Source organism: Triticum aestivum, chromosome 5D (assembly GCF_018294505.1).
Source record: "Triticum aestivum cultivar Chinese Spring chromosome 5D, IWGSC CS RefSeq v2.1, whole genome shotgun sequence".
NCBI classification, from domain to species: Eukaryota; Viridiplantae; Streptophyta; class Magnoliopsida; order Poales; family Poaceae; genus Triticum; species Triticum aestivum.
Genome location: NC_057808.1, coordinates 530,008,172 through 530,080,260, shown reverse-complemented (window position 1 = coordinate 530,080,260; position 72,089 = coordinate 530,008,172). Strand labels below are relative to the sequence as shown.

The 72,089-nt window shown below is 45.4% G+C and overlaps 1 pseudogene; it reads left to right on the top strand.

Annotated features, from left to right (window-relative positions):
• Nucleotides 1-49,435: 49,435 nt before the first annotated feature.
• On the top strand, nucleotides 49,436-61,381 carry LOC123121118 (receptor-like protein EIX2; annotated as a pseudogene).
• Nucleotides 61,382-72,089: the final 10,708 nt, after the last annotated feature.

Genomic DNA, 72,089 nt, shown 5'->3' with positions numbered 1-72,089 from the left:
CATGACCATCATCATTAGCTTCCTCACTAATTGGTGTAGTAGTCACAGGAACAGATTTCTGTGATGAACTACTTTCCAATAAGGGAGTAGGTACAGTTACCTCATCAAGTTCTACTTTCCTCCTACTCACTTCTTTCGAGAGAAACTCCTTCTCTAGAAAGGATCCAAATTTAGCAACGAATATCTTGCCTTCGGATCTGTGATAGAAGGTGTACCCAACTGTCTCCTTTGGGTATCCCGTGAAGACACATTTCTCCGATTTGGGTTTGAGCTTATCAGGATGAAACTTTTTCTTATAAGCATTGCAATCCCAAACTTTAAGAAACGAGAACTTTTGTTTCTTGCCAAACCACAGTTCATATGGTGTCGTCTCAATGGATTCAGATGGTGCCCTATTTAACGTGAATGCAGCTGTCTCTAATGCATCACCCCAAAATGATAGTGGTAAATCGGTAAGAGACATCATAGATTGCACTATATCCAATAAAGTACGGTTATGATGTTCGGACACACCATTATGCTGTAGCGACCAGACCTCAAATGGTCTGTGCTGCTGTGCACCAGTGTCATCCCTGGATCAGTAATGCTGACACGCACAGTACAAATGGAGGATTTATAACAGAGTAGCAATCACACACTTATTACATCGAATATCTCCGAAGAGATTAAGTATGATAAACATGGCTTAAGGCCATCTAAAAACGATAACAGCGGAAGACTTGGAAGATAAGTGAGTCCATCAACTCCAGCGGCATCACTGAGTATAAGACCACGACCTAAGGCACCTTACTCGTCGTTTGAAAAGTCTGCAACATGAAACGTTGCAGCCCAAAAACGGGTCAGCACATAGAATATGCTGGCAATGTAACACATAGAGAGTAATGAACAATAATAACACTATACTACATGCATATATGGCTGGTGGAAAGCTCTATGGGTAAATTTTATGCGAAAAGCCAATTTTTCCCTACTGCAAAGGAATAAATTTTATTTAACTATCATGGTGGTTGTTAAACATTGAGAAGGTACCTCCAACTCAATCCCAATTAAGTGTCATCATTAACCCAACAAAATTAATTAAAAGTAACATGGTGATGAGATTCAAATGATAATCCACGTACTAGATACTCAAGTTGTCCATAACCGGGGACACGGCTAACCATGATTAGTTTGTACACTCTGCAGAGGTTTGCGCACTTTTCCCCACAAGACTCGATCGCCTCCGCTTGATTCTCGCACTACATGATGTTTGAGAAACGGATGACCGAGCACAGGCTTTCAGAAACAATCACTCTTTACTCTGGATGGACCGGTACACCTACTTTCCCCTACATCTTCTAGCCCACCTCTTCAAGAGATCTTGTAACCTACTCAACTATGCTAGAGCCCATAATAGCTTGTGGCTGCACACGGAAGTTTCTAGCATGAATAATCTTATGATCCCTTTGGGCCTGGGTGGCGGACCTTATAAAATCAGACAACACTGGGTTCTCCAGGTGCCTCAATCCACCCAGATGTGAGTTTTAGTTGCCACCTTAAGTTGAAGCATTAATAAACATCTCACATCTGTCATGAATATCTCTCAAACCCAGATCCACGTCTACGAGCATAGCATGGCAATAATAAAAGCAACGTAGAAGTAACTCCCAAGGGTTTTGAATAGAAAACAGGTAATAGGTACTACCTCAACTACTTCCCAGTTCCCACAATTTAATCAGATCCTAATCATGCAATTGTTTGAGGAATAGATCTAATGCAATAAAACTGGGTATGGAAAGTATGATCAAAGTGCTACTTGCCTTGCTGATGATCCGCAAAACCTAGCAATTCGAAGTAACAAGCGGCACACTCCGGGTACTCTATCGCAAACAAACAAGCATACAATCAGTACTCATCTAATGCACAGGTAAAACTCGAATGAAATATCCAACCAGAAAGTTCAACTTAAGAACTCCGGTTTGCAAAAAGAATCAACTCGAAAGAAGCAACGTAAGTCAAACGGCGAAAGAAAGAAGCTTCGTTTACTAATCTGGATCTAGGTCAAATTTTACTGTAGCAAAAACTTGTTTGAGTAGGTTAAACGGAAAGAGAATTTTGAGACGAAACTCTAGGCGCTTGAATCGCCTGATTCCGATAAACGAGCGAGCAGTTAAACAGAAACGAAGATTCGATCAGAAATCGAATCTGAGATAATCGTAGAAAAATCCGACGAAAAAGAAAAACGGACGAACGGTTAAAGAACGGACGTTCGTTAACAGAGAAAAACCGACGAACGGTTCGGTGAACGCTCGCAAAATAATAAAACCGAAAAAAACCGATCTAAGGTTTTTTTTTATAAAACAAAAGGGTTTTTTTTAGAAAACCGGCAAAACGAACGGGGCAGTACCTCGTCGGGGCGGGGCTCCGGCGGCTCGGGGTGAGGGGCGGCGAGGGCGCGGGGTGCGGCGGGGGTGCGAGGTGCGAGGGGCGGCGAGGCGGCGGCGAACGGCGGCGAACGGCGGCGGCTCGGCGGCGGCTCGGGCTCGGTCCGGCGGCGGCGAGGCGGGCAAGGCGGGCGGCGGCGAGATGAGAGGAGAGAAGAGGGGGGGTATATAAAGTGGAAGGGGGGAGAGCTCCGCTTGGAGGAGGGGGCGGCCGGGCGGCGTGCGGCGGCGGGACTCGGCTCCCGTGCGCGAGGAGGGCGACGCGCGGGCGCGCGCAGTTTTAAAAAAAAACGTTCCACGGAAAATAATTCATAGAAAAATAAATAAAAGTCAGAAAAATATAAAATAAATTTTCCCCGTCTAGTTAGAAAATCTAGAATAGGGTGAACATTTTTTTAAATCAAAATAAATATTTTGGAAACATGCAATATTTTTAATGAAATAAAAATTGCAAATAAAATCCAAATAAATCCCAATAAATGATTTTAACATTTTTCCTCCAGTATTTCAATTGTTTTGGAGAAGTCATATTTTCTCCTCTCGTTTATTTTTTTGAATGAAATATTTTTCCGGAGAGAAAATAATTAAAACCAAAATCCTCGTCTTATTATTTGATGAAAATCAAATATGAGAATTCGAGAAAAATCCCCAACTCTCTCCGAGGGTCCTTGAGTTGCTTAGGATTTATCGAGGATTTGTCAAAATGCAATAAAACATGATATGCAAAGATGATCTATGTATAACATACCAAATTGAAAATTTGGGATGTTACAAACCTACCCCCCTTAAGATGAATCTCGCCCTCGAGATTCGGGTTGGCTAGAAAACAGGTGGGAGTGGTCCTTCCGTAGATCTTCCTCTCGCTCCCAGGTGGCTTCATCCTCCGTGTGGTGACTCCACTGGACTTTGCAAAACTTGATAACCTTGCTGCGGGTAACTCGGCTGGCATACTCAAGAATCTTAACTGGTTTCTCCTCATAGGTCAAATCACTTTCCAGCTGAATCGCTTCCAGTGGCACAGTATCTCTCAGCGGTATCTTAGCCATTTCTGCGTGGCACTTCTTCAACTGAGAAACATGAAATACATCATGTACTCCAGACAATCCTTCGGGCAATTCCAGCTTGTAGGCAACCTCTCCCATACGTTCCACAACTCTGTATGGTCCGATAAAACGGGGCGCTAACTTTCCCTTAACTCCAAAGCGCTTCACTCCTCGAAGTGGTGATACTCGAAGATACACTCTGTCTCCGACTTCGTGAACTGTCTCTTTTCGTTTAGAATCAGCATAACTCTTCTGCCTGGACTGGGCTACGTTGAGCCTATCGCGAATCAACCTCACTTTCTGTTCAGACTCCTTAATCAAATCTGGTCCAAACAACTGACGGTCTCCAACTTCGTCCCATAACAACGGTGTTCTACACCTCCTTCCGTACAAAGCTTCGAAAGGGGCCATCTTCAAACTGGTTTGATAACTGTTGTTATAAGAAAACTCCGCATATGGCAAATTGTCGTCCCAACTGGATCCATAATCTAGTGCACATGCTCTCAACATGTCCTCCAAAATCTGGTTGACTCTCTCGGTCTGTCCATCTGTCTGTGGGTGAAAAGCTGTACTAAATTCCAGCCTGGTTCCCAATGTTTCATGTAACTGCTTCCAAAACTTCGAGGTAAATTGGGTTCCTCTGTCTGATACAATGGTCCTTGGAACTCCATGCAAACATACGATCCTGGTCATGTATATCTTTGCCAACTTAGCACTGGTGTAAGTGGTCTTCACTGGAATGAAATGAGCCACTTTCGTCAATCGGTCGACTACAACCCATATTGAGTCATAGCCTGAACGAGTCCTGGGTAATCCTGTGATAAAATCCATGCCTATTTTATCCCACTTCCATTCGGGTATCGGCAATGGTTGTAGCAATCCTGCTGGCTTCTGATGCTCTGCCTTCACTCTCTGACATACGTCACAAACTGCTACATACTCTGCAATATCCTTCTTCATTCCGGTCCACCAGAAAGTATTCTTCAGATCCAAATACATCTTGGTATTCCCTGGGTGTATCGAGTATGGTGAATCATGGGCTTCTTGCAAAATCAACTTCCTGATCTCCGGATCATTTGGCACATATACGCGGTCCTCAAACCGTAAGGTATCGTGCTCATCCTCACGAAATCCCTTGGCTTTTCCTTTGCTCATCTTCTCCTTTATCTCTTCAATCTCCTTGTCTGTCTTCTGAGCTTCTCTGATCCTTTCCATCAAGGTAGACTGAATCTCCAATGTCGCTAAATAGCCTCTTGGGACTATCTCCAAACATAGCTCGCGAAGGTCCTTGGCTAACTCCTGAGGTAACTGAAAGGATCGATATAGTTGACTAGAGGGGGGGTGAATAGGCAACTAACAATTTTTAGCTTTTCTTTACCAAATTAAACTTTGCATCAAAATAGGTTGTCTAGATATGCAACTAAGTGAGCAACCTATATGATGCAGCGACAACAAGCACGCAAGCAAGTAAGAGAAACAACACAAGTAAACTAGTGAAAGTAAAGGAACAAGATAACCAAGAGTGGAGCCGGTGGAGACGAGGATGTGTTACCGAAGTTCCTTCCTTTTGAGGGGAAGTACGTCTCCGTTGGAGCGGTGTGGAGGCACAATGCTCCCCAAGAAGCCACTAGGGCCACCGTATTCTCCTCACGCTCTCACACGATGCGAGATGCCGTGATTCCACTATTGGTGCCCTTGAAGGCGGCGACCGAACCTTTACAAACAAGGTTGGGGCAATCTCCACAACTTAATTGGAGGCTCCCAACGACACCACAAAGCTTCACCACAATGGACTATGGCTTCGCGGTGACCTCAACCGTCTAGGGTGCTCAAACACCCAAGAGTAACAAGATCCGCTAGGGATAAGTGGGGGGAATCAAATTTCTCTTGGTGGAAGTGTAGATCGTGGCCTTCTCAACCAATCCCGAGCAAATCAACAAGTTTGATTGGCTAAGGAGAGAGATCGGGCGAAAATGGAGCTTGGAGCAACAATGGAGCTTTTGGGGGAAGAGGTAAGTCAACTTTGGGGAAGAAGACCCCTTTATATAGTGGGGGGGAACAAACCAACCGTTACCCCCCCTCTGCCCCGAAGAGAGCGGTAGTACCGCTGTGCCAGCGGTACTACCGCTTGCAACACTAAGCGGTACTACCGCCCAAAAGCGCGGTACTACCACTTGGTCCACAGCGGTACTACCGCGGAGGGAGGGCAGTACTACCGCACAGGAGCGGTACTACGGCCCCCCACAGCCGCGGCCAGTACCGTAAAACCCGACACGAAAAAAGAGCCCTCGAATCGAGGCGGTACTAGCACGAGACCAGAGCGGTACTACGGCTTGGGGCCACCAGCGGTACTACTGCTCTGGAGCGGTACTACCGCGCCCAGAGCGGTACTACCGCTTGTGGCACCCAAGCGGTACTACCGTTCCGTCCCGCGGTACTACCGCTGGGACCAGAGATAGCACACACTCGGAGCTACTAGCGGTACTACTGCTCTGGGCGGTACTACCGCTCCGGAGCGGTACTACCGCTTGTACCACCCAAGCGGTACTACCGCTCTTGCCCGCGGTACTACCGCTGGGACCAGAGAGGGCACAAAGAAAGGAGAATCCAAGCCCATCAATGAAACGGAAAGGCTCGGAGGGAGGGGCAAAGGAAGTGTACGTGATGATTCCGCCCTAGCCTTTCCAAAACGGACCCCCTCTTGATAGTACGGTGATCCCTATGAAACTAGTCCAACAAACTAATCCGAAAGGACTACACCGTCTTCGCTTTAAGTTCCGAGGGGAGGATATCGTCTCGTGCCCAAAAGAATGAATCTCTGAAAAACACTCAACGCACACGATTAGTCCGCAAAAGCATTGTCATCAATCACCAAAACATCTTAGGGATAAATATGCCCTTACAGTAACTCTCCTGTCATGAGGGTGTTGACATGACTCTTGCGGCTCAACGCGTCTGCTACTACGTTAGCCTTTCCAGGGTGATAATGCAATCTCATATCATAATCTTTAATGAGCTCCAGCCATCTCCTCTGTCTGAGATTTAACTCCTTCTGCGTGAAAATATACTTCAAACTCTTGTGATCTGTGTACACCTCACAATGGTTTCCGATGAGAAAATGTCTCCATGTCTTCAATGCATGCACCACGGCTGCTAATTCCAAATCGTGCGTAGCATAATTCTTCTCATGGGGTTTAAGTTGTCGCGAAGCATATGACACAACTCTTCCTTCCTGCATAAGCACTGCTCCAAGTCCTCGATGAGAAGCGTCGCAATAAACTTCATAGTCCTTGCGTTGATCTGGCAGAATCAACACTGGTGAGGTAACCAATCGTTTCTTCAACTCTTGGAAACTAGCTTCACATTCCTCAGTCCAATTGAATTTGGTGTCCTTCTTCAATAGCTCAGTCATGGGCTTAGCAATCTTCGAGAAATTCTCGATGAATCTCCGGTAGTATCCTGCAAGTCCAAGAAAACTCCGGATTTCTCCAACTGTCGTGGGTGCTTCCCAACTTGTCACTGTGTCGACCTTGGCAGGGTCTACTGCTATTCCTTCTCCAGAAATAGCATGTCCAAGGAATCCAACTTCCTTCAGCCAAAATTCACACTTGCTGAACTTGGCATATAACTGATGTTCTCTGAGATTCTCAAGTACCAATCGTAAATGCTCCTCATGCTCTTCTTCGTTCTTGGAAAAGATTAAAATATCATCAATGAACACCACGACGAACTTATCCAGAAACTCCATAAACACTTTGTTCATCAGGTTCATGAAATAGGCAGGTGCGTTAGTCAGTCCAAATGACATAACGGTATACTCATACAATCCATATCTGGTGGTAAATGCCGTCTTGGGTATATCCTGCTCTCGAATCTTTAACTGATGGTACCCTGATCGTAGATCGATCTTGGAAAATACTTTAGCTCCTTGTAGACGGTCAAACAAATCATTGATCATCGGCAGTGGGTACTTGTTTTTGATGGTCACTTCATTCAATCCTCGGTAATCAACAACCATCCTCAGCGATCCATCTTTCTTCTCCACTAGAAGTACTGGTGATCCCCAAGGTGACGAACTTGGGCGAATATAGCCTTTATCCAGTAACTCCTTGATCTGCTTCTTAATTTCTTCCAAATCTTTTGCGGGCATCCTGTACGGTCACTTAGATATTGGCCCTGTGCCTGGCAAAAGTTCAATCAAGAACTCAATGTCTCTATCTGGTGGCATGCCTGGCAACTCTTCTGGAAATACATCCGGATAATCCTTTACCACTGGTACTTCCTCCTGTACAACTCCTGATAAGGAATTTACTTGAGTCCTCTGCGGCATATGCCGGGATACATACTTGATCCTTTTCCCTTCCGGGGTGGTAAGCAAAATCGTCTTGCTGGCACAATCGATGTTTCCTCCATACAACGACAGCCAATCCATTCCCAAAATCACATCCAAACCTTGCGATTCCAAAACAATGAGGTCTGAGGGGAAAACATGCCTTCCAATGGCCATTGGTATCTGAAAACATCCTTGGGTTGCCATATACTCTGCTCCTGGCGAGGTTACTAACATAGGGGTTTTGAGAACTTGGGTGGACATCTTAAACTTATTCACGAATCCCCTTGATATGTATGAATGTGATGCACCAGTATCGAAAAGAACGGTTGCAGTAAATGACTTAACCAAAAACTTACCTATTACTGCATCAGGCTGAGCTTCAACCTCCTCCACGCTCACGTGGTTCACATGCCCTTTGTTGAACGGGTTCGGCTTCTTCCCAGAGCTTCCATTGCCATTTCCATTTTGGGCTTCAGGACAATCAGTTGCATAATGTCCCGTCTTCTGGCACTTGAAACAAGTAATGTGACTTAGATCCCTCTTGGTTGGGGTAGATGGGTTGGTGCGGTTCTGTCCGTTGCCTCCTCCTTTCCCATTACCATTCTTGGAGCCATTATGGTTGTGAGAACTTCCTCCTCCATGGGTATGCTAAAACTGTCCTCCCGGTTTCGGGGCAAATCGTGGCTTCTGCTGGGCTCCAGAATTGTACTTCCCTTGTCCATACTTCCTCTTATGATTTTCAATCTGCTGTTGCTTCCCTTCAATCATGAGAGCTCTATCTACCAACTCCTGGTAGTTGTTGAAGGTTGCTACCATCAACTGCATACTCAGTTCATCATTCAGCCCTTCCAAAAATTTCTCCTGCTTGGCAGCATCTGTAGCAACGTCATGTGGTGCATAACGTGCTAACTTACTGAAATCCTCCACATACTGGCCTACGGTGCGTCCTCCTTGGCGTAGGTTATGAAACTCACGCTTCTTCATAGCCATAGCTCCTGCTGAAACATGAGCTGTACGGAAAGCTTGCTGAAACTGGTCCCATGTGACAGTGTCAATAGGGTGTGTGGCTGTATAATTCTCCCACCATGATGCTGCGGGTCCATCAAGTTGATGTGCAGCAAAATGCACTCTTTCCGCATCTGTGCACCCTGCAGTGGTCAACTCCGTTCCAACTTTGCGGAGCCAATCATCTGCAACAATCGGCTCGGTGCTACTGGAAAACACCGGCGGGTTTAGCCTTAAGAAACGGGCTAAGTGATCAACAGGTGGTGGTGGCGGTGGGTTGTTGTTGTTGTTGTTGTTGTTGTTGCCTTGGTTCTGCACTAACACTTGCATCAGGGCATTCAGTTGCTGAATCAACTGGGTGATCTCTGGCGGAAAAACAAATCCGGTGTCGCGTCTCGGAGGCATCTGATAGGTTTAGAAAAGATGAGAGTTAAGAATAGAATGAGGTCTAGAGGGAAAACACTACCCATATGCTCATGAGACAAATCAATCAATATCACTCAATCAATTCAAACAAGGCAAAACAATCGATCTAACTAGCGTTACAAAGTGCTTGAACTATACTATTAAATGGGGGAAAACTACTACTGATATGGTGGTCTACTAGAAATTTTGATCCGTTGAAGCCTCCATGACGTCTGCTCCAGCTTCGTCAACCCAATCGTCTTCACTTGGTTCCGAGTCAGTGTCCTCGATGATGATGTAGTTATCCGGGCAAGTCCATTGATGTAGTTATCTGGGCAATCCCAAACTTTAAGAAACGAGAACTTTTGTTTCTTGCCAAACCACAGTTCATATGGTGTCGTCTCAATGGATTCAGATGGTGACCTATTTAACGTGAATGCAGCTGTCTCTAATGCATCACCCCAAAATGATAGTGGTAAATCGGTAAGAGCCATCATAGATTGCACTATATCCAATAAAGTACGGTTATGATGTTCGGACACACCATTATGCTGTAGCGACCAGACCTCAAATGGTCTGTGCTGCTGTGCACCAGTGTCATCCCTGGATCAGTAATGCTGACACGCACAGTACAAATGGAGGATTTATAACAGAGTAGCAATCACACACTTATTACATCGAATATCTCCGAAGAGATTAAGTATGATAAACATGGCTTAAGGCCATCTAAAAACGATAACAGCGGAAGACTTGGAAGATAAGTGAGTCCATCAACTCCAGCGGCATCACTGAGTATAAGACCACGACCTAAGGCACCTTACTCGTCGTTTGAAAAGTCTGCAACATGAAACGTTGCAGCCCGAAAACGGGTCAGCACATAGAATATGCTGGCAATGTAACACATAGAGAGTAATGAACAATAATAACGCTATACTACATGCATATATGGCTGGTGGAAAGCTCTATGGGTAAATTTTATGCGAAAAGCCAATTTTTCCCTACTGCAAAGGAATAAATTTTATTTAATTATCATGGTGGTTGTTAAACATTGAGAAGGTACCTCCAAAACGAACAGGGCAGTACCTCGTCGGGGTGGGGCTCCGACGGAGCTCCGGCGGCTCGGGGCGAGGGGCGGCGAGGGCGCGGGGTGCGGCGGGGGTGCGGGGTGCGAGGGGCGGGGAGGCGGCGGCGAACGGCGGCGGCTCGAGCTCGGTCCGGCGGCGGCGAGGCGGGCAAGGCGGGCGGCGGCGAGATGAGAGGAGAGAAGGGGGGTATATAAAGGGGGAAGGGGGGAGAGCTCGGCTTGGAGGAGGGGGCGGCCGGGCGGCGTGCGGCGGCGGGACTCGGCTCCCGTGCGCGAGGAGGGCGACGCGCGGGCAGGCCGGCGGCCTGGCGCGGCTGGGCTTGGCCCAGCGCGGGCGCGCGCAGTTTTTTTTTAAAACATTCCGCGGAAAATAATTCGTCGAAAAATAAATAAAATTCAGAAAAATATAAAATAAATTTTCCCCGTCTAGTTAGAAAATCTAGAATAGGGTGAACATTTTTTTAAATCAAAATAAATATTTTGAAAACATGCAATATTTTTAATGCAATAAAAATTGCAAATAAATTCCAAATAAATTCCAATAAATGATTTTAACATTTTTCCTCCAGTATTTCAATTGTTTTGGAGAAGTCATATTTTCTCCTCTCGTTTATTTTTTTGAATGAAATATTTTTCCGGAGAGAAAATAATTAAAACCAAAATCCTCGTCTTATTATTTGATGAAAATCAAATATGAGGATTCGAGAAAAATCCCCAACTCTCTCCGAGGGTCCTTGAGTTGCTTAAGATTTATCGAGGATTTGTCAAAATGCAATAAAACATGATATGCAAAGATGATCTATGTATAACATACCAATTTGAAAATTTGGGATGTTACATATGCTGTGGTGTTCCAGGTGGCATGAATTTGTGAAACTATTCCTCATTGTTTTAATTGAAGACCAAACTCGTAACTCAAATATTCGTCTCCGCGATCACATCGTAGAGACCTTATTTTCTTGTCACGATGATTTTCCACTTCACTCTGAAATTCTTTGAACTTTTCAAATGTTTCAGACTTATATTTCATCAAGTAGATATACCCATATCTGCTCAAATCATCTGTGAAGGTCAGAAAAGAACGATACCCGCCGCGAGCCTCAACACTCATCGGACTGCATACATCAGTATGTATTATTTCCAACAAATCTGTTGCTCGCTCCATTGTTCCGGAGAATGAAGTCTTAGTCATCTTGCCCATGAGGCATGGTTCGCAAGCATCAACTGATTCATAATCAAGTGATTCCAAAATCCCATCAGCATGGAGTTTCTTCATGCGCTTTACACCAATATGACCTAAACGGCAGTGCCACAAATAAGTTGCACTATCATTATTAACTTTGCATCTTTTGGCTTCAATATTATGAATATGTGTATCACTACGATCGAGATCCAACAAACCATTTTCATTGGGTGTATGACCATAGAAGGTTTTATTCATGTAAACAGAACAACAATTATTCTCTAACTTAAATGAATAACCGTGTTGCAATAAACATGATCAAATCATATTCATGCTCAACGCAAACACCAAATAACACTTATTTAGGTTCAACACTAATCTCGGAAGTACAGGGAGTATGCGATGATGATCGTATCAATCTTGGAACTACGTCCAACACACATTGTCACCTCGCCCTTAACTAGTCCCTGTTCATTCTGCAACTCCTGTTTCGAGTTACTACTCTTAGTAACTGAACCAGTATCAAATACCGAGGGGTTGCTATGAACACTAGTAAAATACACATCAATAATGTGTATATCAAATATACCTTTGTTCACTTTGCCATCCTTCTTATCCGCCAAATACTTGGGGCAGTTCCGCTTCCAGTGACCAATTCCTTTGCAGTAGAAGCACTCAGTCTCAAGCTTAGGTCCAGACTTGGGCTTCTTCACTTGAGCAGCAACTCGCTTGACGTTCTTCTTGAAGTTCCCCTTCTTCCCTTTGCACTTTTCTTGAAACTAGTGGTCTTGTCAACCATCAACACTTGATGTTTTTCTTGATTTCTACCTTCGTCGATTTCAGCATCACGAAGAGCTTGGGAATCATTTCTGTTATCCCCTTGCATATTATAGTTCATCACGAAGTTCTAGTAACTTTGTGATAGTGACTAGAGAACTCTGTCAATCACTATCTTATCTGGAAGGTTAACTCCCACTTGATTCAAGTGATTGTAGTACTCAGACATTCTGAGCACATGCTCACTAGCTGAGCAATTCTCCTCCATCTTGTAGGCAAAGTACTGTCAGAGGTCACATACCTCTCGACACGGGCATGAGTATGAAATACCAATTTCAACTCTTAGAACATCTTATATGCTCTGTGGCGTTCAAAACATTTGAAGTCCAGGTTCTAAGCCGTAAAGCATGGTGCACTAAACTATCAAGTAGTCATCATACCGAGTTTTTGTCAAACGTTCATAACGTCTGCATCTGCTCCTGCAATAGGTCTGTCAACTAGCGGTGCATCAAGGACATAATACTTATGTGCAGCAATGAGGTTAATCCTCAGATCACGCACCAAGTCCGCATCATTGCTAATAACATCTTTCAACATAGTTTTATCTAGGAACATATCAAAAATAAAACAGGGGAGCTAAACACGAGCTATTGATCTACAACATAGATATGCTAATACTACCAGGACTAAGTTCATGATCAATTTAAGTTCAATTAATCATATTACTTAAGAACTCCCACTTAGATAGACATCCCTCTAATCATCTAAGTGATCACGTGATCCAAATCAACTAAACCATGTCCGATCATCACTTGAGATGGAGTAGCTTTCAATGGTCAACATCACTATGTTGATCATATCTACTATATGATTCACGCTCGACCTTTCGGTCTCAGTGTTCCGAGGCCATATCTGCATATGCTAGGCTCGTCAAGTTTAACCTGAGTATTCTGCGTGTGCAAAACTGGCTTGCACCCGTTGTAGATGGACGTAGAGCTTATCACACCCGATCATCACGTGGTGTCTGGGCACGACGAACTTTGGCAACGGTGCATACTCAGGGAGAACACTTTTATCTTGAAATTTAGTGAGAGATCATCTTATAATGCTACCGTCAATCAAAGCAAGATAAGATGCATAAAAGATAACCATCACATGCAATCAATATAATTGATATGATATGGCCATCATCATCTTGTGCTTGTGATCTCCATCTCCGAAGCACCGTCCTGATCACCATCGTCACCGGCGTGACACCTTGATCTCCATCGTAGCATCGTTGTTGTCTCGCCAATCTTATGCTTTACGACTATCGCTACCGCTTAGTGATAAAGTAAAGCATTACAGGGCAATTGCATTGCATACAATAAAGCGACAACCATATGGCTCCTGCCAGTTGCCGATAACTCGGTTACAAAACATGATCATCTCATACAATAAAATTTAGCATCATGCTTTGACCATATCACATCACAACATGCCCTGCAAAAACAAGTTAGACGTCCTCTACTTTGTTGTTGAAAGTTTTACGTGGCTGCTACGGGCTAAGCAAGAACCGTTATTACCTACGCATAAAAACCACAACGATAGTTTGTCAAGTTGGTGCTATTTTAACCTTCGCAAGGACCGGGCGTAGCCACACTCGGTTCAACTAAAGTTGGAGAAACTGACACCCGCCAGCCACCTGTGTGCAAAGCACGTCGGTAGAGCCAGTCTCGCGTAAGCGTACGCGTAATGTTGGTCTGGGCCGCTTCATCCAACAATACCGCCGAACCAAAGTATGACATGCTGGTAAGTAGTATGACTTATATCGCCCACAACTCACTTGTGTTCTACTCGTGCATATGACATCTACGCATAAAACCTGGCTCGGATGCCACTGTTGGGGAACGTAGTAATTTCAAAAAAATTCCTACGCACACGCAAGATCATGGTGATGCATAGAAACGAGAGGGGAGAGTGTTGTCTACGTACCCTCGTAGACCGTAAGCGGAAGCGTTATATCAACGTGGTTGATGTAGTCGTACGTCTTCACGATCTAACCGATCCAAGTACCGAAAGCACGGCACCTCCGAGTTCTGCACACGTTCAGCTCGATGACGTCCCCGCCTTCTCGATCCAGCAAGAGGGGCGAAGTAGTAGATGAGTTCCGGCAGCACGACGGCGTGGTGACGGTGTTGGTGAAGAACAATCTCCGTAGGGCTTCGCCTAAGCACTACGAAAACTATGACGGAGGATAAACTAGAGGGGACGGGGTTGCCGGCACACGGCTTGGTGTTTCTTGATCTGTCTTGGGTGCTAGCCCTACCCCTCTATTTATATGTTGAGCCTTGGGGTCGAAACTTGGAGTAAAAGCCTCCACAAAGTCGGTTTCACCCGAAAGGCAAGAGTCCTTCTCGGACTCCAGGGCCAGACGCCAGGGTTCCCGGCGTCTGGACCCAGACGCCAGGGACCCTGGCGTCTGGCCCCTGGACTCCGCAAAACTTCCTTTTGCGATTTCCAAAAACCTCGTGGGCTTTCCCCTTTGGCCCAGATAAAGTGTTCTCGTGCCCAAACATTTCGTGAAACATACGGAACCCCTTCCGATGGATTCCGAAACCTTTCCGGAGATCAAACACTACTATCCACATATCAATCTTTACTTCCGGACCATTCCGGAGTTCCTCGTCATATCCGTGATCTCATTCAAAAATCCGAACAACATTCGGTCACCAACATACATAACTCATAGTACTATATCGTCAACGAACGTTAAGCGTGCGGACCCTACGGGTTCGAGAACTATGTAGACATGACCGAGACACCTCTCTTGTCAATAACCAATAGCGGGACCTGGATGCCCATATTGGTTCCTACATTTCTACGAAGATATTTATCGGTCAGACCGCATAAGAACATACGTTGTTCCCTTTGTCATCGGTATGTTACTTGCCCGAGATTCGATCGTAGGTATCTCAATACCTAGTTCAATCTCGTTACCGGCAAGTCTCTTTACTCGTTCTGTAATACATCATCCCGTAACTAACTCATTAGTTGCAATGCTTGCAAGGCTTATAGTGATGTGCATTACCGAGTGGGCCCAGAGATACCTCTCCGACAATCGGAGTGACAAATCCTAATCTCGAAATACGCCAACCCAACAAGTACCTTTGGAGACACCTGTAGAGCACCTTTATAATCACCCAGTTACGTTGTGATGTTTGGTGGCACACAAAGTGTTCCTCCGGTAAACGGGAGTTGCATAATCTCATAGTCATAGGAACATGTATAAGTCATGAAGAAAGCAATAGCAGAATACTAAACGATCGAGTGCTAAGCTAACGGAATGGGTCAAGTCAATCACATCATTCTCCTAATGATGTGATCCCGTTAATCAAATGACAACTCTTTGTCTATGGTTAGGAAACATAACCATCTTTGATCAACGAGCTAGTCAAGTAGAGGCATACTAGTGACACTCTGTTTGTCTATGTATTCACACATGTATCATGTTTCCGGTTAATACAATTCTAGCATGAATAATAAACATTTATCATGATATAAGGAAATAAACAATAACTTTATTATTGCCTCTAGGGCATATTTCCTTCAGGTAGAACATCATCATCGTCACCACGCCGTCGTGCTGACGAAACTCTCCCTCAACACTCGGCTGGATCGGAGTTCGAGGGACGTCATCGGGCTGAACGTGTGCTGAACTCGGAGGTGCCGTGCGTTCGGTTCTTGATCGGTCGGGTCGTGAAGACGTACGACTACATCAACCGCGTTGTGCTAACGCTTTCGCTTTCGGTCTACGAGGGTACGTGGACAACACTCTCCCCTCTCGTTGCTATGCATCACCATGATCTTGCGTGTGCGTAGGAATTTTTTTAAATTACTACGTTCCCCAACACTGCGCAGCCGTTGGGCCTTTGCAGTCCGCAGTTACATGGATGGGCTGCTAATGTGAGGAGATATCGGCTCGGCCTGCCGACCTTTCCTCTTCCGCCGCTCCCCTAAAAAAACACAACTACTACTTTATATCTCAAAAAAACTAACAATTATAATTAGAGGGTACTCTTTGCAAAGGTCACCCATCTACCATTCTTAAGAAATTGCTCTCCACTACTTCCTATTCTCTCACCATGCACATTGTCCACATCAGCGATGTGCCACGTCATTGCAAGTTGTCCATGTCATCAAATAGATCCCACATATAAAAACGATTTTCTCCCTATCTCTCGGCCAAGCACGGGTCACATAGCCGCGATGGGCGCGTGAAACTGACACAGATAACCAACAGTCAATAGCGATCCCCGGGCGCACCACTCATTGGTATTTACCCATCCGCTGATACCCAAGTTAACATCGATCGCTTTCTCTTCGTCTTCACTAACCGACAATAATTGTAAAGCGATCTGCTCTTCCACTCCCAAATCACAACAATACACCGGCGCTTCCTTATCCCGTCTCCGATGCATCTCCAAGGATCCCTCCATCTTGATCTCATTCTCATGTGTCTTCTCTGCTAGCGCCGCCGGCTGCCTCGGCTCACATCGCCTCTGCCCTTGCCGGCTCCTATTGCCCGTATTAACACGTCCCTATCGTCCTAACCTCAAATCTGGCATTCATATATAGTTCGCCTATCGCCGGGATGGGATCAAGACGGAGAGATCCTTGGAGACGCTAGGGCTGCATCTTGCAGTCCGACTGCAAGCACTACTAGCCCTATCTAGGGCTACTCCGCAATCTGATTCCACTGCCGGTTGCCAAGGTACCCATCTTTCGTTTCCAGCGTTGGTCTCCTAGGCTCTCCTCTCTACGTGAGGGAATCAGATTCAGATAGAACGGAACCAGTTTTTTTCTTTTTCTTTGTGTGGATTTTGCAACACAGGAGGCTGCTAATGACAAGCCGATGAGAGGCTGTAGGTGAAACACCTAAATACGGAGAAGAGTCACCAACATATGCAAACTTCCGATGCAAAAGGTATATATTGAAACTTTTGAGGGATGTTGTTGCATTCTCACTAGTAGAAAAAGGGCCATTTGTCCCGGTTCGTGAGGGCCTTCTGTCCCGGTTTGGGAACCGGGACTAAAAGGTCGTTACTAATGCCCTTGGCCTTTAGTCCCGGTTCTTACACGAACCGGGACAGATGAGCCTCCACGTGGCCGCTGCGGCCAGCCCAGCCAGGGGGGCCTTTGGTCCTGGTTGGTGACACCAACCGGGACCAAAAGGCATTCACGCGTCAGCACCTGGCTGGAGCTGAGGGTTTTTTTAAGGGGCTGGTTTAGGGGTTTTGGGGGTTAATTTAGGTTGTTATTAGCTAGCTAATAGAGAGAAGTGTCCTCTCTTATATCTCCGTGCTTGGTTTACCAACGCTACTGTTATGCCTAAACATGGCTTAGATTCAAGTGAAGGCAACATGTGGTGCATTTGAAAGTAATACTAATCCTAACTTTGATCAAGTTTGGATTGTACTACTTTCGACATGCAGCATTTGCATGTTGCCTTCACTTCAATTCAATCCATGTTCATTTCACCCGCTGATATATAATAACTCTTCATGCTCGCATCATGCATCATCATATATAATAACAAGTCCTTCTAATCATCATCATACAACTTCTACTCGTTATTAATAACAAGTCATACGATCATCATCCTCATAGTCATCGAACCAACCCTACTTAATTGTTCTTAGCACATTATCATCAGTATTAGGTAGGACCTAAATACCCTCTTTAAGGTAAAATAGCATAAAACAATATAGACCCTGACTCTCCATTATGGAGAATGGAGATCATCCTGTCTTCAATTCTTGCGCTTCGCTTCCTTTTGCTTCCAAGAACCTCCTTACGACTGTCCATACATTTTTTCCATTTTTTGATTAGCATGTCTCCACTTCTTTGAGAAATCCGGTATGGACAGTTGAGATTCGTAGGATGACCTGGATATATGTTCAAAACACAAAGGCTGCCATTCTGATACATCAAATGAGGCACACAATCCTCTGGGATTCTCTGTTGAAAAACATAGTAATAACTTCATAGTTAGCAATGATGTACTAGTTTCAGAAATATGCAAAAGATGCACGGATGTCGTAATAGTAAAAAATCTTACCAGGGTATCTCCATGGTAGTTACCGTAGTTCAACACGTGCACTAGTGGCACGTATTGACCATAATGTTGAGGAGTTTGATTGTAGATATTGTAATTCTCAATATCAGTACAAAATCCGACCAGATGATTTTTCTCCTGATAAGTTAATTCGGAGCCATCGGTGTAGTGGGTTTTGTCTACCATGTTCCGCACATTGTTTGAACAATCAAAATAAGCTGTCAATGGAAATAAGTTGTCAACTATTTTGAAATAAACACTATAAATTAGCTAATAACTATGTTTGAGAAACTCACATAGCGGTAGAATTGGAGGCGTATCAACAAGGACCCAAATGTCCATATTGTCTTGCTTGATTTCAGGATCACCAAGATCCATGGTGACAAGCATACCCTCATCAAAACCATACATCTTGCAAAGTGCTTCCCATTTTTTGCAACCAAAATGGGTTACGCTCTCAGAATTGTACAACTTTACTTCAAAATCCACACCATGATGGGTCCTTAAGTGAATTTTTTTGTTTCGAAACTTTCATGGTCTTCAAAACCCATCCTCTCCATGGCATGGGATAAGCTAGTCGAATTGTAAAAGATGAAAAGTACACGTTGAAATATTTGAAGTCGTGCTTAATTACAAAAAAATAACACTTATCGTCGTTGCGTACCGTTTCAACATCTAAGGTCTCCTCCAGCTTAATGCTGAAGCGCCGATCTTCGTCCAGGTGAGGCCTGTCGCACTGACCTCGGTCGTCGTGGCACCAGTCGCACTCCCCCGGGAGACTTTCGTCGTCCAAGTACGACATTTCCTATGTTCATAATTCAAATATTAAACATCTACAATTAAATATATGTAATAAAAAACCTAAGTTAGATCATTATTATTCATCACGGGTTGACTATTGGTCTGTCGAGTCTTTTGTTGAAAACTCTCAGCTCACGTGGTGTATACATTAGACCGTTGGTGATGGTCGCTCCTCCTTTCATCCCCGAGTGCATTACACCAAAATGTCTAGCACATGGGAATGAAGGAGAAGCGACCCCCACGACAATAGTCGGGATTCTTCGTCCTCTCATATATATATGGTGGAACTCTCGCTCACTGATTCCTCTCTGACATTTGCGACCGTCGGTGATGGTAGCTCCTCCTTTCGTTCCCGAGTGCATTACACCAAATTGTCTAGCACACGGGAACGAAGGAGAAGCTACCCCCATGACAACAGTCGGGATTCTTCGTCCTCTCATATATGGTGGAGACTCGACAGACTTAAAGTCAACCCGAAATATCGTTTAATTATCTTTCTAAAAAAGGATTTGGCTGGTCTCACCTCGAGGTCGGAGGGGGTCGGTGACGGGGACGACGACGGGGATGATGGAGGGGCCGGGGGCTCCTAGATTTCTGCAAAAACAAAAACCCTATAAGCTATCAACTAATCATATGCATACGCCTTGCATAGTGCTCTCCAATTTTAGCATTCAAACTAGGAGTAGTTTTCCAATTTGAGCATTCAATAAGAAAAATCAAATCGCAAAATAAAGTAGTATTCAAATTAGGATGCATTCAATTATAAGTAAAACTACATCATCTCCATGCGTCCGTACATCGTCGAATATTATCACTAATACACCTCGAATACTATCATACATATAGCATCGCCAGTACAGCTAGAACCGTAGCGCCCGACGGGTATCGGCGCAGGCGGTGGACACCCAAAGAGAAGGAACCATCACAGGATCGCTCCAGTGAGATCCCTGAAGAACCTGCCAGGTATTGTCGAACCTGCCCTCCAACGTAACCATGTAGCGACGGGCGTGCTCGTCCTCCTCGCTGACACGGTGACGTACCACCTCCGCGGTGTCCGGAAGCCTCGGCACCGTCACTGGCCCACGCGACCGCCACCAAACAAGGATCGGGTCAACGACAGGCTGGCTCCTCACCAACCTACGCCCCCCGGAAGGTAGCACCTCCCAAAACCAGCCCGGCGAAGCCCAGTCCCGGACACATGGCCCCTCTGATCAAGCCGGCCTCCTCCGCCGAGTCGACGACGAGGATGCGGGATAGGCATTATCGACGTCGATGCGGGAATAATTTCTTTAACTAAAAAAATAAACTAGTTCTATTAATTTCCTTGCTAAAAATAAACTACTTCTATAGTAAAATAAACTAGTTTTGTTAAATCAACTAGTTCAACTACTAAGCACTTACTATAAACAGAATAAAGTAGTACTTACTAATTAAAAATAAACTAGTTTAACTAGTTCTATTATTTTTCTAACTAATTATATTAAACACTTTCTCTTCTTATTCTATGAACAAAATTACAACAGAAAAAAATCATAAAAATTCTATGAACAAAATAAGAATTCTATGAACAAAATTACAACAACAAAAAATCATAAAAATTCTACGAAAAAATTGACATATTCTTTGCATATATATCAACACACAAACATTTGCATATTCAACAATAATATCACCCAAAAAATCTATGAACAGAAAAAAATTCTAACTTTTGCATATTATTCATTTATGAACAAATTAAAACAACTCAATTAACTACACATCTAAATTAGGAAATTCATAAGCTCACTGCGCAACGGGGCGGTGATCGACGAGGAGGCAGGGCACGGGGGCGACGGTGAGGGGCGCGGTGACGGCAACGGTGAGGGGTGCGGCGACGGCGTCTAGGCGGCGCGGGACGGCGTCGGAGGCAGGGCGACGACGGCGACGGCGAGGCGTAGAGGGGCAGCCTGGCGGCGTCGTCGGGCGGGGAAGACGAACTGAATGAAAAATTTCACAACTGCTAGTTATATAGACGAAGTATTGGTTCCGGTTCATGACAGCAACCGGGACGAATGCGACCTTTAGTCCCGGTTGGTGCCACCAACCGGGACCGCCTTTGGTCCCGGTTGGTGCCACCAACCGGTACTAAAGGGATGCATTGGTACCGGTTAGTGCCAAACCGGTACCAATGCATCCCTTTAGTACTAGTTGGTGCCACCAACCGGGACCAAAGGCCTTGTGCTGCTGCGCCCGCGTCGAAAGTTTAGTCCCACCTCGCTAGTTGAGAGGGGCGCGCAGTGGTTTATAAGCCCCACTGCCGCGCCACTCTCGAGCTCCTCTCCATTGCAGGCTTACGGGCCTAATTGACACTGTTATGCCTGATGGGCCTACTGGGCCTTCTGCTGGCCTGAATCCTTGCCCATGGGTGGGTTTCTAGTCGTATTCAGGCAGTGGTGGCCCAGTAGGCGGCATATTTTTTTATTTTTTTCCCTATTTTTTGTTTTCTTTTTTGCTTTATTTATTTTATTTTGTTTCTACTTACAACAAAAAACTTATTTATTTTATTTTATTTTGTTTCTAATTACTTGTTTATTTCACTTTATGATAATTCTTTTTGCTTTATGTTATTAAATTTATTTATTTTTTATTTGGTTTCTACTTATATATTTTATTAAAGTTTATATTATTTTGTTTCTAATTACTTATTTATTTTATTTTATGATAATTCTTTTTGCTATTAAAGTTTGTAACAAAAAAGTTCTTTATGAAAATTCTTTTTGCTTTTAATGATTTTGAACAGAAAATACTTTGATAATTTTACTTGCATCAGTTTTATATAATTTTAGTTTAAATAATACTAGAGGTTTATCTTCAGTGTTCAAAATGCACCATGCAAAGCCACATCATCAATTTTCAACCCTTTCTGACTTCATTTGTTATTTTTCATGCATTTACTGATTATTTTGAGCTATAAGACCCTGAAATTGAAAAGCATTTCAAATGAACTCTGAAAAGGTTGAAAGTTGGCATGGTATCATCATTTCATCCACATAGCCTGTGCAAGAAAGTTGAGAGGGTTACGGCAAAAACTGGATGCACTTCATATACAAAACGGACAATCTCTTTCGAAGTATCAGGATTTCATACGGAAACTCGTCTGTTACAAAGGGATTTCAATTTTTAAAACTTATTTGAACTCCTAACTTTTTGTGTGTTCAAAATGCACCATTCAAAGCCACATCATCAATTTTTAACCCTTTCTGACTTCATTTGTTATTTTTCATGCATTTACTGATTATTTTGAGCTATAAGACCCTAAAATTGAAAAGCATTTCAAATGAACTCTGAAAAGGTTGAAAGTTGTCATGGTATCATCATTTCATCCACGTAGCATGTGCAAGAAAGTTGAGAGGGTTACGGCAAAAACTGGATGCACTTCGTGTACAAAACGGACAATCTCTTTTGAAGTATCAGGATTTCATACGGAAACTCGTCTGTTACAATAGGCATTTCAAATGAACTACGAAAAGGTTGAAAGTTGGCATGGTATCATCATAATAGTTGTGGAGAGAAAGTCTTCACTTTTTCTTCGCTTGTGTCCTTTCCTTATTGCGCCGTAACCATGGATAATCTTCATCATTTATCAGGATGCTTGGGTCAGCCTGGACTTTGAAGGGAGGAATTTCATGAAACTTTTCATAATCTTCGGACATGTCTGTCTTCCCCTCCACTCCCACGATGTCCTTTTTCCTGAAAGAACTATGTGGCACTTTGGCTCATCGTATGATGTATTCGCTTCCTTATCTTTTCTTTTTCTCGGTTTGGTAGACATGTCCTTCACATAGATAACCTGTGCCACATCATTGGCTAGGACGAACGGTTCGTCAGTGTACCCAAGATTGTTCAGATCCACTGTTGTCATTCCGTACTGTGGGTCTACCTGTACCCCGCCTCCTGACAGATTGACCCATTTGCACTTAAACAAAGGGACCTTAAAATCATGACCGTAGTCAAGTGCCCATATGTCCACTATGTAACCATAATATGTGTCCTTTCCCCTCTCGGTTGCTGCATCAAAGCGGACACCGTTGTTTTGGTTGGTGCTCTTTTGATCTTGGGCGATCGTGTAAAATGTATTCCCATTTATCTCGTATCCTTTGTAAGTCAATACAGTCGAAGATGGTCCCCTGGACAACGAGTACAGGTCATCACAAATAGTGATGTCACCTCTGAGATGTGTTTCCAACCAACTGCTGAAAGTCCTGATGTGTTCACATGTAATCCAGTCGTCGCACTGCTCCGGGTGTTTGGAGCGCAGACTGTTCTTGTGTTCATCGACATACGGGGTCACCAAGGTAGAGTTCTGTAGAACTGTGTAGTGTGCTTGAGACCAAGAATACCCGTCCCTTCATATTATTGAGTGCCCTCCAAGCGTGCCTTTTCCAGTTAGTCTCCCCTCATACCGCGATTTAGGGAGACCTATCTTCTTAAGGCCAGGAATGAAGTCAACACAAAACCCAATGACATCCTCTGTTTGATGGCCCGTGGAGATGCTTCCTTCTGGCCTAGCGCGGTTATGGACATATTTCTTTAGGACTCCCATGAACCTCTCAAAGGGGTACATATTGTGTAGAAATACGGGGCCCAGAATGACAATCTCGTCAACTAGATGAACTAGGACGTGCGTCATGATATTGAAGAAGGATGGTGGGAACACCAGCTTGAAACTGACAAGACATTGCACCACATCAGTCCTTAGCCTTTGTATGATTTCTGGATCGATCACCTTCTGAGAGATTGCATTGAGGAATGCACATAGCTTCGCAATGGCTAATCGGACGTTTTCCGGTAGAAGCCCCCTCAATGCAACCGGAAGCAGTTGCGTCATAATCACGTGGCAGTCATGAGACTTTAGGTTCTGGAACTTTTTCTCTGGCATATTTATTATTCCCTTTATATTCGACGAGAAGCCAGACGGGACCTTCATACTAAGCAGGCATTCAAAGAAGATTTCCTTCTCTTCTTTGGTAAGAGCGTAGCTGGCAAGACCTTCATACTGCTTTGGAGGCATGCCGTCTTTTTCGTGCAAATGTTGCAGGTCCTCCCGTGCCTCAGCTGTATCTTTTGTCTTCCCATACACGCCCAAGAAACCTAACAGCTTCACGCAAAGGTTCTTCGTCACGTGCATCACGTTGATCGAAGAGCGGACCTCTAGGTCTTTCCAGTAGGGTAGGTCCCAAAATATAGATTTCTTCTTCCACATGGGTGCGCGTCCCTCAGCGTCATTCGGAACAACTACTCCGCCGGGACCCTTTCCAAAGATTACATGTAAATCATTGACCATAGCAAGTACGTGATCACCGGTACGCATGGCGGGCTTCTTCCGGTGATCTGCCTCGCCTTTGAAATGCTTGCCTTTCTTTCGACATTGATGGTTGGTCGCAAGAAATCGATGATGGCCCAGGTACACATTCTTCCTGCATTTGTCCAGGTATATACTTTCGGTGTCGGCTAAACAGTGCGTGCATGCGTGGTATCCCTTGTTTGTCTGTCCTGAAAGGTTACTGAGAGCGGGCCAATCATTGATGGTTACAAACAACATCGCGTGCAGGTTAAATTCCTCCTGTTTGTGCATCCCACGTACGTACACCGTTTCCATTCCACAGCTGTAAAAGTTCTTCAACTAATGGCCTTAGGTACACATCAATGTCGTTGCCGGGTTGCTTAGGGCCTTGGATGAGAACTAGCATCATAATGAACTTCCGCTCCATGCACATCCAAGGAGGAAGGTTATACATACATAGAGTCATGGGCCAGGTGCTGTGATTGCTGCTCTGCTCGCCGAAAGGATTAATGCCATCCGCGCTTAAAGCAAACCATACGTTCCTTGGGTCACGTGCAAACTCAGCCCAGTACTCTCTCTCGATTTTTCTCCACCGCGACCCGTCAGCGGGTGCTCTCAACTTCCCGTCTTTCTTACGGTCCTCACTGTGCCATCGCATCAACTTGGCATGCTCTTTGTTTCTGAACAGTCGTTTCAACTGTGGTATTATAGGAGCATACCACATCACCTTCGCAGGAACCCTCTTCCCGCGGGGCTCGCCGTCAACATCACCAGGGTCATCTTGTCTGATCTTATACCACAATGCACCGCATACCGGGCATGCGTTCAAATCCTCATACGCACCACGGTAGAGGATGCAATCATTAGGGCATGCATGTATCTTCTGGACCTCCAATCCTAGAGGGCATACGACCTTCTTTGCTGCGTACGTACTGTCGGGCAATTCGTTATCCTTTGGAAGCTTCTTCTTCAATATTTTCAGTAGCTTCTCAAATCCTTTGTCAGGCACAGCATTCTCTGCCTTCCACTGCAGCAATTCCAGTACGGTACCGAGCTTTGTGTTGCCATCTTCGCAATTGGGGTACAACCCTTTTTTGTGATCCTCTAACATGCGATCGAACTTCAACTTCTCCTTTTGACTTTCGCATTGCGTCCTTGCATCGACAATGACCCGGCGGAGATCATCATCATCGGGCACATCGTCTGGTTCCTCTTGATCTTCAGCAGCAGCATCGGGCACATCGTCTGGTTCCTCTTGATCTTCAGCAGCTCCCCCCGTTGCAGCATCACCGTATTCAGGGGGCACATAGTTGTCATTGTCCTCTTCTTCTTCGCCGTCTTCCATTATAACCCCTATTTCTCCGTGCCTCGTCCAAACATTATAGTGTGGCATGAAACTCTTGTAAAGCAGGTGGGCGTGAAGGATTTTCTAGTCAGAGTAAGACATCGTATTCCCACATTTAGGGCATGGACAACACATAAAACCATTATGCTTGTTTGCCTCAGCCGCTTCGAGAAAATCATGCACGCCCGTAATGTACTCGGAGGTGTGTCTGTCACCGTACATCCGTTGCCGGTTCATCTGCGTGCATTATATATAATTATGTGTGTCAAAAGTAAGAAAATCAGACAAGTATCTATCTAAAGTAAGAAAATCAGACAAGTATCTATCTAAAGTAAGAAAATCAGACAAGTATCTATCTAAAGTAAGAAAATCAGAAAGAAGATAAGAACAAGAGGCTCACCACGGTGGTGCCGGCGACGAGATCGGCGCGGGCGATCGACGGTGGTGCTGGCGACGAGATCGGCGCGGGCGATCGATGGTGGTGAAAACAGGAAAGGGGCGTGACGGACCGCTAAACCTAGACAAATCTCGGAAAAAATGGAGCTCCGAGGTCGAGCTTCGAGAGGAGAAAGCTTAACTAGTGTGTCTCGGGCATTACATCGAACACCTCGTGTGCATAGGAGGTGAGCTAGAGCACCCAATGCCCTCCCCTCGCCGGCCAGCAAAAAACAGAGCACTGTGGAGTGCTCTGCTGCGGCGATGGGGTATATATAGGCAACTTATTTGTCCCGGTTCGTGGCAGGAACCGGAACTAAACCCGCCCTGTACCGGTTCTAGGCATGAACCGGTACCAATGGCTGTGGGCCAGGAGCGCGGCCCATTGGTCCCAGTTCGTGCCTAGAACCGAAACAAATGGATCCAGACGAACCGGCACCACTAGTAGGAAAAGGGGCTTTTACCCCGGTTCATAAGGGCCTTTAGTCCCGGTTCTGGAACCGGGACTAAAGGGTCATTACTAATGCCCTAGCCCTTTAGTCCCAGTTCTTACATGAACCGGGACTAAAGGCCATCCACGTGGCCGGTGCGGGGAGCCCAGGCAGGAGGGCCTTTGGTCCCGGTTGGTGCCACCAACCGGGACCAATAGGCAGGGCCTTTTGTCCCGGTTGGTGTCACCAACCGGGACCAATAGGCATCCATGCGTCAGCACCTGGCAGGAGCTGAGGTTTTTGTTTTTTTTAAAGGGGGTGGTTTAGGGGTTTTGGGGGGTTAATTTAGGTGTTTCATATATTGTGTTAGCTAGCTAATTAATAGAGAGAAGTGTCCTCTCTTATCTCCGTGCTTGGTCGACGCTACGTACTATATACGTATGGAAAGGAGTAGACACGCTAGCTAGTAATCAAATGAAGGAAAAAAAAGATCGTCATGAACATATGCATACAGAGAGAAGTGATATCGACCATCTCTCCTTCTCCGAGATATTGGTCGAACAACAAGTTCTCGTATATCTATCCGACACTACCGGCTACATATATACAATAATTATCTCTTACAATACAATCTCCTAATTATATTGTAGGAACACAGGGTCCACATAGTATTCTCCGTTTTCAGCGATCACGTGGTCAAGGAAGAATGCCGCCAATTCCTCTTGAATTCCTCGCATACGATCTTCTGCTAGGAGTTCATCCCGCTTCCGAAATATCTAATTTGAAGAAGGGGGTCAATACATATATATATATGAATAAATGAAACTCAACACAAATGATGGTAATAAAATAAAATTGTGAATATTATTGCTTACGCACTTCATATTGTTCTTCAGTGTAGCCCCGCTCACAGGTATGGTAGCGGATGGACTCGCAAACGTAGTATCCACAGTAATTATTCCCGGGTTCCTGCCACAACCACTTTACAAGAAATAGAGGTCAATCAAACTGATAAGCAAGCATGCTAAATGGTATTGATGAAACTAGCGCTTGAATCACTAGGAGATGCGCGGAACATGCTACTATAGTACTTACTTTCGGGTGATTAAATTGCAGCTTCTTCGGCAGTCCCGGAGCTTTTGAGGTGAATTTTCTCCAAACCCTGCCAGACAAAGAAAACAATTACTTGATATCAGGAAATGAACAAAGTTGCTGATATGGTGGATAATGATCGATTTAACTTACTTCTCGAGCATTTGAGTCATGTTCGCATAGTCCTGGGGATCTTTTCGTCTCGAGTCTAAGACGGTTACTACTCCCGGCTCAAGCTTAATCTCTAGGAGAATATAGTGGAAGCTGCGCATGCATGCATAAGTCATCAATTACATTACCATAACCTGGACTAATAAGGGAAACCGAATATGCACAAGACAGTAACACTCACTTGAAGTTGTAAGGAAAGAGTATTATATCTTTGTTTTGATTTAATACCAACGATTGTAGCAAGTTGGCCTCGGCTTCTTTGGGATGTTTTTCAACCGTATATGCATCTATGAGATTTGTGTTAATGAACCCAATATCACCGATTTGTCTTTTCTTCAATTCGGCGATCTTCAATCTGCATAATATAGTGAGGATAAGTATAAATACATGCAATGAAAGAGCTGACCTATATAGAGAGACTTAATGACAGAAGTAGTACTACTTACAGACAGTAGCAAGTGATCGTTGTTTTATCGAGGGCCTTTTGATTGTAAAACTGGAAGAAATCCTCAAATGGAACATTCAGCAGTTCAATTCCAACGAGGTCATGCTCCGGTTTAACTCTCAGCGTCAAAGTACTCATCCCATCAGACTCTCTGCAGGTTTTCATGTACCAATCATGTAGTCTTCGCATCATCGTGCTTAGAGATCTGACATCTTTGACGAGAGGCTTCCCGTAATGGTATTTGTGTTCGTCCACCTCCATGATTTCATAATGTACATCGTCGGGCAGGTAATCTCCAAGATTGCTATAACCGGGCACCATACTCGGATCATTAGCGACGATGTCTTTTGACACCTTGAGCGGGGGGCACGATTGGTTCGCTTGTTCGCCGAGCTGGGCAATTTTTTTCCCAGCTCGTCGTTCTTTCATCCTTTTATCACTGACAGTACTTCCCGACCGCTCCGCTTCGGCATATGTCTTTGCAAGAACGCGCTCATAGTTGCCTCTCGGCGGAGACTTTGGTGGTTTTGTCAGGGCAGCCAGAGTGCGCTTTGCTTTCACCGGATCTACCTTCTCCTCCGGAGGTGGATGTTTCTTTGCTTTCACCCCTTCAAAGAAGTTCTTCACTTCGGCTCGCACGATCTTCGCGTTCTCCTCCTCGGTCCTCTCATATGGTAACTTCTCTGGAGTCTTCAGAGAAGGACCGAATCTGTATTGCCTCCCGCCTCTGGCAGCTGTACTGCTAGACGCCGGCAGAGCAGACGGAGCGGCTGCGGCTGTCTTCTTTCCTTGCTTACGAGGCGGAGGAGAAGGACTACGACGCGCCGGAGCAGCCGCAGCGGCGGCGGGTCTCTTCCGCCCTTGCTGACGAGGCGGAGAAGGAGGAGGCTGGCTGCTCTGGCGCGCCGGCGCTGGCGGAGAAGGAGGCGGAGTGCCGCCACGCGCCGGAGAAGGAGGCTGAGTGCCCTGATCACTCGCCGGAGGAGGAGGCGGAGGAGGAGGCGGAGTGCCCTTACTCGCCGGAGCCGTCCAGTTCGGAAGCTTGATGAGCTCCTTCCGCCATAGGCATGGAGTCTTCAGAGCTAAACCCAGCCGAGTCTCCCCTTCACCGGTAGGGTGGTCAAGCTGGAGGTCCTCAAATCCCTCCGTTATTTCATCCACCATCACCCTAGCATATCCTTCTGGAATCGGCCGGCAGTGGTAGGTTGCGCCGGGTTCAGTAGGTAAAACAGAGCCAACAGCCGCCTTGACTTTCAAGTTCTGCCATTCCGCCATAAGGTGGCAATGTTGAGACTCCGTGATAGCATCCACGGGGTAGCTAGCAGGAGCCGCATGCTCCAGCTGAGGCAGCTCGGTGGAAGCCACGCTGCTTCTCCGCTGAGATGGCGGTGTAGCTTCGGGGGCAGTTTCGGCATCTCGATTGCCGTCTCGTTCCTCTAGCGCTTGAACCCTTTCGTGCAGCTTCTGAATTTGGATCTGCTCCACTTTTTTCCTCCTCTCCTGGGTTTTGTAACCGCCCGCGTCCGGAAAACCAGCCTTCCACGGAACGGAGCCTGGCGTGCCTCGTGTCCGTCCAGGGTGCTCAGGATTCCCGAGGGCCATTGTGAGCTCGTCGTTCTCTCTGTCTGGAACGAACGTCCCTTGCTGCGCTGCATCGATATAGTGCTTAAGCTTCTTGACGGGTATTGCAAGTTGCTCGTCCGTCCAACGACACCTCCCTGATACAGGGTCCAAGGTTCCGCCAGCCCCGAAGAACCAAGTCCGGCAACGGTCTGGCCAGTTCATTGTCTCTGGTTCGATCCCTTTATCAAGCAGATCCCTCTCAGACTTGGCCCACTTAGGCCGGGCTTTGAGGTAGCCACCTGACCCCGTGCGATGGTGAAGCTTCTTCTTCGCAGCATTCTTCTTGTTTGTCGCTGACATCTTCTTACTCTTTTCCGATGTCTTGTGGGCCACAAATGCGGGCCAGTGATCTCTGATCTTCTCATACCGGCCGATGAATTCTGGTGTCTCTTCTTTGTCGACAAACGTTTTCAGCTCATTCTTCCACCTCCTGAATAGGTCTGCCATCTTCTTAAGAGCATGAGACTTGATTAATTGCTCTATAACTGGCTTCTCCGGATCCTCCTCTGGCGGTAGGGTGAAATTTGCCTTCAGCTCAGTCCAAAGATCATCTTTCTGCATATCATTGACATAAGACACCTCAGGGTCTTCCTTCTTAGGCTTATACCATTGGTGGATGCTGATCGGGATCTTGTCCCTAACTAGAACCCCGCACTGAGCAGCAAAAGCATCCTTTGTCCGGAGGGGTTCAATCGGTTGGCCGTCGCGCGCGATTGCTGTGATCTCAAACCTTTCATCCGAGCGCAACTTTCTCTTCGGGCCTCGTCTCTTTACCGCAGTTGTGCTCGATCCGGAGGGCTAGAAAAAAGAAGAAAGACGAGTGTTAATTAATATGTGTACATACCAAAACAATGAATGCATCAATTAGCTAGTCAGCACAGGCTTAACTAATATATTTACCTGGCCGGACTCTGTTCGGTCACCGGAGCCGTCACCACGGGCTCCTTCTTGCACCAGCATTGGGTCACCGGAGCCATCATAATCATGTCTTTCCTCCTCCACTCTTCGATCACCGTAGCCTGCTTCTTCACCCTGTTCTTCCAGACCATCATTGTCGTTAAGATACGACAAGATATCACCTCCGGCTAAGATTATGTCCCCCAACACCTCTTCTGCTTGCTCATCTCGTCCGTGCTCCATTGTTTCTGCAAATATTACAACATGGCAATTATTACACAAACATGACAGCAGGTGGATATATTAGTGCAAACGTAGACCTAGCTTATTCCGGGTTTGGGGTGGCCTAGGCAACGCTTCAAGGGTAGGGGCGCGGCGGGAGGGGGTAGGAGACCGACATCGTTTTTTTCTAGGGTTTGGGTGTCCTCGAGAGTTTTGGTCGAGCGAGAGGGCCGGGGGGTGCTCCCGTGGTATAAGTTATCACGGTCGAGAGGGGGTATACATATCGACCGTCCATCATGTCGAAGTTATCTGGGAGGGAGTTATATATATCGACAACGACGACATACATACACGGGAAAATAATGTTATCGGGGAGGGGGTATATCGACCCCCCCCCCACGTGTTGAAGTTATCGGGAGGGGGTTTATATCGACAACGACGACATACATACACGGGAAAATAATGTTATCGAGGAGGGGGTATATCGACCCCCCCTCGTGTTGAAGTTATCCCCCTCGTGTTGAAGTTATCGGGAGGGGGTAATATCGACAACGACAACATACATACACGGGAAAATAATGTTATCGGGGAGGGGGTATATCGACCCCCCCCCCCACGTGTTGAAGTTATCAGGAGGGGGTTATATCGACAACGACGACATATATACACGGGAAAATAATGTTATCGGGGAGGGGGTATATCGACCCCCCCTCGTGTTGAAGTTATCCCCCTCGTGTTGAAGTTATCGGGAGGGGTATATATCGACGACGACAGACCCGATAAAACATAAGAAAACGAAGAAGAAATAAAAAGAGGAGAAGAAGAAAGGAATAGAGGAGAGGATTGAAGAAAAAAAAGAAGAAAAAAAGAGGAGAAGAAGAAAGGAATAGAGGAGAAGAAGAAAAAATAGAATATTTTCTATTTTTTCTTCTTCTCCTCTATTCCTTTCTTCTTCTCCTCTTCTTTTTCTTCTTTTTTCCTCTTCTTATTTATTTCTCCTCTTCTTCCTCTCCTCTTCTTCTTTCTTTCCTCTTCTTATTTTCTTCTTTCCTATCCTTCTTTTTCTTCTTCTTCCCTTCCTAGCTAGATATATAAAACTTTTCTAAAATTGTAACTTTTGCATATATAAAACTTTTCCATGTGGATCATCATTTCTCATATATATCGAATATATATCCATTGTCATATATAAAAACTTTCTATATATGAACAAAAAACTTTCTATGAACAAAAAAACATTTTTGACATATATATTCATACATTTTAAACATCTACATACATAGCCACATACACATATACATCACATATGAACAAAAAAATTAAGCTAATAAAAATAAAAAACATATAGCCACATATGAACAAAAACATATAGCCACATACATACACATATACATTATATATATGATCAAAAAACAATTAACTAATAAAAAAACAGAGCCGGGGCGGCGGCTCTCACAGCGGGGGCGGCTAGGACGATGGCGACGGCGAGGGCGCCGGCGCGCAGGGGCGGGACGGGGCGGGGGTGGCGAGGGCGCCGGCGAGCACGCGCGGGCCGGGCAGGGGGGCTCGGGGCGCCGAGGCGGCGCGCGCGAGCAGGGGAGCACGAGGCGGGGCGGCGCGTGGGGGCAGGGCGACGGCGACGAGCACCGGGCGGCGACCCGTCGAGGCAAGGGCGCTGGGCGACGGCGACGAGGAGCGGGCGGCGACGGCGAGCACGGGCAGCCTGGCGGCGTCGGGGGCAACTGGCGAGGTATCTGAAAATTTCCCAAGTGTTGGCTTATATAGGCACACCTTTGGTCCCGGTTGGTGGCACCAACCGGGACCAATGCCACCCTTTAGTCCCGGTTGGTGCCACCAACCGGGACCAAAGGTCCCTTTTCAGCAGCCCAAAGGGCGGGAAGCGGCGGCCTTTGGTCCCGGTTGGTGGCACCAACCGGGACTAAAGGGGGGGCATTGGTCCCGGTTGGTGCCACCAACCGGGACCAAAGGCCTTGCGCTGCCCGCGGCCAAAAGTTTAGTCCCACCTCGCTAGTTGAGAGGGGCTCGGAGTGGTTTATAAGCCCCACTGCGGCTGCCCTCTCGAGCTCCTCTCAAATGCAGGCTTACGGGCCTAATGTCACACTGTGCTGTCTGTGGGCCTATTGGGCCTTCTGCGGGCCTGAATCCTGGCCCAGGTTGGGTTTCTAGTCGTATTCAGGCCGTGGTGGCCCAATAGGTGGCAGTTTTTTAAAAAAATCCAGTTTTTTGGTTCTGTTTTTGCATTATTTATTTTCTTTTGTTTTTTGCTTTATTTTTTAATTCTTTTTGCTTTTAGGTCAGCAAAATTATAAACTGTCTGTTAGTGCCATTAGTTTTAGAAAAAATATAAACTTTCTATTAGTGCCATTAGTTCTTTATGAAAATTCTTTTTGCTGTATTTAGTTTTTTTGTTTTCTTTTTTGCTATATTTATTTTGTTTTGTTTCTACTTACAACAAAAAACTTATTTATTTTATTTTATTTTGTTTCTAATTACTTATTTATTTTACTTTATGATAATTCTTTCTGCTATTAAAGTTTCTATCAAAAAAAGTTCTTTATGAAAATTCTTTTTGCTTTTAATGATTAAAAATAAAAAAGAGGCGCAATGCGCGTTGATTTGCTTCAAGCCTTTCGGAATAGTGTAGACTGCACTGCACATAGCTCGATGCAGTCTACCTTATTCCTCAAGGCTTGAAGCTAAGCAACGTGAGCATTGCGCCTCTTCTTCATCGTCTCTGCACTCAGGGCTTATAAACCGCTCCTAGTGCCTCTCAGCTAGCGAGGTGGGACTAAAAAACTGCTTAGCTAGTAAGAAACTCTAGTACCGGTTCGTGCCACGAACAGGTACTAAAGGTGCTCGTGGGGCCACAGCCTCATTAGTACCGGTTCGTGGCACCAACAGGGACCAAAGGGTGGAATTGGTCCCGGTTCGTGCCACCAACCGGGACCAATGGCCTTGCACAGCGGCGTGGTGGTGAGTTTAGTCCCACCTCGCTAGCTAAGAGAGAGCCGCACCTGTTTATAAGGTGCGGTGCGCCTGAGCTGTCGAGCTCCTCTCTAAAGCAGGCTTACGGGCCTAACCTCTCTGTACATGCCTGTGGGCCTACTGGGCCTTCTGCGGGCCTGAATCCTGGCCCATGGATGGGTTTCTAATCGTATTCAGGCCGTGGTGGCCCAGTAGGTGGCATAATTTTTAATTTTTGGCCTGTTATTTTTCATGCATTTACTAATTATTTTGAGCTATAAGACCCTAAAATTGAAAAGCATTTCAAATGAACTCTGAAAAGGTTGAAAGTTGGCATGGTATCATCATTTCATCCACATAGCATGTGCAAGAAAGTTGAGAGGGTTACGGCAAAAACTAGATGCACTTCTTGTACAAAACGGACAATGGTATCATACTCGTCTATTACAAAGTTGGCATGGTATCATCATAATAGTTGCGGGAGAAAGTCTTCACTTTTTCTTCGCTTGTGTCATTTGCTTATTGCGCCGTAACCATGGATAATCTTCATCGTTTATCAGGATGCTTGGGTCAGCCTTGACTTTGAAGGGAGGAATTTCATGAAACTTTTCATAATCTTCAGACATGTCTGTCTTGCCCTCCACTCCCACAATGTCCCTTTTTCCTGAAAGAACTATGTGCCGCTTTGGCTCATCGTATGATGTATTCGCTTCCTTATCTTTTCTTTTCCTCGGTCTGGTAGACATGTCCTTCACATAGATAACCTGTGCCACATCATTGGCTAGGACGAACGGTTCGTCAGTGTACCCAAGATTGTTCAGATCCACTGTTGTCATTCCGTACTGTGGGTCTACCTGTACCCCGCCTCCTGACAGATTGACCCATTTGCACTTAAACAAAGGGACCTTAAAATCATGTCCGTAGTCAAGTTCCCATATGTCCATTATGTAACCATAATATGTGTCCTTTCCCCTCTCGGTTGCTGCATCAAAGCGGACACCGCTGTTTTGGTTGGTGCTCTTTTGATCTTGGGCGATCGTGTAAAATGTATTCCCATTTATCTCGTATCCTTTGTAAGTCAATACAGTCGAAGATGGTCCCCTGGACAACGAGTACAACTCATCACAAACAGTGGTGTCACCTCTGAGACGTGTTTCCAACCAACTGCTGAAAGTCCTGATGTGTTCACATGTAATCCAGTCGTCACACTGCTCCGGGTGTTTGGAGCGCAGACTGTTCTTGTGTTCATCGACATACGGGGTCACCAAGGTAGAGTTCTGTAGAACTGTGTAGTGTGCTTGAGACCAAGAATATCCGTCCCTGCATATTATTGAGTCCCCCCTCCAAGCGTGCCTTTTCCAGTCAGTCTCCCCTCATACCGCGATTTAGGGAGACCTATCTTCTTAAGGCCAGGAATGAAGTCAACACAAAACCCAATGACATCCTCTGTTTGATGGCCCATGGAGATGCTTCCTTCTGGCCTAGCGCGGTTACGGACATATTTCTTTAGGACTCCCATGAACCTCTCAAAGGGGAACATATTGTGTAGAAATACGGGCCCCAGAATGACAATCTCGTCGACTAGATGAACTAGGACGTGCGTCATGATATTGAAGAAGGATGGTGGGAACACCAGCTCGAAACTGACAAGACATTGCGCCACATCACTCCTTAGCCTTGGTATGATTTCTGGATCGATCACCTTCTGAGAGATTGCATTGAGGAATGCACATAGCTTCACAATGGCTAATCGGACGTTTTCCGGTAGAAGCCCCCTCAATGCAACCGGAAGCAGTTGCGTCATAATCACGTGGCAGTCATGAGACTTTAGGTTCTGGAACTTTTTCTCTGGCATATTTATTATTCCCTTTATATTCGACGAGAAGCCAGTCGGGACCTTCATACTGAGCAGGCATTCAAAGAAGATTTCTTTCTCTTCTTTCGTAAGAGCGTAGCTGGCAGGACCTTCATACTGCTTCGGAGGCATGCCGTCTTTTTCGTGCAAACGTTGCAGGTCCTCCCGTGCCTCAGGTGTATCTTTTGTCTTCCCATACACGCCCAAGAAGCCTAGCAGGTTCACGCAAAGGTTCTTCGTCACGTGCATCACGTCGATTGAAGAGCGGACCTCTAGCTCTTTCCAGTAGGGTAGGTCCCAAAATATAGATTTCTTCTTCCACATGGGTGCGTGTCCCTCAGCGTCATTCGGAACAGCTAGTCCGCCGGGACCCTTTCCAAAGATTACGTGTAAATCATTGACCATAGCAAGTACGTGATCACCGGTACGCATGGCGGGCTTCTTCCGGTGATCTGCCTCGCCTTTGAAATGCTTGCCTTTCTTTCGACATTGATGGTTGGTCGGAAGAAATCGACGATGGCCCAGGTACACATTCTTCCTGCTTTTGTCCAGGTATATACTTTCAGTGTCATCTAAACAGTGCGTGCATGCGTGGTATCCCTTGTTTGTCTGTCCTGAAAGGTTACTGAGAGCGGGCCAATCGTTGATGGTTACAAACAGCAACGCGTGCAGGTTAAATTCCTCCTGTTTGTGCTCATCCCACGTACGTACACCGTTTCCATTCCACAGCTGTAAAAGTTCTTCAACTAATGGCCTTAGGTACACATCAATGTCGTTGCCGGGTTGCTTAGGGCCTTGGATGAGAACTGGCATCATAATGAACTTCCGCTTCATGCACATCCAAGGAGGAAGGTTATACATACATAGAGTCACGGGCCAGGTGCTGTGATTGCTGCTCTGCTCCCCGAAAGGATTAATGCCATCCGCGCTTAAACCAAACCATACGTTCCTTGGGTCAGCTGCAAACTCAGCCCAGTACTTTCTCTCGATTTTTCTCCACTGCGACCCGTCAGCGGGTGCTCTCAACTTCCCGTCTTTCTTACGGTCCTCACTGTGCCATCGCATCAACTTGGCATGCTCTTCGTTTCTGAACAGACGTTTCAACCGTGGTATTATAGGAGCATACCACATCACCTTCGCAGGAACCCTCTTCCTGGGGGGCTCGCCGTCAACATCACCAGGGTCATCTCGTCTGATCTTATACCGCAATGCACCGCATACCGGGCATGCGTTCAGATCCTTGTACGCACCGCGGTAGAGGATGCAGTCATTAGGGCATGCATGTATCTTCTGCACCTCCAATCCTAGAGGGCATACGACCTTCTTTGCTGCGTATGTACTGTCGGGCAATTCGTTATCCTTTGGAAGCTTCTTCTTCAATATTTTCAATAGCTTCTCAAATCCTTTGTCAGGCACAGCATTCTCTGCCTTCCACTGCAGCAATTCCAGTACGGTACCGAGCTTTGTGTTGCCATCTTCGCAATTGGGGTACAACCCTTTTTTGTGATCCTCTAACATGCGATCGAACTTCAGCTTCTCCTTTTGACTTTCGCATTGCGTCCTTGCATCGACTATGACCCGGCGGAGATCATCATCATCGGGCACTGGTTCCTCTTGATCTTCAGCAGCTTCCCCCCTTGCAGCATCATTGGGCACATCGTCTGGTTCCTCTTGATCTTCAGCAGCTTCCCCCGTTGCAGCATCACCGTATTCAGGGGGCACATAGTTGTCATCGTCCTCTTCTTCTTCGCCGTCTTCCATCATAACCCCTATTTCTCCGTGCCTCGTCCAAACATTATAGTGTGGCATGAAACCCTTGTAAAGCAGGTGGGTGTGAAGGATTTTCCGGTCAGAGTAAGACTTCGTATTCCCACATATAGGGCATGGACAACACATAAAACCATTCTGCTTGTTTGCCTCAGCCACTTCGAGAAAATCATGCACGCCCTTAATGTACTCGGAGGTGTGTCTGTCACCGTACATCCATTGCCGGTTCATCTGCGTGCATTATATATAATTAAGTGTGTCAAAAACCATTACAGAACATCATGAATAGATAATTAAGTGACCAAATTAATAGAAGTTCATCATCACATTAGAACCAAAGTACATACATAGTTCTCATCTAACAACATATATATAGCTCTCCAGAGCATCTAATTAATTAAACCATACATTGAAACTATGTAAAACATTTCAATGCGAAAACAAATGCGATCATAATCGCAACCAAGGTAACAATTGATCCAACGGCATAATGATACCAAGCCTCGGTATGAATGGCATATTTTCTAATCTTTCTAATCTTCAAGCGCATTGCATCCATCTTGATCTTGTGATCATCGACGACATCCGCAACATGCAACTCCAATATCATCTTCTCCTCCTCAATTTTTTTTATTTTTTCCTTCAAGTAATTGTTTTCTTCTTCAACTAAATTTAACCTCTCGACAATAGGGTCGGTTAGAATTTCCGGTTCAACCACCTCCTAGATAAATAAAATCTATGTCACGTTGGTCGGTATATTTGTCATAAACAATAAATGAATCAAATAGTTATAAAAAGATAATATATACCACATCCGAATCATAGACAGGACGAGGGCCGACGGGGGCGGATACCAAAACCATCGCACTATGTAATAAGAAGGAATAATAAAAGTAACAAAATTAGACAAGTAACTATCTAAAGTAAGAATTTTTTCCTTTCAGAAAGAAGATAAGAACAAGAGGCTCACCACGGTGGTGCTGGCGACGAGATCGGCGCGGGCGATCGACGGCGGTGAAGACGGGGACGGGACGTGACGGACCGCTAAACCTAGACAAATCTCGGGGAAAATGGAGCTCGGAGGTCGAGTTTCGAGAGGACAAAGATTAACTAGTGTGGCTCAGACATTTCATCGAACACCTCATGTGCATAGGAGGTGAGCTAGAGCACCCAAATGCCCTCCCCTCGCCGGCCAGAAAAAACAGAGCACTCTGGAGTGCTCTGCTGTGGCGATGGGGTATATATAGGGAACTCATTGGTCCCGGTTGGTGGCACCAACCGGGACTAAAGGCCTTTGGTCCCGGTTGGTGCCACGAACCGGGACCAATGGCCCCTTTAGTCCCGGTTGGTGGCACCAACCGGGACCAAAGGCCTTGTGCTGGAACTGGCGCGGTGCGGTGGGATGTTTAGTCCCACCTCGCTAGCCGAGAGGCTTCGACAGTGGTTTATAAGCGCAGCTGCGCTGACCACTTCGAGCTCCTCTCAAATGCAGGCTTACGGGCCTATTCTGTCACTATTTGCCTGTGGGCCTTCTGGGCCTTCTGCGGGCCTGAATCCTGGCCCATGGATGGGTTTCTAGTCGTATTCAGGCCGTGGTGGCCCAGTAGGTGGCATAATTTTTTCCTCTGTTTTTTTCTCTTTTGCTTTATTTGTTTTGTTTTGTTTCTACTTACAACAAAAAACTTATTTATTTTATTTCTAATTACTTATGTATTTTACTTTAATTATTTTTTTATTTTTTATTTTATTTTTACTGCTGCTATTTTTACTTAATTTATTAAGGTTTATTTATTGTAGTTACTATAGTTTATTTTATTTTATTTTATTAAGGTTTACGAGCTGTGGGAGGGACGAGGGGTGGCGACGTGCTGTGGGACACGATGCAGGGGCCGAGGAGGGAATTTAGGGTTAAGTTTTTATACGGGAACGGTTAGACGGGCTTTAGCGGGCTTTCACCGGGCTTGTGGGGTTTTACCAGGTCATCGATGAGAGTTTCCAAAAATGTCATTAGAAATCCGTCATGGATTAACAGGTTTCTTGTAGTGATATGTCGAGCACAATGAGTGGTGATCCTCCGGCCTCCCACTCGCACGCAGCCGCCGCCACCCTCCCGCTCGCTCGCCGCCGCCGTCGACACCAGTCCCGGCCATGGCGCCGTTGCTGCCGTCGTGCCCCTGAAGACCTATTCATCTTGCCTAAAGGTGATCCCGTGTCAGATCCTCCACTTAACCCGCGTGGACCGGCTCGTGGTTCACTGACAGTGGGTCCCTTGGGCCCACTGGTCAGGTTTGACCAGTTGCCCCCGCCTCCTTCCTCTGGCCGAACAGAGGCGGGGCTCCGGCGATCAACGCCGGCGAACGGCGGCTCCTCGCGGGGTCCTGAGGGCGGGGATGGATCCGCCAGGCCGGGGCGGTCCTCCCGGTGGTTGAGGAAGTGGCGGGGATGGAGGGAGTCGCCGGCGGCGGGCTCCGCGGTGGACGGCAGCTTCGGGAGGTTTGGGGCTTTGGCCTACGGTGGTTCCCCGACGCAGCTGAGGGTTTGGGCGGCTCCGCACGGTCGAGGGGAGGAGGATGGTGGTGCTATACGGACGGGGGGGGCTCTGGTTGCGACTGAATGGACCGGAGGGCGGCGGCGGCTGTACTGGCCGGAGATGGGGAAGAAGACCCTCCCTGGTCGATTGCCTGTTATGGGGGTGCTAGGTGGGGTGGCTTCAGGTCGCCTGAGGGACTGGACGGACTCGGGGGCTCCTTATATAGGCGGCCGGAGTCGGTTCCAACGGCGGGCGTGGATAAGAACGGCGAACCGCCGTTCTCTAGCCTGCAGGGCGTCGTGGCGGCGACAGGCACTAGTGGACGAGCTCGCGGATAAGCTTGGACTGCTCCAGAGGCGAGCTGGCAAGCGGCTGTGGCTCGGGCGGCGCCGTCCATGGCAGGGGCCTGCTGTGGCCGGCCGTCGTGCCCCTGAAGACCTATTCATCTTGCCTGAAGGTGATCCTGTGTCAGATCCTACACGATACCTCATCACTACAACACGTCGGCGGCGGTATATGAGGCGTCCATGGCCCTGGTGGCGCCTTCAAGGGAGGACGCATGATCTTCAAGAGAGGACAGGCCATCAGATTCATCCACTTGGTAGCGTCTTTGTTCATCCAGGTTTGACGATTCATCGTTTCATTATCTAGTCTCCCAGGGATGTCAAACGTACCCTCAACAACTAACGTCAGCATTTATTTTGTTCTGTAGTGAACCCCCTCGATGAATGCATGTCTGTTGCCGTGGCTAGAGAAAATTCTATATATCCACATCCTAATAACCAACAAGATAAGTAGCAGCTTTGATATGGAGGTATTTTCCTTCACTGCGTGCTTTTTCTTTGTGCCCTTTACTGTACTGTAGTAGCATTTGCTAAATTGCATTGAGAGAATAGGACGGCACAACAAGCTAAGGCTTCAAGAAAACCAACCAAATTCCTTTTTTTTTGGGATCAACCAACCAAATTGCTGTAATAGCACGATCCGCAAGACCTAGAAGGGATCTACACATGACATCGGTGGCTTCTCCTCCGCCTGCTATTTGCCGCTTTGACACTGTTGACAGATCCGAGTTCCACCTGCTAGGCTCGAATGGTAGATGTTACGGGCAACTGTATGTGAATCCCACTCCAAGGGATCGCCCTTCTCTATCCCAGATATGGCGGTTATGGAGTTGATGGCTCGTGTTTTTTTTCTCTTTTGCTTTATTTGTTTTGTTTTGTTTCTACTTACAAAAAAAACTTATTTATTTTATTTCTAATTACTTATGTATTTTACTTTAATTATTTTATTTTTATTTATTTTACTGCTGCTATTTTTATTTATTTTACTGCTGCTATTTTTACTTAATTTATTAAGGTTTATTTATTGTAGTTACTATAGTTTATTTTATTTTATTTTATTAAGGTTTATTTATTTTTATTTATTTTATTAAGGTTTATTTATTTTATAAATATAAAAAAATGAACATAGATGCGCTTATAGAGAAAATTCAACCTAAATTCATAATAAATTTCTATAAAATTTACTATGAATTTAGGTCAAATTTCATGTATAAGGGCATCTATTTTCACTTTAAGAGAAGCTCAACAAGGCAGATAGGGACGGCCTTATAAACTGATGTGAGCGCCCTTCGGTTGGCGAGGTGGGACTGAACACTGGCCGCAACTAGGACCAGGCCTTTAGTCCCGGTTTGTGGTAGGAACCGGGACTAAAGGATGGTGGGCCAGGAGCGTGGCCCATTGGTCCCGGTTTGTCCCACCAACTGGGACCAAAGGGTTCGGACGAACCGGGACCAATGCCCCCACAAGGCCCGGCAGGTCCCTGGCCGCACGAACCGGGACCAATGCTCACATTAGTCCCGGTTCGTGACTGAACCGGGGCTAATGTGAAAACCGTCCTGTGACCTAAGCCCCTTTTCCTACTAGTGGACCAATGCCCACGAGGCCCCGGCCGGCCCCCTGGGCTCACGAACCGGGACTAATGCCCCATGGATCCCGGTTCATGAAGAACCAGGACTAATGGGCTGGCCAGGCCCGAACCAAAGCCCTGTTTTCTACTAGTGTCTACGGCTCTAGTATTCTCCCAGAAAATGTTGAGTCGGGGCGGCATGCGATGTGAGAGACTTGGGCAGGCGCAGGTTTGGCACTGGCGGCGCCAGCATGGGGATACGGTGGGAAAGTTATTTTATCTGAGCATAGGCAGTTTTTGAGGAGGTATGGCGGTGGAAGGTGTTCGGCGGCGTTATTTTTTGCTAACATGTTTTTTTCAATTACGTGATATATGGTGTCACGGTCTATTTTCTAATGCAGGTGTAATTAAGGTGCGATGATTCTTAATTTAGGTGTTCTTAGGAACTGTGTCACTCTTCTGGTCGCACCCACGGTGTCACTTTCTCAATCCAAGCTCATAACTACCGTCAAAGGCACACCCGGCTGACAATTCCCCCCAACAATCTAGATCTACACTTCAAATTCCAAACACGTACCATTGCATTTATGTAAGTCATTACAAATTGGCAATTAGAAAAACTAATTATTTGCATAGTAAGTTAGTAACTATGTGTGTCGCTCTTCCAATATCTCTCTTCCCCGCCACTTCACTCCATCTCACCCTGTTTTGGCTTGTAACTTTTTTTATATCAATAATTCATACCCCCCATCTAGCTACCGTCATGTCCCTCTCTTACTCCATCTGGACGAGTGTCTCCATGCATCGCGCTTTCCACTATGACTGGCATGATCTGTGTTGCTGCCCGCTGTTGGAAAAATAGAGCAAAAAATTCAGCATCAGGTAGAGCAGCTTTCTAATGGATGAACAACTACAATAATTAGGAGTCATCTTTGGTCCATGGACAAAAATTAAGGACAATGGAAGTAGCACATAAACATGCGTAGAAACTTGATAAGTTCAAAGACGAATGGCTTCTAGAATGATACATGGTCAGACCATACTATGTAATTTCAAGCAATCTGTCCCGTGTTGATTTCTTATGAAAAAAAAACAAACCATTTGCTAGATATAGTTAAGTGACCCATCCTCTTTCCAAATGAAGTAAAATTTTGAGCATTTTTGTCTGTATTGTGCTTTTAGTATACAATAGGTTATATTTTACCTTTTAAATAGTTTTTGTTAGGTGTCACTTTAAATCTTAAAAAAAAATTAGGCCAGCCCACCAGTGTAAAAAGGTGCACATTGGCTCCCTCATTTGCCAAAATGGGTGGCAAGTAGGGTTTTCCAGTTTTCGCCACGTCTGCAAATGTTAACCTATCCAGCACATAGAGACCTCACATGCGGTGTGTAGATAGGATGCGGAGTATCTACTCTCGAGCTCAAATGCTCTCTAATAAACAGCAAAATAAAAAAAATAGTAAGAACATTCAAAAAATTCTGAACTTTTTTGATGCAAACTTTGACAAATGTTTTGTGTGCTTGCAAAAATTTATCATAAAATGACATTCCTAGATGTTGTGGTAATAAAACTAAAGCGATGCTCCAAAAATGCTATTTTGGAAGCATTTTGGAGTACTGATTATTTTTGCCATGACTTCCACGAGTGTTATTTCGGGATGAAAAATTTTAAGCACTGAGAACATGTGTCAAAGTTTGCACCCAAAAAATTCATATTTTTTTGGAATTTACTGTTCATCCCGAGCTCAAATGAGCTCGTGAGTAGAAGGGGACTTTCGGTGTAGATAAGTATATTAAGCACATCTGTGTGTGTATTTGGCACTGAGTTTTGGTGGTATAGATGTCACAATATGGAATAAAGGTGTCCTACGTTTGTCCAATAGAAGGGAAAGACAAATAGTTTTGCACTCATGGCCCAATGTACTCTCAACCCCCTCCCTTCACATCATTTGCTATGGGCTAGGCAGGCCACAGCTTTTTTTGGCAACAAGTAGCTCCGCCCCAATCCCTCAAAAAAAAACTCCACCCCATGTGGGCTTACCGCTATCAAAATGGGGAGAAAATAGTAATGATGTATGGTGGATTGAATGCTTTTAATGTACTTCCCGCAAAAAAAAAAGAATGCTTTTAATGTACAGTAGGTGCTAATTTTTATCCTTTTTTTAGGGAAGGTTCTAATTTTTATCCAATGCATCAGTTTGCTTAACTTTTAGCATGTTGCACTAGACAACTCACTTGGCTCTTTGAAACCTTTCAGATTATTGCAACATTTTTGTTCGATGGTTTCTTCACGGGAGGCATCCAGGAGCACTGAGATTCACAGAACAAAACTATATAAGACAACTTTTGAAGTAGTATATACTTAATTAATTTTTTTTGTTTTATCAGGAACACTTGACCCATACTACTTTCTTCAGTATTTTTATCGGTTACATCATATATGCGAAATTGGCAATAAAGTTTGGTCGTTTCCAAAAGTAATTAGAGCTAAATATATAAAAACAATTATTGTGGATTTTGTGCACTCAGTTGGTTTACACCATATATTTCTCTCATTTGGAACCACTTCAAAATTTTATGAAAAAGTGATCTTTTTATGTCCGCTACAGAAGTATGCTTACAAAATTTCCTGCAAAAAGTATGGCTGTATATGCCATGTATATTTTTTGCAAAAATGAAGTTATGACATGTATATGTTAGCATTAATCTTGTCATATTGATTGTATTTGCATGGAGTGAGTCATCTAGCCGTGTGTATGTGTAGTTAGCCGGATCATTAGCTAGTGACTTATCTAGTCAATGGTTGCATGCATGGATTAGTTAGTGGCTGGGTGTGGAGTCATTAGTACTGCCTATTTAAGTTCAACAAATGAATGAGAAGGAAGTCGAGAGGGCTAAGAAAACATGTAGCGCCTGTGATATTCACCGGGAGACAAGGCAAAGCCAGCTTTCTCCTTGGTGAAGTGTGTGTGCGTGTGAGTTTCGATGGAGTGTATTCTTGTGTTCTTGAGAGAAGAAGAGAGAAACCTCAGGAGAGTTGTGCGAGGCAGCTCGAGGTAGAAGAAGAAGCGGCGCTGCGAGAGGAGCGGCGCCAATAATTGGCATCAGAGCCTCGTCGATCCGGCGACGGCGGCGCGGCGGACTCCATGTGAGGTGAGGACTCCGCCGCGAGGTGATGGCCGGCCGCGGCGTAATGCCGCTAGTGGGATGTTGCGGTGCGATCCCGCGAGATGATGATGGCATGGTGATCGGCGTCGTCCATGCGAAGAGGTGGCTGGCTGCGTGCCGGCATGTGTTGTGCTCGCCGGAGGCAAGGTGCGGCGATCCGACGACGAGGATAGCAGTGGTCGTGCATCAACAGCAAGCTCCATGAGATGTGGAGGTCGCAGTGGCGGTAGAATCCACGAGATGTGGTGGCTGCAGGTAGCGGCAAGCTTCGCGAGATGTGGAGGCCGGTGTAGGTGCCCATGGCTACCATCGCAGGAGGGTTTGTGTGATGCTAATGGTGAACACAAGTGAAGCGGCAAGGTTGCCGTGGTGACCGGCGCATGCAGCGTCGTCTACGGCAAGGTGGTGTTGCTGCTTGTGGCAAGAAGATGTGGGTGATCTACATCAAAATTAGAGGAGTTGGCATGACAAGATTAAGGGGATCAATGTTAGCATTAATCTTGTCATATTGATTGTATTTGCATGGAGTGAGTCATCTAGCCGTGTGTATGTGTAGTTAGCCGGATCATTAGCTAGTGACTTATCTAGTCAATGGTTGCATGCATGGATTAGTTAGTGGCTGGGTGTGGAGTCATTTGTACTGCTTATTTAAGTTTAACAAATGAATGAGAAGGAAGTCGAGAGGGCTAAGAAAACATGTAGCGCATGTGATATTCACCGGGAGACAAGGCAAAGCCAGCTTTCTCCTTGGTGAAGTGTGTGTGGCCAGGGTGGACCGCGGCCCACCCTGGAATTTTGGTCCGGCCTTTATACCTTTTTTTTTGAGCAACTTCCGGCCTTTATACCTATGCAGTTAGAGATGGACCAGAGAGAAAAAGAAAAGCCCAATCACACTTGACCCAACAAGCAACAACGTATGTAGGCACCACTTCACGTCTACATCGAGCCTTCCCGTCCACGATGCCCAGCCGCCTCCGTCCCCGTCCTCCTCGCCGCTTCCCAGCGACCCACGTCTGGCTCGCCGCTCGCCCGGACACCCACGAGCCTCTCCACCCCACCCCACCCCTGCGGGCTGTGGCCTTGCCCCTGGCCGCCCGGCGCTCGGAGCACATCTCAGGTCTCCAGCACTCTGGTGGTCGTCAGATTTGAGGTCGCCCACTGCCAAATCCCCAATTGATTTAGAGTTTGTTCTTTGTTGTGCTATCCACTGTCCAGAAAACGAATCGACAACCACATAGTACAAATAATGTTGCACATCATTTGTGTTCAATTATGTCATTATGTTTGATAAAAGAAAGTTATTATTGCAAAATTATTGAAGAATGAAGAGGACCATGGACACTGCTTTCGTAGACATGTTATGAAGAAATAAGCATACAGGATTTCTATGTGGGATTATTGATTAGTTAAGAAAATTCATATGTCGTAGATGTCAAAAAAAATATTTAGAAGGACCACCCTGACTTCAAATCCTAGATCGGCCACTGTGTGTGTGCATGTGAGTTTCCATGGAGTGTACTCTTGTGTTCTTGAGAGAAGAAGAGAGAAACCTCAGGAGAGTTGTGCGAGGCAGCTCGAGGTAGAAGAAGAAGCGGCGCTGCGAGAGGAGCGGCACCAACAGTATAAAAATAACAAAATCGTAATCCCTCCGTAGACTAATATAGATCTTTTAGATCGCTACTTTAGTGATCTAAACGATCTTATATTAGTTTATTTACAGAGGGAGTACAGTCTAAGTGAATTTGTGTACGGCGCAGCCAATGTTATTCCAGCATAACCACACCCATGCACACGCAGGGCCAAATACTGCCTTTGGAAATAAAAGTAAGGGAATCAATCCATTAGGGCGAATTACAACCTTTGGAAAGAAATAAAGGGTAATCAATCCATTCGCGAGGAGGGCCAAATACTAACTTTGGAAAGAAATAAAAAGGTATTAATCCATGCCAATCATTCAATCAATATCTATAGCGCTTAATAGCTCCTCCATATATATATATGTGCACCAAGCTGTCGCTATATACTATATGCTAGCATCCGGCCATTAGTTTCAACCACAGCAGCCTGCGAGCAATCGCTGAAACCGTACTCGTCTACCTAGCATCATGGAGAAGTGCACGATGCGCGTCCAGGCAATATTGTTCCTTCTTGTATGCTTTGCCATCCATGCACAATGTAAGTGACACAGACGCAACACCTTCTTCTCGTGTTTTTGTTTGATCCATTGCTTAATTATAAATAGTTTCGAACTTGATTACGAACATGATATACCATTTAATCATATGGTTATATGTTAACAACATATTTTTCTTGAGATTTTTGTTTTTGAGGAAATTTCTTGACATTTTCATAGGTAGAGGAATAGGCGTGCAAGATTATGGATACCAAGGGTGCACCCACAAGAGTAAAACACACACAGGGTGCTATACCTGTTTACCCCTCGAGGTGTGCTATTCAACATTGGCCGACTGCAAAGCCCACTGCAAACGACCTCCCGGTCACAGTCACCTCCCTGGTAGTTCCTCATTAGCTTGAAGAATGTACTGGATATGTGTTATGTATTGCTGAAAAAAGAACTATGAACGAATAAGAGACAATAATATTATGTTTTGTTATACTTTGCAATTGTTGTAGGCAACTTTCTTGGGAACCCTTCCCTCCGGTAGTCTGATGCGAGAGATTTGTAAGACGTCTCGTTGATTGTTTCTCGGGAGTTCAATCCATCGGTGATTATTTCCATATATAACTCACCATCCCCTCTCCAACCTCCTCATCAATTCTCCGCTGCCAATGCACGGTCAAGCACGACAAATTGCTAGCCTCGTGCGATAACTGATCTTTTTGGAGGTGGTGTCATGGCTCCAATAATCATCCACACATCCTATGCATTTGTCGCCACTAGGTCAACCAAATTCAGATTTATGTATTTGGAAAGTTTTCCAAAGCTTTGCAAATGGGAGGAGGCATGAAGCAACGCGCTGCTAGCCTAGGAGGAACACCGTACACAAAGGAGACCAGGGACTAGTAAGCAGAAAAATCGTTATAATGCTCGCATGGCTTAATGCTCTCCCTAGACATTTCCAAAAAAAAAGGATGCTAGGCATCTAAGAAAGAATACTGGAGCCAAAACCAAAAATAAAAGGATATTATCTAACAACATAAAACAAACAAAGGGCGGCAAATAGGTAGATTAAGTACATTTCTGTGTGTATATTAACCTATCCTTCACAGAGAGACATTGAAAGACATTTGGTGTGTGGATAAGTACATTAAGTACATTTGTGTGTGTATTTGGCACGGAGTTTTGGCGCTGTATATGTCACCGTATGGAATAAAGGTGCCATATATGCGATTTGTCGCTAACATGGGGAGAAAGTAGTAACGGTGTATGGTGGATTGACTGCTTTTAATGTAAGTGCTAATTCTATTTCCAATACATCAGATTGCTTAACATTTAGCATGTTGCAGTGGACGACTCACGTGGCTCTTCAAAACCTTTGAGATTATTGCACATTTGTGTTTAATGGTTTCTTCATGGGAGCCATTGAGGAGTACTGAGATTCATAGAACAAAACTACAGAAGACAACCTGGAAGTATGTCCTTATTTAAATATTTTGTTTTATCAGGAACACTTAACTCTTACTGTTCTATTTTGTTCAGTCTTTTTATCTGTTATCCTATATATAAGTGAAATCAGTCAATAAAGGTTTGTCGTTTCGAAAAACAATTATAGCTAAATATATAAAGAAGAGTAGTGTGGATTTTGTGTACTTCATTTGGTTTACACTATATATTTTCTCTCATTTGGAACCAGTTCAAAGGGTATGAAAAAATGAATGTTTTAAGTCTGTACTAAATACGAAAGTATATGCGTACAAAATTTCGTGCAAAAATATGGTCGTCGGTGGTGAGGCGAGTCGTCGGATCCTGCACGTGCGGATTGTTTTAGTTTTAGGTTCTAGGATCCTAGTAGCTTAGGTTTTTGGATCGTTCGCCGTCTTGGCTTTGGCGGCGGCGACGACGATGCTAAATAAAGAAGCTCGAGATTCTTCTCCAGTGAGGCAATCGTCTCTATGGTCGGTGATGGATTCGGGAACGAGTCTGTTCAAGCGGGGATATTGTGGCGACGGCGGCATCCTCTTGGTGGACCTGTGTCATCGGGCTCCGCCGTTGCGACGGCGTTTGCTCCCGCGTCGGGGCGGAGCTATGAGGTAGTCCAGGAGCGGATGCAAAATGTGGTCTGCATCGACGACATCTGCAAGACGGAGCATGTAGTGCTAGGCTCGTGGTTCGTGGATGGAAGGTATGGTTTCCTCCTTCAGCGTTTTAGTCGTGGTGGGGTGCCAGACCTGGAGTTCGATGGCATGTCGGGGGTGTTGCCCCAGTCTGATTCGTTCAACGGCAATGACTTCACCTTTGCTGAGCCACATTGGAGGTTCTCAAAGCTGCATATCAGCGATAGAGCCGCGTCGAGCTCGGGCGAGGAGGTGATCCGTCATTTTTTTTTTGGTGGTTGTTGTGGCGGTGCCGGAGGCGGGCGACGGACGTTGGTGTCAAGCTCAGAGACGTTATGCTATATTTTCAGTTTTATCATGTCGGTCTTTTTTTGCGCGCGCGCGGGGGTTGGGGGGAGGGAGGGATATCATGTCGGTCTTTACATGACTTGTATCTTTATGATATGAATGAGACGTGTATTACCATGAAAAAAAATATGCCGTGTATATTTTGGCAAAAAAAAAAGATACAGCATAATAATAATATACAAATAACAAAACGGAAACACTAACGCCCACACGTGTGGGCGTTTGCATCTCGCCCACACGCGTGGATCTGCGTCCATTTGTTAGCGCACGAATCTTGGCATGTTTCTAGTGCCACGTAGGACTGGGCTGGTGTGGGCATTCACCCGGTCGCCCACACGGCCGTTTCACAACACGGGAGGGGCCGGTGAGTGGGCGTTCAGCAGTTCGCCCACACGCCACTTTCCACTCACGCACAAGGGCTGGTGTGTGGGCATTTGCCATCTCGCCCACACGCCCGTCTCCTCTCCCACACCCAAAGCTGCCAGTTGCCATGTGTTTTGCAGTGTACATGGCAACTACCCTAGTATGCTTGTAAGCAGATGGCAACTCTTTTTTTTACCCGAACATGTTAGTTGCCATGTGTTTTGCAGGGTACACGGCAACTGCCCTAGTGTGTTTGTAAGCAGATGTCAACTCTCTCTTTACCCGAAACATTTTATTTTGCCATGTCTCTTTGTAGCGCTACATGACAACTGCCTAGTGTTAGTAGGTGGCAAATCCTAAGGTTTTCAAATCATGGCAACTGTAGTAAACCAGACCATACATGGCAACTGCCTAGTGTTAGTAGGTGGCAACCCCTAAAGTTTTCAAATCATGGCAACTATAGTAAACCAGACCATACATGGCAACAACTGCAGTTGTCCAAAATGGCATCTGACACTTAAGCTGAGATGGCAACTGCAGTTGAGCAACCGTGGTAACTGTAGTTGTCCGACATGGCAACTGTAGTTCAGCGACATGGCAACTGCAGTTAAACGGACATTGAAGAGGGTCCAGACCATGGCAACTGCGGAGACGCGTGGTGACTGTCACGTGGGGTGTGCGGGACCGTGAGGTAGGTGGCTGAGAGAGGTTATCCTTTTTGCCCACACGTAGACGTGTGAGAGGGACCGCGAGAGAGAAAAAAGGTGTGTGGGCGCTAGTTGTTTTGCCCACACGTAGGCGCGTGGGTTGTTCCTCTTAGACACCACACAAAACGTGTGCGCAGACCCCTTAACGCTCACACGTGTGACAGTTATCGTCGTCCTAACAAAATGGTACAGTCCAAGTAGTCCATAACCACCCCTATTCATACCCAAGGCCAAATAGGTACTAAATTTGGAAAGAAATAAAGGGCAATCAATCCATTCGCGCGTAGGGGCCAAATGTACTAACTTTGGAAAGAAATAAAGCGTGATTAATCCATGCCAATATCCAATCAATCTTTATATCACTTAATAGCTCCTCCATATATGTGCATCAAGCTGACGCTATATATATGCTAGCATCCGGCCATTAGTTTCAACCAAAACCAGCCTGCCAACAATCGCTGAAACCGTACTCGTCTACCTAGCATCATGGAGAAGTGCACGATGCGCGTCCAGGCAATATTGTTCCTTCTCGTATGCTTTGCTATCTATTCAGAATGTAAGTGGCACAGACGCAGCACCTTCTTCTCTTGTTTATGTAATTCGGTGATTTTCTTAATTATAGGTTGTCTGATTACCCGAACCCTGGCGACGGAACGATTAATATACCGTGTTTTTTGAGGGCTAATGGCATGTGCTCTGCCTTTTCATTATAGATTAGGAATTTACAAGAGAGAAGTCTGAAACCCTAGGGCAGACAAAAAGAGAAAAAAAACAGAATTACATAGCTAGAGGCCTCGAAAAAGCCAAGTCCAGGTATGTTAAGTCAGACCTGACTAAGCAAGCCACCATATCAGCAGTTGAAGAAAGGTTTTGAAAGATTCTTCGGTTTCGCTCATTCCAGATGTTCCAGGCGAAGTAAAGCGCAGCTGCTGCCTTGTTTTGCTGCCCGTAGGCAAAGCTTCTCCACCAGGATGTGGTAGAGGTGAACGGCAAGGTTGTTTGTAGCCGACAGTTAGGGAGCATGACAATAATCTTCTGCCACACTTCCTTTGCAAAAGGGCAGGAACTGATCAGGTGGGCGGCAATCTCAATCATTTGATCGCAGAGGGAGCAGGTGTCATTGTGTTCACATCCTCTCGCACGGAGACGATCAGCAGTTGGCAGTCTATTTTGAGCTAGCAGCCAAGCAAAAAATTTGATTTTTCCCTCCACCTTTGCTTTCCAAATGGCATTTAACTCTGGCTTCGCAATGGTTCCGATGAATTGGGCATCATAGGCAGTTGCAGCAGTGTACGTTTTGCTGTCGTTCCATTTCCATTCAATGTCGTCTGGATGATCCGAAAGAGTAATCCCTTGAATCCGGTGCCAAAGGTCAATAAAAGAAAGCAGGTCTTCAGTGGTGCTAAGACGTTCGATTCCTTTCATCCAGCGGCCTTGGTGGAGAGCAGCAGCCACAGAAGAATTTTTCCTCCTTGCAAGCTTGTGGAGGTTTGGGGAAATGTCCTTAGGAGCTGTTCCACTTAACCACGTACTACTCCAAAACTTGGCCCTTTGACCGTCGCCGAGCTTGACAGTTGTGGAGGTGTTGAATAGCTGCATGTCAGTACAAGTGCAAGGGAGTTGCGATCCAACCCAAGGCCTGTTGGGGTATTTCCAAGAGTACCAAGCCCATCTTAACCTCAAGGATCTGCTGTAAAAATTGAGATTTTTGACTCCAAGACCCCCAAGTTTTTTGGGGGAACAGACTTGTTGCCAATTGACCGCACATTGGCCTCCTTTGGCCTCTTCTTCTCCTTTCCACAAGAAGCTTCTTTGAAGTTTGTCAATCCTCTTTACAACCCATTTGGATGGCGCAAAAATGGTCAGATAGTATGTTGTCAAGGAGGTTAACACAGAGTTGATAAGGGCCAGCCGCCCCTTCTTGTTAAGTAATTTGCCCTTCCAGCCCGCAAGCTTTGCTGCAACTTTATCAATGAGCATTTGAAAATCCACCCTTTGAAGCTTGCAAATACTCAAAGGTAGCCCAAGGTACTTGCATGGTAAGGAGCTGGTTTCGCCCTCAAAGTCAGCTAGAACCTCATCAATAACCTGGTTTTCACACCCAATTGGGTATGCTGCAGATTTGCTGAAGTTTGTACAAAGGCCAGAGATCTTTCCAAAGGCAGCAAGGATGGTTTGAAGAGCAGACACTTCAGCTTTGACAGGATTCATGAACAGGGCAGCGTCGTCTGCGTAAAGGCTGATTCTGACAGATGCAGTGTGATGGTTGATTGGGCTGAGAATATGTTCCTCCGTAGCTTTGTCAAGAATTCTCTGTAGTGGATCGATGGCTAGCAAGAACAGCAACGGCGAAAGCGGGTCACCTTGTCTCAGTCCTTGGCGATGCAGAAAAGGTGTACCAGGAGCACCATTTAGGATGATCCGCGAAGAGGTAGAGGCAAGTGAGATAGCTATCAGATCTCGGAATCTCTGGCTGAATCCCACATGCTTCAAAACATCGAGAAGATAATCCCACTTGACCGAATCGAAAGCTTTTGCAATATCTAGCTTCAGGAATAAGGTGGGTTTCTTTGCAAGGTGTAGATTATGTATGAGGTTTTGGACGTAAAGAAAATTCTCTTGAATACTTCTTCCCCTTAAGAAAGCACTCTGGCTAGCTGAGATGATGTGTTGTAGTTCTGGAGCAACTCTGCTGGCAAGTAATTTCCCGAGAATTTTTGCAATGCTATGAGTTAAACTGATGGGCCTATAGTCCTGAGGTCTTAGGGCATTCTCTTTCTTAGGGATAAGCACGATATATGCCGTGTTGAGAAGGTTCCAGTGCTTGCCATCAAGAGCAGACATCTGATTTACCGCATTGAGCAGGTCAATCTTTACAGTGTGCCAACATTTTTTGAAGAATGTCCCGATAAACCCATCAGGCCCCGGCGCCTTCTCGGCGCCGATATCAAGTATAGCAGTCTGCAACCTCAAGAGTGAAGGGCTGATCAAGATGGCTTAGGTCAAGGGAAGGCATATTGATGTATTCCCAGTTCAAGCAATTGTCAGCAGGTTGGCGTTGCCCCATCAGGGTGTTGAAGTGATCAAATAAAACCCCAGCTTTGTCATTGTGATCAGTTGCAACTCTATTACCCACATGCAGGAAGGGAATGTGATTCTTTCTTCGTCGACCATTAGCTCTTATGTGAAATAACCTCGTATTTGCATCTCCAGCTTTGATCCAAATCAACCTAGATCGTTGGCGCCACTTGATCTTCTCAATTGCAGCTAGTGCAAGTAATCTGGACTTGAGAAAGACGCGCAACTTTAGTTCCTCAACAGACAGAGGCCGAGATTCTTGTGCAACATCCAGCTGGAAGATCACCTCGGATGCAATATCTGCAGCCAATTTGCTTTCTTTCAAAATCTGCTTACTCCATTTCCTGAGGCCTTTTGCCGTCCTCGTGAGCTTAATGTGTAGCCGGCGAATGTGATCGGAACAGGAGAAGGTTTTTTTTCCAAAGATGATCAACAGTTTCTTTGAACCCTTGTTGTGTTGCCCACCAAGCTTCAAATCTGAAACCAGGGAATCTCTTGTTACTGAGTTTTTTGAGAATGAGGGGGCAGTGGTCAGAGATTTCAGTAGACCCAGCAAGCATTTGGAAATCAGGGAATTTAGCCTCCCACTCCTCGGTAAAAAGAGCCTTGTCAATCTTTGTCATAGTGCAGTTGAGCCTCTCATTGGACCATGTGAACCGTCGTCCAGTGAGAGGTAACTCTTTGAGGTTGAGATCATCAATCGCTGCTCTAAAGCTTCGGAGCATTCTCAGGTTGATGTTTTGGTTGTTCTTTTCTTCTGCCCTGCTGATTAGATTGAAGTCTCCAAGTATAAGCCATTCCGGAGAGCAAACAGTTTTGAGGTGTCACATTTCCAGCAAAAAGTTGGATTTCTCATTATCAGCTTGTGGCCCATAGACCCCAGTAACCATCCAGTCAAAATTGCAAGAGAGGTCTGTGACCTTCACAGTCAAAGAGTACGTGCCAGAGAGATGCGCAAGGTTTGTTATCTTCAGGTGATCAGCAGAAGCAGCTATAAGAATTCCACCACGGGTACCATCAGCTGGGAGGTATGCAAAGTTGTCAACAAAACGGCTCCCCAGACATTCAGAGATCACTTGGTTGTTGATGAGGTTCAGTTTGGTCTCTTGAACGCAGACCAGTCTACAGTGATGATTCTGAACAAAATTTGCCATAATTTTCCGTCTGGCAGGGTTATTTAACCCTCTGATGTTCCAACTCAAAATGTTGTTATCCATTGGGAAACCAAAATCGACCAGCAGCCCTCAACAGAAGGCACGAAGAAGTTGAGCAGTGAGTAAATCGAGCCAAGCAATGGACAAACAGCTACAAGTGTACACCAATTGGAGGCAGAATTCTGAAGACTGAACACACACAGAGCTTCACCCAGACAGCAGAAACTAACTTGCCGCACATGGAGCGTCAGATCAGCCAAGTTAGCTAGCACACATGGCAATAGTATATATTTCTTGGCATTTTCACAGGTCGGGGAATAGGCGTGCAACCTGACTACCAACACGGGTGCTATGGTTCTGCAACGTGCTATAGCTGCCGCCCCTATGATATTTGCTACCCGACAATGGAAATTTGCAAAGCCCACTGCCCACCTCCACACGCAACCACCTCCTCCGCATTTCCTCATTAGCTTGAAGAATGTACTGGATGTGTGTTTTCTCATGATGAAAGAAGAGCTTTGAATAAATAAGAGACAATAATATGTGTTTACTTTGTACTTGTTGGAAAATTTCTTGGGAATATTTAGGACGTCGCGCTGATTGTTTCTTGGGAACTCAACCCATCAGTGATTATTTCCATATACTATAACTTACCATCCTCTCTCCAACCTCTTCACCAATTCTCCCCCAAATTCTCCGCTGCCACCACACGTTTGAGCGCGACGAATTGCTAGCCCCGTGCGATAACTTATCTGTTTGGAGGTGGCGTTGCCGCTCCAAACATCTTCCCGCTGTCCTCTGCATTGTCCCCGCTGGGTCGGCCACATTCAGATTTATGTATTTGTAAAGGTTTCCAAAGTATTTGCACAGAGTTCTTTTACAGTACAGGCATGAAGCGACACGCTGCTAGCGTAGCGGTTTTGATGTTCACAAAAACAACTCCTTTTTCTTTCTGTGGACCACACACTGAGCGTATTTGGTATTTGGATATTATACTTATCAATGACCTGGTCAACCCTCTTAATTAATCATTAGACGAAACTAAGAAACAGGAAAGGGTTGGTAAATGATCAAGAAAAAACTCGGCTTGGTAGTTCTTTTTTTCTGTACCTTTTCTAATAAGAAGTTCATCCACAGGCTACAGGTTCTATCTACCTTTAAGCTGAATTGATGTCTCGTTGAGAGTACAATAGTAAGGTACATGGAAGGACATGTATATTACAAAAACATCTCACAGTTTCTAAAGGAAAACATTTTCCTAATTTTCCGGGAAATAGAAAGATTCTCCCTGCTGGTTGGTTTATAAAGCATCTGTTGGGATAAGAGGTCCATTCCTTATACCTACTATTCAGAAAGAACTGCTCCCCTTTTTGAAGTGCAGTAGTTTGATTGCACTAATTATGCATCAGTCTGAATAAAACTGAAGATCAACCATGGAAGTTCAGAGTAATTCCCTATATACCTGAAAGATCTGCAAAAATCCCCACTATCTCAGTGACAAGTTCTGTACCGTTCAGGATCACATGTAACATTTTGTGGACAGAGCACATATGTATACTTGTAGGTGTAGCGACTTTGTTCGCCTAGTAGGTGGCTTCGAGTTGATCCCTGTGATCATGTTGTCAGACTCTGGTAAATAATTATTAAAGATGACTGTGTGCATCATGCCGATGCAGAGACCGGGGGCAATCCTTCTTTTCGAAGAAAAAAAATGATAACATGTAAGATTGTGGTATACAAAGCAGAAAGTAGTCGCTACTCTCGGGTGTACTACACATTATGGCATCTATAGTTTATTTTGCACATCTTTTTGCACTGTTTAGACAACTGCAGATAAATTAGGTATCTAGTTTCTGTGGAACTTGAAAAAATGCATTATGGTAACACGCACAAGAGCATGCATCATGCATGTTAACCTTACCTGTACACAGTATGCTAATATCTTCTTCTTTCGCTTCAGTTTAGGCATGGTGGGGAAAGTATCGGGTGTTCCCAACCTTGGAGTACTCCCGATGCTTCAATGTCAAAAAAATATTTTTAAATGTTTTCAAAAATTCCAGAAAAAAGTATGAGTATTCATAAGGAATGCCACTACAACTCCTAAAAATTTCAGGTCCAAACTTGAAATGCACATTGAGAAATAAAAAAGACAAATCCAGACTTGAATAGTGTCAATGTTGCTTTTGTCTTTTCCTTTACACTATTTATGCTATATTTCACATTTTTGTTTCTCAATGTGCGTTTCGAATTTGGACCTAAAATTTTTAGGGGTTGTAATGACATTCCTTCTAACCATTCACAATTTTTTTTGGAATTTTTTGAAACACTTAAAAATATATTTTTTTACATTGAAGCACCGGGAGTACCCCATGGTTGGGAGCACCCGATACTTTCCCAGACCTGGTGGCCTGCAAGACATAGATGGGGTCTGAGGGAGCTGATTGTCAGGAAGGATGATGAGCTTCTCCAGACTGACACCAAGGCGATTGTTAGGGCTGATCTCATTGAAATTTGTGTTCAGGTATAATTTGTATGATAATTGCTGCTACTGTATTTCTATGGACATACACTTGAGGTGTGTTTTCAGGTTGGATCCTTCTATGGACATACGCTACTCTTCATCGGCGACGGTTGCTATTATGGTGCGCTAGTCCTATGAGGCCTTAGCATGACAAGTTCCCGACTGTCTACTACAACAAATTTTGCCCCGGCTCCGGCAAGGGAGGAGCGATGACGGCAACGCGCCTTCGGCTTGCTTCATTGCTTGTAGTCGTCGCTAGGTGGTCTACGAATCTGGATGTAATTTTTATTATTTCTGATGTTCGTTGTACTGCCATGATTAAAGATGAATAGATCAGAAGTTTTCTCGCAAAAAAAAGCATATAATGCCACAGCTGAACTCAACATAGTTTGGCATGGGCATGGACGTGGTCATTCCCCGAATTCACGGCGTGAGATGTAGCCGTGTGTGATTGTTTGTCCCTCGGGAGTTCAATCAAGATTTGGCGCGCTTCGCCACCACCCAACAGTTGGTCTGTGAAATCTTTTAGAGTTAAATACATTACAGGTGTCCTAACTTGTTAGGCGCGATTAGTTCGGTGCCTAAACTTGAAAAATACACAAAAACGGTGTCGTAACTTGTCTGGGCGTTCAAATACGGTGCCTCTGAACGTATGCCGCTGTATTGAGTGCCCGCAAAAAATACCAGAAAGCGAGCGTGCAGGGAATTGGAACATGAAACATCCTCATCGCCTCACAATCGAGCGGACAAGGCGGCCACGGTCTGGTTTGCGCTTAATTATCAGCATGCAGTTTATATAGATGATTGCACGTATCGCTCTGCTTATGCTTTCATTGGAGTAATTTTCTTTTTACTTATTTCCAAGTATTATCTTGTTTTTCTTCGAGTGAAGTTTCTGTTTAGTTTTCATGATACATAAATTTTTCATATGGAAAAAATAAAATAATTATCAATATGACATTATTGTTTATTTATCTCTATTCTATAGCCATTATTTTGTACTTTGAAGAGATAAACATGAACTTTTTCTAAAATTGATGTGGAATTAAAAAGTTGAACGTATATTAAAAACACGGTGAACATTTTTTGAAATACACGTTCACGTTCATGCTCATTTTTCATTTTCATATTATTTTAGAAAATGCTCACCGTGTTTTTTGAAAATGTTGAATGCATATTAAAAAATATTGTGTATTATTATTCTTAAATTTCTACAAACATGCTTAACATATTAGTACATTTCTTGAATTTATTATTGTCAAACAATAATATTTAATACACATTGAACAGTTTTTAAAATACAATATTGTCAATTTTAAATAATTGTGCATTTAAAAAATAGAATGAAGATACACAATAATTTCTCGTACTTATGGTCCTCAATGAAGATGCATAAATTTACACAATAATTTTTAATATATGTTAACTTTTTATATCCACATAAATTTTAGAAAAATCTCATGTTTATCTCTTCAAGGTACACAATAATGAAAATAGAATAAAGATAAAAACTAAAAAATAATTGCATATTGATAATTATTTTATTTTTTTCATATGGGAAAATTTATATATCATGAAAATTAAACAGAAACTTCACTCGAAAAAAATAAGAAGCAGTACTTCAAAAATACTGTAGAAAACCTGTGCAAAGCGATACGTGGAATCGTGCATATAAGTTGCTAGCTAGCAATTAAATGTAAACCAAGCTGTGGGCTCTTGGTCCGCTTGTTTGTCAGTCAACTAATATGGACTCTTTACCGTTCCCGTCTGAGTCAGGCTGACCCGGTGGATGGGACATTTCGCTGTTACTACAGCGTGCCGATCCAGCGGGCGTAGCGCGCAGGGTAGTTTGACACTGACACGGCCACACGGGTGGAACGAACGTACTCTGCTGGCTCCTTAAATCAAGGCGTGCATGGCCGAGGCTACTACACAATACGTACTTACCCACTGGTCCACTCCCCAAAATGGCCAGGGCAAGGCCGCCGATCCAAGCTACGGCGATCCTCCTGGCGACGTGGTGCCTCGTCTTCCTCCGTAGCTCGTCAGCCCCAGCCGTGCCTGCACTCCGGCCACCGCCACCACCATCAGCGCCGGGAGCGGGAGGCGCCCTCTGCATCCCCCGCGAGCGAGATGCGCTTCTCGCCTTCAAGGCCGGCCTCACCGATCCGACCAACTACCTTTCGTCGTGGCGGGCCGAGGAGGACTGCTGCGGGTGGATGGGCGTCGGGTGCAGCAACCAGACCGGCCACGTCATCAAGCTCCAGGTCAACAGCTACAACCATGGTACGCTTGTGGAGGGAAACATAGGAGGTGAGATAAACCCCTCTTTGCTCAATCTCCGACATCTGAAGCACCTAGACCTCTCATCCAACTACTTCGGTGGGAGATCCATTCCTGAATTCATCGGTGGCCTCCGGAGCCTGACTCATCTCGACCTCAGTGATTCGTTCTTCGGTGGGCGAATCCCTCCCCACCTTGGGAACCTTTCAAATCTAGTCAGTCTGGACCTCTCGAGTCAACTACCGGGTTGTTACTCACCTGATCTTTCATGGATGTCGCGATTGCGGAAGCTACAGTACCTCATCATGTCCGCGGTGAACCTTAGTGCTTCCATCGACTGGACCCATACTGTCAACATGCTTCCCTCTCTGGTAATCCTTGACCTAGCATTTTGTGGGCTTCGGAACATTATGCCTCCACCGTTGCACTCCAACCTTACATCACTAGAGGTCTTCTGTCTCGAGTCCAACCCCTTTAACTCATCCTTGGGAGCCCACCACTTGGTTTGGGATCTACCGATGCTTCGACATTTAAGTATGTATGACTGCAGAATCCAAGGTCCTATACCTGCTGCAGTTGGAAACATGACCTCCATTCAACACATGATTCTGATGGGAAACAACTTCATGGGCATGGTGCCATCAACATTCAAGAAACTCAAAAGACTAAAAGTGCTCATGCTATCAAAAACCTCCATTAGCGGAAGCACAGAAGATCTATTTCATAGACTGCCAGCATATGGGTTACAGGAGTTGTACTTGGATTACAACAATCTGACTGGGGGCCTTCCAAATCGACTAGAGGATTTTAGTAGCTTGACCACACTTTGGCTCAATAATAACGATCTATCCGGAGAGATACAAGTTGGTATACGGAAACTTACAAAACTGAAGGAGTTACTGGTGAACTCAAACAACCTGCTTGGTACACTTACCGAACACCATTTCACAAATCTGAGTAGCCTACAGGTCTTGTGGATCTCTGATAATTCCTTAACTATACTGGTCAACAACACATGGAACGCTCCATTCAAATTAACTTCACGAGGCTTTAGATCTTGCATCCTAGTGCCCCAATTTCCAATATGGGTTGTCAGGTCAAGAATCAACACTCTTCACTACAGGAATCAGCTTCTTTGCCATCAGCCATGGCGGACGGCAAAGACACGGACGGCGGACGGCAAAGAGCTTTGCCGTCAGCCGCGGACGGCAAACAGCTCCGGCAAAGACAGCGTCGGCAAACACCTTATTTGTCGTCTGCTTTTTGTAGCGGACGGCAAAGAGGCCTTTGTCGTAAGTGGCGGACGGCAAAGAAGGTGTACGGCAAATAGTAGGTGTTAGCCACGTTAGGTGCTAACGGAGGTAACAGAGGCTTTGCCGTCTACCAAACTAATGTTTTGCCGTCTGCCAAACTAATGTTTTGCCGTCTGCCGATTAATAACAGATGGCAAAAAATGTCCATCTACACGTTTATTAAAATCAGAGACATCAAAGGATTTTGTTTATTAAAATATAGTGAACCAGCAGCCCAAGTACACCACAGTATCCATATAAGCTTTGTTCCAACAATCGACGACAAATGAACAAATTTCACAATACCAAATTAGTCTATTTACACATAATAGATTTGCATCTGCTCCATCTACACAAAATTACTCCATTTACATGAACAGCGTGGACCCGGATGAACAAGTGCCTGGCGAACGTGAGCTCGCTCCTCATCCTCGCAACCGCCCCGGCCTCGACGTCCAGATCGATGGCGGTCCTTGCTCTTCCGGGAGCTCAGCCGTCGGTGCTGCTGCTGCCATCGGGGGCGACGGGGCACGGCTTCCGCTGGGGGCGACGGGCGACGGGGCACGGAGGCCGCCGAGGGGACGAGCGAGGGGGCCGGGCCGGGGCCGGCGGGCGAGATGGCGGCCAGCGAGGCCGGGGCCGACCGGCGAGATGGCGGCCAGCGAGGTGGGGGCCGGCCGGTGAGGTGGTGGCGAGCGCCGGCGGGCCTACGGGGGCGACGGGGGAAGTGGTCGGGGGCGACGGAGCTGGGGGTGAAGGCGGAAGTGGCCGCGGCCGGCAGGCGATGTGGTGGCCGGCGAGGACGGGGCCGGGGCGGTGGCGGGTGGTGGCGGGTAGGTGAGATCGGGAGCAGGGAGGGAGATGAGAGAGAGACGTGGTGAGGTGGGTGAGATCGGGAGCAGGAAGAGAGATGAGAGAGAAGTGGTGGGTGGGTGAGACCGATGGATAAGGCAGGCAGTGGGGGCGTGGGGTGCGCGGGTGTTGCCGTGGGGGCGCGTGCATCGTGGGTGTGTGGGGTATGCGTCCGACAGAACGTGTGTCTGAGATCTTGCCAACTCATCGATCCAGGTGATTGATCCGCGAGCTGTGCTTTCTCTTTGTCGTGAGTGTTTCTTTGCCGTCTGCCATTGGAACCTTTGCCGTCCGCTTCAGCCAGCCCGTCTGGATTAACCAGCCGCAGGGTCCAGTGGGGCCCAGTTGGGCTCTTTCCCGTCTGCCTTCTGTAGCTTTGCCGTCCGCTGGCCGACGGCAAAGAAATGGCAGATGGCAAACAATATATTTGCCATCAGTTAGTTTTTTGCCGTCTGCTTTTTGAAAGCAGACGGCAAAGACCCTCTTTGTCGTCTGCTAGCAGACGACAAAGAATAAGCTGATGGCAAATTCCTTGATTCCTGTAGTGCCTGATCTTTCAAACACAGGTATACATGATTCTATACCTGTTGAGTTTTGGACTGCGACACGCCATGCTCGGGCCTTGGATTTGTCGGGAAATCAGATTGTCGGGAGGCTTCCCACAAATTTTCAGTTTGGTGGATTAGAACTTATGTTGGATATCAGTTCTAACCAACTTGTTGGCCCAATTCCAGAACTCTCAAAGAACCTAATCTACTTAGACCTCTCTAGGAACAATCTATCAGGTTCACTTCCGTCAAATATTGGAGCACCGAAGCTAGAAATACTAGTGTTGTTCAAAAATTATTTTTCTGGGACCATTCCATGCTCCCTGTTTGAGTTGTCCTCGTGTCCCGAAAACTTCAAGTATCACCGTGCTTAACTTGAACAGTAACAATCTTTCAGGGGGATTCCCATCGTCTTTTCAGATGTGCAAAGGGCTAAAATTCCTTGATATCGCAAACAATAAATTTTCTGGGGGCTTACCGACATGGATTGATTCAAAGTTACCATACTTGCAGTTTTTGCGATTGCACTCGAACATGTTCTCTGGTAGGATCCCTGCTGAACTCACAATGTTGAAGCATCTTCAGTATTTAGACATTGCAAGCAACAATTTATCACGGAACATACCACCTTCACTTGGCAATCTCTTTGGTATGGCTCAAACTCCAAACCAACAAGATGTCCTTTTCTATCACTACAAGAAATATGTCAACTTGTGACCTTGACTATTGGTCACTGAAAGGTCATTGTTTTTTATTTGCGACCTTTTTGTGACCAAAAACAGAAGGTCAAAAGCTAGCAGTCGTAAACTGAAATTAACGACCTTCTCGTAGACATTTACGACCAAAACAGAAGGTCGTAGAACCCATGACCTTTTGTTTTGGTCACTGGCTGTCTGCCCAGGCCACGTCGGATCCGACGTGGCAATCTGACGTGGCAAAACTACGACGAATTGAAAAGGTCACTAACAACAATCAGCCCGGTCCGATTGAGTGTTTTACATGGGCCTAGCCCATTAATTCAGCCTTTAACATATGTTTTTTCCTGTCAATTTACGCTAGCTACATGGGCCAAGCCCAGCAATTCGGCCTTTTTGGTTTCTAAGACACAGAACTTTACGGTCCATTTCTTTTTGGGCCTCAGCCTTTTAAAAGTTGACTTCTTTTTTGGGCCTCAGCCTTTTTGCATGCTATTCACGTTTTGGGCCTTGGCCTCTACCAATAAGTAAGTCCAACTCATCAACTTTCTATTTCTCACATTTTCACAGTACACAAATGACAAATATTTCAAATGAAACGGAACTATATACTTGAAATGATAGCCAAAATTAGCCTATTACAATCTTTACATAGTGTTCATACAACCAGACCAGTACAGAATACAATGTAACTAGCTATGAAGTACAACCAGAACACAAGGCATATTGATAGATAAACACCACGCTTCATTGTCTTCCTCCTTCAAATTCCAAGAAACAAATCACCTAGCATTAGAAGGATCACGCATCAGAAGCATATAAAATCTTTCAACCATCAATATAGTTTGCTTATAAGAAAACATATGGTCTGATTTTAAAATCCATAAGAAACACTTGATCCAAGAGATGCAACTACCCGAATGCTTCATTCAAGATTTAACACAGCAACTCTATAGGCAGAAAGTAAACTGAAGGCAACCTCTTTGCACATCACTTATTTATGAACGGAGGGAGTGATATTCAGCTTCCGCAGTCGAAGGAGACCCGTAAACTCATTGCGCACAGTTGCAAATACACATCATGCAATAGCAATACGGCATCAGCGTGTGTGTGTGTGTGTGTGTGTGTGCGCCGCGGTTACCTACATATCCTACTAAGCGAAGCCGGCAGTCAGGTTGTTGGTCTTGTACTTGTCGAACTAACAATCTATGGATTTTGCAGTCTAAATGAGTGTTGGAAATATGCCCTAGAGGCAATAATAAATAGATTATTATTATATTTCCTTGTTCATGATAATCGTTTATTATCCATGCTAGAATTGTATTGATAGGAAACTCAGATACATGTGTGGATACATAGACAACACCATGTCCCTAGTAAGCCTCTAGTTGACTAGCTCGTTGATCAAAAGATGGTTACGGTTTCCTGACCATGGACATTGGATGTCGTTGATAACGGGATCACATCATTAGGAGAATGATGTGATGGACAAGACCCAATCCTAAGCCTAGCACAAGATCGTGTAGTTCGTTTGCTCAGAGCTTTTCTAATGTCAAGTATCACTTCCTTAGACCATGAGATTGTGCAACTCCCGGATACCGTAGGAATGCTTTGGGTGTGCCAAACGTCACAACGTAACTGGGTGGCTATAAAGGTGCACTACGGGTATCTCCGAAAGTGTCTGTTGGGTTGGCACGAATCGAGACTGGGATTTGTCACTCCGTGTAAACGGAGAGGTATCTCTGGGCCCACTCGGTAGGACATCATCATAATGTGCACAATGTGACCAAGGAGTTGATCACGGGATGATGTGAGTTACGGAACGAGTAAAGAGACTTGCCGGTAACGAGATTGAACAAGGTATAGGGATACCGACGATCGAATCTCGGGCAAGTAACATACCGATGGACAAAGGGAATTGAATACGGGATTGATTGAATCCCCGACATCGTGGTTCATCCGATGAGATCATCGTGGAACATGTGGGAGCCAACATGGGTATCCAGATCCCGCTGTTGGTTATTGACCGGAGAACGTCTCGGTCATGTCTGCATGGTTCCCGAACCCGTAGGGTCTACACGCTTAAGGTTCGATGACGCTAGGGTTATAGGGAAAGCATGTACGTGGTTACCGAATGTTGTTCGGAGTCCCGGATGAGATCCCGGACGTCACGAGGAGTTCCGGAATGGTCCGGAGGTAAAGATTTATATATGGGAAGTCCTGTTTTGGTCACCGGAAAAGTTTCGGGTGAAATCGGTAATGTACCGGGACCACCGGGAGGGTCCCGGGGGTCCACCAAGTGGGGCCACCAGCCCCAGAAGGCTGCGTGGGCCAAGTGTGGGAGGGGACCAGCCCCAGGTGGGCTGGTGCGCCCCCCCACCAAGGCCCAAGGCGCATGGGAGAGTGGGAGGGGGCAAACCCTAGGTCCAGATGGGCCTTAGGGCCCATCTAGTGGGGCGCCTCCCCCTCTCCTCCCCTTGGCCGCCCCCTTGATGGGATCTAGGGCTGGCTGCCTCCTCTTGGGGGTGGAAACCCTAAGGGGGGCGCAGCCCCCTTCCCCCCTATATTTACTTGCGGCTTGGGCTGCCATACAGGCTCGAGAACGTCTCCTTTTGGTGCAGCCCTACCCCTCTCCCTCCTCCTCCTCTCCCGCGGTGCTTGGCGAAGCCCTGCGGGATTGCCACGCTCCTCCATCACCACCACGCCGTCGTGCTGCTGCTGGATGGAGTCTTCCCCAACCTCTCCCTCTCTCCTTGCTGGATCAAGGCGTGGGAGACGTCACCGGGCTGCACGTGTGTTGAACGCGGAGGCACCGTACTTTCGGTGCTTAGATCGGAATCAACCGCGATCTGAATCGCTACGAGTACGACTCCCTCATCCGCGTTCTTGCAACGCTTCCGCATCGCGATCTACAAGGGTATGTAGATTCACTCCCCTTCCCCTCGTTGCTAGATTACTCCATAGATTGATCTTGGTGATGCGTAGAAAATTTTGAATTTCTGCTACGTTACCCAACAGTGGCATCATGAGCTAGGTCTATGCGTAGTTTCTATGCACGAGTAGAACACAAAGTAGTTGTGGGCGTCGATGTTGTCAATTCTTCTTGCCGCTACTAGTCTTATCTTGTTTCGGCGGCATTGTGGGATGAAGCGGCCCGGACCGACCTTACACGTACGCTTACGTGAGACAGGTTCCACCGACTGACATGCACTAGTTGCATAAGGTGGCTAGCGGGTGTCTGTCTCTCCCACTTTAGTCGGAACGGATTCGATGAAAAGGGTCCTTATGAAGGGTAAATAGAAATTGGCATATCACGTTGTGGTCTTACGTAGGTAAGAAACGTTCTTGCTAGAAACCTATACAAGCCACGTAAAAACTTGCAACAACAATTAGAGGACGTCTAACTTGTTTTTGCAGCATGTGTTATGTGATGTGATATGGCCAGAAGATATGATGAATGATATATGTGATGTATGAGATTGATCATATTCTTGTAATAGGAATCACGACTTGCATGTCGATGAGTATGACAACCGGCAGGAGCCATAGGAGTTGTCTTTATTTTTTTGTATGACCTGCGTGTCATTGAATAACGCCATGTAAGTTACTTTACTTTATTGCTAAGCGCGTTAGCCATAGAAGTAGAAGTAACCGTTGGCGTGACAACTTCAAGAAGACACAATGATGGAGATCATGATGATGGAGATCATGGTGTCATGCCGGTGACAAAGATGATCATGGTGCCCCGAAGATGGAGATCAAAGGAGCAAAATAATATTGGCCATATCATGTCACTATTTGATTGCATGTGATGTTTATCATGTTATGCATCTTATTTGCTTAGTACGACGGTAGTAAGTAAGATGATCCCTCACTAAAATTTCAAGAAAGTGTTCACCCTAACTGTGCACCGTTGCGAAGGTTCGTCGTTTCGAAGCACCACGTGATGATCGGGTGTGATAGATTCTTACGTTCGAATACAACGGGTGTTGACGAGCCTAGCATGTACAGACATGGCCTCGGACACACGCAATACACTTAGGTTGACTTGACGAGCCTAGCATGTACAGACATGGCCTCGGAACACGGAGGACCGAAAGGTCGAGCATGAGTCGTATAGAAGATACGATCAACATGGAGATGTTCACCGATCTTGACTAGTCCGTCTCACGTGATGATCGGACACGGCCTAGTTGAACTCGGATCATGTTTCACTTAGATGACTAGAGGGATGTCTATCTGAGTGGGAGTTCATAATCAGATGAACTTCATTATCATGAACATAGTCAAATAGGTATTTGCAAATTATGTCATAGCTTGCGCTTTAGTTCTACTGGTTAAGATATGTTCCTAGAGAAAATTTAGTTGAAAGTTGGTAGTAGCAATTATGCGGACTGGGTCCGTAAACTGAGGATTGTCCTCATTACTGCACAGAAGGCTTATGTCCTTAATGCACCGCTCGGTGTGCTGAACCTCAGCGTCGTCTGTAGATGTTACGAAACATCTGACATACACGTTTTGATAACTACGTGATAGTTCGGTGCGGTTTAGAATTGTGGCACCAAAGACGTTCTTGAAACGTCGCAGAACATGTGAGATGTTCCGAAGACTGAAATTGGGATTTCAGACTAGTGCCCACGTCAAGAGGTATGAGACCTCTGACAAGTTTCTTAAGCCTGCAAACTAAGGAAGAAAAGCTCAATCGTTGAGCGTGTGCTCAGATTGTCTGAGTGCCACAATCGCTTGAATCGAGTGGGAGTTAATCTCCCAGATGAGATAGTGATAGTTCTCCATAGTCACTGCCACCAAGCTAGTAGAGCTTCGTGATGAACTATAACATATCAAGGATAGTATGATGATCCTTGAGCTACTCGCGATGTTTGACACCGCGAAAGTAGAAATCAAGAAGGAGCATCAATTGTTGATGGTTAGTAAAACCACTAGTTTAAGAAGGGCAAGGGCAAAAGGGATACTTCATGAAACAACAAGTCGTTTGCTGCTCTAGTGAAGAATCCCAAGGTTGAACCCAAACCCGAGACTAAGTGCTTCTGTAATAAGAGGAACGGTCACTGAAGCAGTACTACCCTAGATACTTGGTAGATGAGAAGGCAGGCAAGGTCGACAGAAGTATATTGGATATACGTTATATGAATGTGTACTTTACTAGTACTCCTAGCAGCACCAGGGTATTAGATACTGGTTCGGTTGCTAAGTGTTAGTAACTCGAAATAAAAGCTGTGGAATAAATGGAGACTAGCTAAAGGTGAGATGACGATATGTGTTGGAAATGTTTCCAAGGTTGATGTGATCAAGCATCGCATGCTCCCTCTACCATCGAGATTTGGTGTTTGCGTTGAGCATGATTGGATTATGTTTATCGCAATACGGTTATTCATTTAAGGAGAATAATGGTTACTCCGTTTATTTGAATAATACCTTCAATGGTCTTGCACCTAAAATGAATCTCGATCGTAGTGATACACATGTTCGTGCCAAAAAGATATAAAATAGTAATGATAGTACCACATACGTGTGGCACTGCAACTTGAGTCATATTGGTATAAAACGCATGAAGAAGCTCCATGTAGATGGATCTTTGGACTCGCTCGTTTTTGAAAAGATTGAGACATGCGAACCATGTCTATTGGTATATATGCATGAAGAAACTCCATGCAGATGGATCGTTTGGACTCACTTGATTTCGAATCACTTGAGACATGCAAATCATACCACATGGGCAAGATGACTGAAAGTCCTCGTTTTCAGCAAGATGGAACAAGAGAGCAACTTATTGGAAGTAATACATTTTGATGTATGCAGTCCAATGAGTGCTGAGGCATGCAGTGGATATCGTTATGTTCTTACTTCACAAATGATTTGAGTAGATGCTGAGTGTATTTACTTGATAAAACACAAGTCTGAATTATTGAAAGGTTCAAGTAATTTCAGAGTGAAGTTGAAGATTGTCGTGACAAGAGGATAAAATGTCTGTGATATGATCATAGAGATGAAGATCTGAGTTACGAGTTTGGCACACAATTAAGACATTGTGGAAAGTGTTTCACACTTAATGCCGCCTGGAACACCATAGTGTGATGGTGTGTCCGAACATCATAACTGCACCCTATTGGATATGGTGCATACCATGATGTTTCTTATCAAATTACCACTATCGTTTATGGGTTAGGCATTAGAGACAACCGCATTCACTTTAAAAGGGGCACCACGCAATTCCGTTGAGACGACACCGTTTAGAGAAACCTAAGTTGTCGTTTCTTAAAAGTTTGGGGCTGCGATGCTTATGTGAAAAAGTTTCAAGCTGATAAGCTCGAACCCAAAGCGGATAAATACATCTTCATAGAAAACCCAAAACAGTTGGGTATACCTCCTATTTCAGATCTGGAAGCAAAAGTAATTGCTTCTAGAAGTCCTTTCTCGAGGAAAAGTTTCTCTCGAAAGAATTGAGTGGGAGGATGGTGGAGACTTGATAAGGTTATTGAACCGTCACTTCAACTAGTGTGTAGCAGGGCACAGGAAGTTGTTCCTGTGGCACCTACACCAATTGAAGTGGAAGCTTATGATGGTGATCATGAAACTTCGGATCAAGTCACTACCAAACCTCGTAGGACGACGAGGATGCGCACTACTTCAGAGTGGTATGTGATCCTGTCTGAGATATCATGTTGTTGGACAATACTGAACCTACGAGCTATGGAGAAGCGATGGTGGGCCCATATTCCGACAAATGGTTAGAAACCATGAAATCCGAGATAAATGGATCTTTGAGAAGAAGACGGACGTGGACGGTAATGTTACCGTCTATGAAGCTCGACTTGTGGCAAAGAGTATTTTCACAAGTTCAAGGAGTTGACTACGATGAGTTTTTCTCATCCGTAGCGATGCTTAGGTCCGTCGGAATCATGTAGGCATTAGCTGCATTTATGAAATCTGGCAGATGGATGTCAAAACAAGTTTCCTTACCAGTTTTCGTAAGGAAAGGTTGTATGTGATACAATCAGAAAGGTTTTGTCGATCCTAAGGATGCTAAAAGGTATGCTAGCTCCAGCGATCCTTCTAAGGACTGGAGTAAGCATCTCGGAGTTGGAATGTACGCTTTGATGAGATGATCAAAGATTTTGGGTTTATACAAAGTTTATGAGAAACTTGTATTTACAATAAAGTGAGTGGGAGCGCTACAACATTTCTGATAAGTATATGTGAATGACATATTGTTGATCCGAAATGATGTAAAATTTCTGGAAAGCATAAAGGGTTGTTTGAAAGGAGTTTTTCAAAGGAAGACCTGGATAAAAGCTACTTACATATTGGGCATCAAGATCTATAGAGATAGATCAAGACGCCCGATGATACTTTCAAAGAACGCACACCTTGACATGATTTTGAAAGAGTTCAAAATAGATCAGCAAAGAAGGAGTTCTTGGCTGTGTTACAAGGTGTGAGTATTGAGTGAGACTCAAGACCTGACCACAGCAGAAGAGAGAGAAAGGACGAAGGTCGTCCCCTATGCTTTAGACGTAGGCTCTACAGTATGCTATGCTGTGTACCGCACATGAAGTGTGCCTTGCCATGAGTTGGCCAAGGGGTACAATAGTGATCCGGGAATGGATCACATGACAGCGGTCGAACTTATCCTTAGTACCTAGTGGACTAAGGAATTTTCTCGATTATGGAGGTGGAAAGGAGTTCGTCGTAAAGGGTTACGTCGATGCGAACTTTGACACTAATCCGGATGACTCTGAGTAGTAAACCGGATTCGTATAGTAGAGCAATTATTTGAAATGGCTCCAAATAGCGCGTGGTAGCATCCACAAAGATGACATAGATATTCGTAAAGCACACACGAATCTGAAAGGTTCAGACCCGTTGACTAATAACCTCTCTCACAAGCATAACATGATCAAACCAGAACTCATTGAGTGTTAATCACATAGAGATGTGAACTAGATTGTTGACTCTAGTAAACTCTTGGGTGTTGGTCACATGGTGATGTGACCTGTCAGTGTTAATCACATGGTGATGTGAACTAGATTATTGACTCTAGTGCAAGTGGGAGACTGTTGGAAATATGCCCTAGAGGCAATAATAAATAGGTTATTATTATATTTCCTTGTTCATGATAATCGTTTATTATCCATGCTAGAATTGTATTGATAGGAAACTCAGATACATGTGTGGATACATAGACAACACCATGTCCCTAGTAAGCCTCTAGTTGACTAGCTCGTTGATCAATAGATGGTTACGGTTTCCTGACCATGGACATTGGATGTCGTTGATAACGGGATCACATCATTAGGAGAATGATGTGATGGACAAGACCCAATCCTAAGCCTAGCACAAGATCGTGTAGTTCGTTTGCTCAGAGCTTTTCTAATGTCAAGTATCACTTCCTTAGACCATGAGATTGTGCAACTCCCGGATACCGTAGGAATGCTTTGGGTGTGCCAAACGTCACAACGTAACTGGGTGGCTATAAAGGTGCACTACGGGTATCTCCGAAAGTGTTTGTTGGGTTGGCACGAATCGAGACTGGGATTTGTCACTCCGTGTAAACGGAGAGGTATCTCTGGGCCCACTCGGTAGGACATCATCATAATGTGCACAATGTGACCAAGGAGTTGATCACGGGATGATGTGAGT